Genomic DNA, 72,089 nt, shown 5'->3' with positions numbered 1-72,089 from the left:
TGTCTACTTGCATTCTCTGTATTGGTCTGGATCAAAAGGGCTTGGTTTAAAGTTTATTTACAAATCAGAGTCACTTTGTTCATATTCTAAAATAAAAGTGCTCTCTTTTTCAACAATACCAAGATAAATTCTGTATGAGAACATAAACATCCCTTGCATCAGAAGCTTATGATCTTTACTTAACCATTATAACTTGTGATAAAGGATTCTCTACCTACTTTACAAAAAAAAAGTCACTAAAGTCCTAAAAGGTCATTAAAATAAAAAAGACTGATTTATTTAAGGGCCTAATCTCTTACATTTTAGGAATTCTTTGTCTCAGTTCTGTAGTTGTTGTTGATTACTTCATTTTCCCCTGCAATCTTAAAATCATCTCTCAGTTAACAGCAATTGACAAAAAAAATGGAACTCCTTGGAGACTTCCCAAAAAAAATGAAAATTACAGAATCAAATGGCCTGAGTGTTTTCACATTATTGAATTAACAGAACCAAGACAAGAGACAAAGAGGGTGACAAACTGGGAAAGAACACGGAGTTACTTTTTTATAAATTTTATTCTAACATTTATTTATAAATAGTTTATTCCTACAGAAATGAAATATAATGAAGGAAACCAAATAGAAATACATTATAGTGTCTTTGTGTTGTACATAAATTAATATAAATGTGTGACAAAGATAACAATACAGAAAATGAATTAAGTAAACTAATCAATTTAACTCATTATTTAAATAATCACTATTAAGGAGTATTTTATGCATATAATTTGGTATTTGTCAAATGTATTTTACAGTAAAACAGTACCCTTAAAATTTTTACTTGATAATTTCTCTTATGAAAATTTAGAATGTTAACAGTTACAATGCGGAAATGGCAAGTAAATCTTTTTTTTTTTAAGATATATTTATTTAGTTGTAGAACTGGAGGGTAGGCCAGAAGTGCAGGAGTGGGAGGATTTGCCAGAGACAGAGCAGGCAACAGAACAGGCAGACTGACTGAAATACACTGGTGAGAGGAGCAGCGGCTGAGACAGGAGAGGTCTACTGTAGCATGTGGGTCACCTCCCTTGCCATGCGGGAATCGAACCAGCTCTGCAGAGGCTGCAGACAGCCCTGCAGACAGGCCCTCGATGTATATAAATGGGAAGAGTATGAGACTTTTTCAAATGAGAAATACAAGTAGCCAAAATAGATAAATCTCTCTCTCTTTCTCTCTTTTTTTTCTCTCTCTCTCTATATATAAAAATATATATAAATCTGAATTAGTGATTATCTCAGTCTGGATAATGAGCATTGATGGAAAATGAGAAGGTGACTGCTTGGTGGTTTCATCTGGGGTGATGAGTATGTTCTAAAATTAACGGTGACCATGTTTGTACAATTCTTCTAACATACTATCAATATGGATTGCATATTGATTAACCATTGGATTGCATACTTTAAAGGTGTGACATGAATTATGCATCAATAAAACTGCAATATAAAAGAGCATATATCATATAAATAGCACATAAATAAAGCACCTGTATTAATAAAAAAGAGAGATACAGTAATTTTAAATGGGCAAAATTTCTTGAAAAGCTACTTTACAAAAAAAAAAAAAAATAGCCAAATGGCAGCACACATAAGTAGTTTGTAAACATTATTACTCATTAGAGTAATAAATAAAAATAAATTGACCTATATATTTTCCATAATGACTATTTATAACACATTGGAGAAATTTTCCAGAGCTAGATCTCGAAATACTGCTGACAGCTGAGGGCTTTGATTAGTAAAACTATTTTGGAAAATCATTTGTAAGTCATTAGTGAAGCTAAATGCATTATTTCTAGATACAGAGATTCAATTCTTAGTAATAGATCTAACAAAAATCTCCAACAAAAGAGACAATTCAATTTTAAAATCAAAGTTATTTAGAATCCCTTAAATGGAAAGCAAGCCAAATGTCCATCAGTGGTAAAATGGATAAATGTTTTATTCTGATACAGTATTACAAAGAAGTCAAAAGGAGCAAACTATTACTATTAACACTGATATGGATGACTGTCACAGAAATAATGTTTAGGGGGAGAAGCCACACATAATATAGCATCTACAGTATAATTCTGTTGATGTGAAATTCAAAAACTTAAAATTATTCTATGGTGGTAGAGGCCAAATAGTGCTTCTCTTGGGAGATAAAGACTAGGAAGAGGAGCAGGGAGACTTCTGAGGTGAAGCTAAAGTTCTCAATTATTCTGATGATGGTTATATAAGCTGTGTGCAGTGATTGTTAAAATTTATTTATTTATGCATACAAGAACTGGGGTACAGGACAGAAATGTAGGGTGACAGGATTCTCACCAGAGACAGAGTGGGGAACAGAACAGGCACACTGAGTGAAATACACTGCTGAGGGAAGCAACAGACAAGTCAGGAGAGGTCTGCTGTGCCATGTGGGGTAGCTCCCTGGCCATGGATCGAACTCATACTGCAGTGATTGGGAATAGCTTCATAGGTTGCGTCTTAACCCCTTGCGCTACCAGGGAGGCCCCTGTGTGCAGTTTTTAAAATGTCATTTGGCAGCATATTTAAGATTTGTATATTCTACCTATATATTTCCAGAACAGTGTTTTCTTTCTGTTTCTTCCAAAATAAAACTTAAGTGAGAACTATAAAGCACTAAATTTCATATAATAAGTGCTTTGAAGTAAAAGGTTGATTTTCCAGTGGGAAACTACCTAAAATATGAAATATAGTTCATTGCAATGAGGCAAAAATAAGTAGTTACCTAAATAGTGAATATTTGGATGTTCTTCCACTTTTGAAGTTGTTTTGATGCCACTGCTTCAGAAGTCCTCCCTTCAAATCTCCTTCTCTAATACATTTTTTTCTTCTATTTTAGGACCTTGAAACATGGCTTTTAATTGAACTAAAATAAGAGTTGCTGAATGTACAGTATAATGAAATTTAGAAGGCTAATAGTTTAACTTGGAGCTTTCTTCATGGAGGAAACACCCATTTAAAATAGTAAATCTTTCACTAATTCACAAGACACTTTGCATAAAGGAAATTAAAAAATATATATATATATTTTACTATGAGGTTACAGAATCTAGTACTAAGGTTTTAGATAAGAGAAGCTTACATTTGTTCAGTTTGGGGTACCACATCAAGCATTATCACCATAGGGCAACCACCACCAACTCATATTCTACCACCATAGACCATTATCAATATTGATTTTAAAAATGATATGATCAGGGCCTCCCATGGTGGCGCAGCGGTTGAGCGCTGGGTTGCGAGGCTGCCTGCAGCCTCTGCAGTGCTGGTTTGGTCCCTGGCCACCGGCGAGGGTCCCACAAAAAAAAATTGATATGATCATGCAGTGAGCAAAATGTGTTCATTGTGTCTTTCACAGTATATGAGATGCCTCTTTTTAGAGACTTTCTTCAGCACTAGATATTATAGGTCTGTAAGTGTTAATAAATTCAATATGTTGTTTAATTCCTTGCTGCTGTTGTGTTTCATTAGGCCATTGTCTATTGCCCATTTTATATATATTATTTACTAGATTACCTTTATTTCTTACTACCTTATTAGCACACATATTTCTATACGATTGCACATAAATTATAATACTTTTACTAAAATCATCAGTCTTTCTTTGTAATGGTAGTGTTATACCATACTATTATATTTTTCCAGGAAAGACTACCTAGTGCAGGAAAATGAAAAATTGTACATTATCTTTAGTTGTTTAATAGATATTATGACTTCATTTGTAGTAATAATCCTACACAATTATGACCAGGGAAACAAAAAACTGTAGACCTGTACATTCAGAATTACTAAGATTGCCTTGGGAAAAATGAAGATGTTCTGTTATATATACTAGAAATTTAGTTGGAATTTAACTCTCCAGATACCATGTTTTTTGTCTAGAAAAGTACTGTTTTGGACTACATAATCTCTATCAGGTTCTTTATAGTTCAAAATGTTCACAGTTCTATATTTTTATATTATCAGCATAATTTAACAGTCTTCAGACTGCCAGCTCTTGAAATAAAAATATAATAGCTAATATGTATTCCTCAACATCTAGTACAGTGCCTGGCATATTTAATTATTCATTACTCTATTAAAGTTTTCTCTTGACAAGCATAAACTGAAGAGTCATTATGTATGTTAGAAACTGAAGCTCATTCAGTTAGAAATATGACATAAGTTTTGGAACATCTCTACTTACACCACTTTGTTCTTTTTATTTAAACTGGATATACAATCACACATATTTTTCTCAGAACTATTAATGACAGAGATTTTAAAGGATAAGGGAACAAAAAGAGTACAAGAAACAGAAGGGAATAAAAGTATGAGATATTATTTAATAAAAGGATATAGTCATGCTGACCTGGCAAAGAAGGACTGAATTTAGAAAATTTCCTTGATATATTATCTGCATGCCCTCCAAACTTCTATAAGAATTCCACAATGAAACTAACCAGAGAGGGGGAAGTTTTTAGCATATTGACATAATTAAAATGGAATAGATTCTCAGGGTATAACACACAGTATAGAACAAGGGGGAATTGTGTGTGTGTGTGCACACACAAGCACATATAAGCACATGGGTACCCACATGTTGGGGGAAACAGAAGACATCTAGAACAAATCTGTCTTAATAAATATGCAAGTTTTCATTTTCCAAACTTTTAATTTCCAAAACAGCATTTTTAAAGCAACCTTAAATGATTGAGATATTTGGTAGATTATTAACTTTTTTAAAGTTCAATTATTTAATGTAGTGTAATAAATATACTTTCTAAATTGTACATAATCAAGCTAAAATTATTTTTGTTTTTTTAGAGTACTTCTTAATTCTTTTAAGAACTTAACACAAATAACAGATGGACATAAGAGAGAACACGAAGAATAACACCCATTGATGAAAGTTCATTAAAATAAACCAATTGACTGTGATTAAGTTAAAAAGGATGATCACCTAATTGTTTCTAATTATGCAGAAATGACCATTTTCTTTTACATTTTTGCAAGATGGATATATTGAAAAATTCTGGGTCTCTTCCAAATCTCAAATGCTGTGAATATTAGATTGTCATTTTCATAACTTGAAATAATATTACTGCAAATATGAATTAGATCATAATATAGTTGATGTTTAGCTGTGAAAAGCATGCAGCAATTTCCTTACCACACTGACAAAAATAATGAAATGGTACCAGTAAAAGTAATTCAGCTGTGTCTTTGTGTTTGTACATCTGTGTCTGTGTTTATATGTGTACACATACCTACCAGTTTAAATCTCAGAACAACTCTATGACATTAGTACTATTATTATTTCTCTATTTTATATGAAAAAAATTAAACACAGAGAGATAAAGAAACTTCACCTATTAGTAGTTAATTGCTGAACAAAAACTGGAATGAAACCCAGAATATCTTGTTACAGAAGATGGTACAAAGCACGGTGGATTACTGTTTTGTTTGGAAAATAAATGCAATATACTCTACAATTTATACAACCAATGCATACACTATAAAGAAGTAAAAGCATTAAACATGTGTTCAAGGACATTGTGCATATGCATGCATTAATGTTTTCAGGAACTCAAAAAAGTGTAAGTGCAAAGAGGAAGTAGGACTTAACTATGGACTTCAACCAACAAATTCCAGGGGTAATTTTAGGCCCGATGTGGGGGAAGGAAGAACATTTTAGCAAATTGGATATATAGACTTGCTAGTTTCTTGCTTTCTCAGAGGCTGGATTTTCACCCCACTAAAACAACAAATTTAATAGAAAATTATTATTTTTACAGTTTAAAATTCTAGAATGTAAATATCACTGTTAAAACACATAAATAAGAAATTGTAGGGCTCCTAAAGGGAAAATTTGAGAATGTAAGAATTTAAATAATCAGACAAAGAGGGAAAGTCTTTATACATGACTAAAGAATTTAGACAAGGCTAAAGAGCAAATAGTGAAGTCAAGAGTCAATGTGGTAAATGTTGATCACATCAAGGAGGCTGATCTCAATGACGAAATGAATGGCTTATGTTTGAAGATAGTGGAAACATTGTAAAATAGAGCAAGAACACTTGTGAAGTAGCTAAAACAGCAGAGTAAGAAGCTTAAATATGACTTTATAGTGTAGGTTTTTTTTAACATCATGAAACATGTCATGATTTAATAGGGTTGCAAGACTGTCGTGCTTAAATGGGAAGTCTTTTTTATTTTATTTTATTTTTTTTAATAGAGGCATGTTTTTATTTATTTGTTTGTTTGTTTATACATGCACTGGGTACAGTCAGAAGTGCGGGAGGGTGAGAGAATTCACCAGAGCCAGAGCGGGGAGCAGAGCAGGTAGAAGGACCGAAGTACACTGCTGAGGGGAACAGCGGGCGGCAGGAGAGGTCTGCGCACCATGTGGGACCCTCCTCCGGTGGCCGGGGAGCAGCCGGGGATCGAACCGGCCCTGAAGAGGCTGTGGGCAGCTTCTCAACCCAGCACTCAACTGCTGCGCCACCGGGGAGGCCTTAAATGGGAAGTCTTTTTATCAATGCGATTTTTGAAATGGATTCTGCCATAGAAGTCAAGATACAACTGAATTCAATTAAGTTTAAGATTATGCTGATGTGATCATAAAAATCTGGCCTAATTCTACACATGAAAAAGAAAAACTTGCTAAAACTTGCTTGAGTATAGCAGAGTTAAAAGATGAAAGAATCATAAATAAGTGAATCTAGGATTCTGATTATTGACTATTGGAATAGACATAAGTTTTTCTTATTTTGTGTGTAACTTCTAACATATCTCATAAGTTTTATATTTTTTTTGATTCCTGAACTATCATTGAAAATATTTTTTGATATTTTAATACACATTTTAGAATACCCCATGCCTAGGGAGTAAAAAAGTGTAAGTAATGTGATGATTAAAATATTCTCTTCAGAAGTAACACACTGACATTTTGCATAGCTTATCAATGATATCTCATTATATGAGGAGTTGGCCAGTAAAAATAGATAAAATTACTGCACTGTTAGAGTTCAACCTATGTTTATGCCAAAAAAATTAAAAATTGTAGAATAGAGATACTATAGTCAACCAGAACAGAGTTGCCTTAAGGAAACTGCACTTTGATGTTACAGTAGCCATTTGAAATTTAAGTCCTGTCTTCAGATAGACTAGGTTTGTGTCGTCTTCTTGAGGATATACTGTGATGTTTAATTGAAAGTAAAGGAATGTTTCTAAAGTCACTGAATAAAAGTACCATCCATATGATGAAAAGTTACAAACAGGTTCTTCAATGGCCCTGCAGTTGAGCCTTAGTCATTAAATTGATCTTTACTGGAACAAAAGAGAATGATGCTCCATATTCAATTTTACATAACGAAAAAATGCAGTTTTTGAAATACATAAGTACTCCATGAAAACCATCATACCTTGAAAAATTATAAATATATTATGTTTAACCTGTGTCAAAGTGTAAAAGGAGGGACGCCCTGGTAGCTCAGGCTGTTGAGTGAAGCCCTCTGAACCTGTACACAGCCTCTGCAGTGCGGATTCAATCCTGGCCAGCTGGGGAGATCCCCACATGGTGTGCAGACCTCTCCTGCCTCACCAGCTTTTCCCCTCAGCAGTGTATTTCAGTCCATCTGCCCGTTCTGTCTCTGCTGAATCCTTTCACCTTCCCACGCATCTGTCCTGCACCCCGGCTCTTGTATAAATAAATAATTCTTTAAAAAATGTGTAAACAGGATATCTAGTCAATGACTTTTTCATTTTCTTTTAAATTCTTTCTAAAAACGAATGGCTATAGGTTGGTGAAATTCAAAACTTGTTCACCCCTTTTGAATGAAAAAATATGGAACTAATTACATTTTTTGCTTCTTACTATTTTAGATTTCAATACATTGGAAATTTTAGAGCAGAGAGCTCTAACAATTGGTTATCATAATTATAGAGTCTAAAGTATTCATGGTTTCTCTGGTCTAGTGTTTAAATTTTATATAGTTTAATAGTGGGAGGAAATAAAGAGATTAGTATAAAAAGCAGAGATGCTTTATCCATTAAGTCTGGGGCTAAAGATCAGCAATAATATATGACTATGAACATATCACATAACCTTTTTAAATGCCGTTTTTTTTTCATTTACATTGGATTTTTTTAAATTTATTTTTTTACATTCCCTATACAATTGCATCTCCCTTATTTTGAACCCAATCGTCACTTCCCTGGCCCCCCCATAGTGTGTCTCTGGTTTATACTTGCTTTTGCTTTTCATTTTGTCTTTATTATAGTTATTCTTTTTCTGGGTCCCTTATTTAGGTTTCCTAGATTGCTGCTATGAGTGAGACCATCCGGTATTTTTCTTTTCCTTTCTGGCTTATTTTGAGTAATATTCCATTGTGTATATATACTACATCTTCTTGATCCAGTCATCTATTTTTGGGCATTTGGGTTGTTTCTAAAGTTTAGCTATTGTAAATAGTGCTGCTATAAACATAGGGGTGCAGGTGCCCTTTTGAATTAATGTTTCTACGTCATTTGGGTAAACACCTAGGAGTGGAACTGCTGGATCATATGGAAGCTCTATCTTTAGTAGGTTGAAGAATCTCCACACAGCTCTCCAGAGTGGTTGGACCAGTTTACACTCTCACCAGCAGTGCAGGAGAGTTCCTTTTTCTCCACATCTTTGCCAACATTTGTTGTTGCTTGTTTTTTCAATATGTGCCATTCTCACTGGTGTAAGATGGTATCGCATTGTAGTTTTAATTTGTATTTCCCTGATTACAAGTGATGTTGAACATTTTTTCATATGCCTGTTGGCCATTTGCATTTCTTCTTTGGAGAAGTTTCTTTTTAGCTCTTCTGCCCATTTTTTGACTGGATTATTAATAGGCAAGGAAGAAGTCAAACTATCACAATTTGCAGATGATATGATAATATACATAGAGAACCCCAAAAACTCCTCAGAAAAAATAATTAAACTAATCAATCAGTTTAGTAAAGTGGCAGGATACAAAATAAACACACAAAAATCCGTAGCCTTCCTATACACAAATAATAAATCTGAAGAAGAAGAAATCAAGAAAACCATTCCTTTTATTATTGAAACAAAAAAAAAATCAAATACTTGGGAATAATCCTAACAAAAGAAGTAAAGGACCTATACAAAGAAAACTATAAAACACCTTTAAAAGAAATAGAAGAAGACACAAAGAAATGGAAAGACATCCCCTGCTCATTGATCAAAAGAATTAACATTATCAAAATGGCCATCCTACCAAAAGCAATCTACAGATTCAATACTATTCCAATAAAATATTTAATGTCATTCTTCAAAGAAATAGAAAAAAATACTGATGAAATTCATATGGAGCCACCAAAAACCCCAAAGAGCCAAAACCCTCCTGGAAAAAAAAAAAAAAAAAAAAAGAAGAGAATGGAGGCATCACACTCCCAGACTTCAAACTATACTGCAAAGCCATAATAATCAAAACTGCATGGTATTGGAACACTAACACACACACGGACCAATGGAACTGAATAGAAAACCCAGAAATAAACCCACAGATCTATGGTCAACTAATCTTTGACAAAGGAACAAAGAATATACACTGGAGCAAAGAAAGTTTGTTCAACAAATGGTGCTAGGAAAACTGGGTTACTACATGCAAAAGAATGGAACTTGACTACCACCTCCTCACACCATGCACAAAAACCAACTCAAAATGGATTAATGAAGTAGACATAAGACCTGAAACCATAAAATATATAGAAGGAAATATAGGCAAAACACTACATGACATGTGCCTCAAAGACATCTTTACGGACACATCACTCAAAGCAGTGATAGTGAAGGCAAAGATAAACAGCTGGGACTATTGGCATCTTTTTACTACCTGCAAAGACTGACATTCATGGAACAGTAATTCCCTTTGTGACCACTTTATTAAACCTATGCTTTTAAATTAAACTCTAATAATATTTTTAGCAAGTCCTATAGACTAAACCTGTGTCTCAGAATTAATATATTTTGTGTAATGTTTCAAAATGTCATGAAATTTATAGTCTTACTTAGACAAAGTGTGCATACGAACATACAAAGAATTATTTACATATGATGCTGAGGTCTATAATGTCTCAACTTGAAGTCTCTCTGTCCAGAAGAACATGATCTATCTATCTATCTATCTATCTATCTATCTATCTATCTATCTATGAATCAATCAAAATGGAGAAGGCACAGTCCAATAATTTTGAATTTATAAAGTGAAAATAGTAAAAGGAAAGAATTCATTTCACATTGTATTTTATGTAACCTATATTATATAAATGTATGAATAGTATATATATATGATATTTGTAGCTTTAGTTGTAAAGAAATGTGTAGATACATACATATATGTGTTCAGATATATAGACAAAGATAGAAAAATAAATAATGCAAGTAATGCAGATAGCTTTTCTTCAAAATATTTTATGGCAATATGGCTTGGATATTAGCTTTATATATGAGTATCTCTATACTAGTAAAGAAATTATTTTAAATGAAAGAATTCACCATTTTTTCCTTTAAGTAAAATAAGAATATTTTATTACCAAATTAAATATATTCAGTTTATGACACTTTTTATCTATAAGCACTTCTAATTCTCAAGAGCATATGTCCTCACTGAGAAGAACTTCATGAGTTTGGTAATTCAGTTACCAAATTTGATTATGAATGAGTCTGTATGTTAATTGGTTAATTCATAAATGGTGCTTTTAAAAAGTGAAAATAACTTCTATTTTCTAAGGTTCCTGAAGTGAGTAGGACACAGATCAAGATATTAAAATACAACTCAATATCCTAATTCTTATTTATCATTGCAAAGCTACTGCCTAGTCTGCAATGCTTCAGCAAATAGCTTTGTTGACAAATATACCACATTTTAATTTATATTTACCAGCAAGTTATCAGTTCCTTTTTTAGGACAGTAATTTCATGTATTGCTACACGGGCGTTAAAATATGATACTTTAGTAATCAGAAGACTGCTGCTGTCATTGGCAATGTGCAAAAGGCTCTGATGAGTATCCTCTGAAAAATTTATACCTTCAATGTAAAAAAAAAAATTAATCAAATCAACAAAAGCCAAGGAAGCCTGCATAAAAAGAGAATAGTGATGCAAGAGTGGGCACAATCATAGTTAGGTCTATTCATGTGGGAACAGCCTATGTGACCTGATGGTAAAAGTCAGAAGCACGCCAATGACTCCTGCATTCTGAAAGTTAAATATAAGTGTAGCTATGTCATAAGTCAGTTTTCTGTATGATGTGTGATGCAAAATGTGAATTTCTGCAAAATGTGAATTTCATTATGCAATGTGCTTTGAATGTTTAACTATGCATTAAGTAGAAAATATTTGCTCTACTAAAGAAAGCAAGAGAAAAATAATACTTTCTGATGTGAATATACAAATGATCCTCAATACAGAGAGCAGAAGGGTTAATTACAGCACAGGCACTCTTGGGATGTACACTCAAGATGCCACAGGTCAATCTCCTTTCTACTAATATGGGAATATTCCTGCTGGCATAAGCAAATAGAGGCTCTGTCTCTTTATTATGCAGTCAAAATCCAATGGGTAGAAAAATAATTTAACTTTTATATTCTTTCTCAGAAGCTGTGTTAGATACCTGAACATATTTGGCAATTTTCTATCTCTAAACTTTCCATTTATCAACAAAAATTACATACATCAAAAACTGTCATGGATTTTTATGTGTGTGTATTTAAATAAGCTTTTGAAAATTTCAAACACTAATTATGTATAAAGAAACAATGAATCTGTATAAATCTTATTTGTAAAAGAAATTATACAGTACATCCAATGCATTGAAACATAGCAGTCAGAAAAAAATGAAAGTATTCTGATGGTATATATTTATAATTTATTTGACTTTATTATCATAATAAAATGAAATATATTTTCTATGAAACTTTTCTTCACAGGTAATTTGATAGTTATTCCTAACAAATTAGTTTTCTAACAATTTTCTTACTATTTTATTAACCATAGATCACACATCATACAGTTGACATGTATAATGAGATAATTCCCAGTATATTCATATATAAAACCATCATCTCCATAAGAAAGTTGATGTTCATTTAACTCCTCAATCTCAGCTTTAGATAAACACTAACTAAGCTACTTTCATTACAGATTTGCCTAATCTGGACTTTCCATATAATATGAAATGCTACAATTTGTGGTCCTCTCTGTTATTCTTCACTTAGCATAATATTCTCAAGGTTCTCTACGCACCATCCTTCACTTTTATTTCTGAATAAAATTACATTTAATGGGTATATCACTCTATTCATCTGTTTTTCAGATGATGGATATATAAATTATTTCCAAATTTATTATGAATAATTCTGACATGAACATAAGTGTACAATTTTTTGGTGTATGTTTGTTTTCATTTAACTTGCTGTTTTCATTTCTCTTGGATATATACCTAGAGGTGCTATTACTGGGTTATATGTTAACTTTATATTTGGTTGTTTGAGAAACTCATACTATTTTCCAAAGAGGCTGTACCAGTTTACATTCTCAACAGCAATGTATGACAGACAATTCAACCTTCTCCACAACTTTGCTATTTTGTCTTTTTCAATACAGATATTCCATAATGAAAATGGATTTTACATATAGTCATTTTGATAATGACTAAAGCAAAGCACATTTTTACATTGTTACTGGTCATTTGTATAAACTTTATAAGTAAGTATCTTTAGATTATTTACTCATTTTTAATTGGGTTGTTTTTTATGTTGAATTATAAGGGTTCTTTTTATTCTGAATGTAGTTCCCTTTGATATATTATTTTCAAACATATTCTCCCATATTAAGGGTGATTTTATCTTTTATGAAGTATCCTTTAAAAGTTAAAAACTTGAGAAAAACCAATGCTGTCCAATTTATTTTCCTTCCTTTGATTGTGTTTTTGGTGTCTTATATAAGATTTTTCCTAAATCAAGTTAACAAGATTTAATCTTAAGTTTTCTGTAAGAGTTTAATGATTATAGATTATATGTGATGCCTTTTGAGTTAATGTTTGTTTATGGTGTGAACAAGGGGTTCAACTTCTTTTTTTTACCTATGGATATCCAGTTTTTCCAACACCACTTGATGAGAATATTTTTCTTCTCCGCACTGAATTGTCTTGGTACTCTTGTCAAAAATTAATTGGCCATAAATGTAAAAGTTTATTTCTGGAACTCCAAGCTAATCTTTGATCTATTTTTCTATCTTTTGCTATTATCATACTGTTTTGATTACTGTTCTTTATAGTAAGTTTTGAAGTTAATAAGTATGAGTCATTCACCCTTGTTTTTCAAGTGATTAAGGGTCACCCACATTAGGGAGCGCAATTTGCTTTACTCAGTATACCAATTCATCTCACTCAAAAAATACCCCCATAGACAGATCCAGAATCATGTTTGAACAAACAGCTTGATACCATATGACCCAGTCAAGTAGACACTTAACATTAATAATCATAACTTCTAACTCTCCTCTGTTAAGTATTTCTATCATGAAATTTTCCATGCATCTACCAAGATAATTATATCCTTTTGTCCTTAATTTGAGATTTTGGGGTGGTAAACCTACCTTCCATTCCTGGAATAAATCCTATTGTGTATTTTGTATAATCATTTTTGTGATAGCATTGTTTAGATTTTTTTTTTAACTTTCTTCAGTGAATGAGTTGGGCTGTATTCCCTCCACTTTCATTTTTTTTTGAAGTGTTGTAATAAAATGGCATTAACTATTAAAGTTTCAATATAATTAATCAATGAAGTCATCTCAGCCAGTATTTTTATTAGTGGGGCAAACAAAGTTTTAAAATTACTAAATCAATCGCTTTGCTTGTTTAGGTTTATTCAGGTTTTACATTTGTTTCTTAAGTCAATTTTAATATTTTGTGTCCTAGAAATACATTCATTTCATCTATGTTGTGTAACATTTTGGCATTCAATTACTCACCGATGTTATTTGATGAATCTAATACAAGTTATTCTTCCCTACACACCTCATTTTATAATTATCAAATATACTATATATTTATACTTTGTGTGATAACAATTAAAATTATATGCATGCTAGTTTTTATAAACACTTAGTTATTAAGAGGGAGAAATATAAAAAATTATACTCTTTTATAATTAACTACATAATTTATTGGTACTCTTTTTTAATGTAGTTTAGAATTGCTGTCTAGTGACACTTTTAGCTTGAAGAAATTCCTTCATGATTTATTACAAATTGGATTTGCCAGCAAGATAGTCTCTAAGTTTTTTTCATTAGTGAATATTTTATTTCACTTTCATTTTTGAAAGATTTTTACTAGATCTTAGATACTTGACTGAGATTTAGTTTGCTTTTTCTTTCAGCACTTTGAGTATATCACTTTACTGCCTTCTGGTCTCCATTGTTTTTGGTATAAAGTTAGCTGTTAATTATACACAATTTCTAGCCCACGATGAGCCTTATTTCTTTTGTATTTTCAAGATTATATTTTTGACTTTCAACATTTTGATAATTACAGGTCAGAATGGACATATATTTTTGTTCATCCTACTTTGACTTTAATGTAAAATTAACATTTTACATCAAATGGGAAATGTTAAAGAATTATTTATTTGTATGTATTTCTGTTTCTTTATCTCTTTTTACCCCTTCTGATTCTTTAATTGCATGTATGATGATACATTTTACGACCAACATTTTTCTGAGTTATTCTTTCCTTTGTTCTATTTTGCATGCATCCCTAACACTGAGTAATTTCTATCAATCTATTTTCAAGTTTACTAATTTTATTTCTACCATCTTTAATCAATATTTGAACCCTCTAGTGAAATCTTCATTCCGGTTATAATTTTAAATTCCATGATTTTCATTTTAGATATCTATATCTATCAGTGGTGCATATATATATATATATATACTTTTATATCTAATATCTCTATTTAGTGAGAAATCATTATATTTTGTTTTACTATTTTAATTTCTTTATATTCCTTGGATACATTAATAGTAAATGCTTTGAAACCCTTACTAATTCTGAAATTTGAGGCAACATCAATTGCCTTTTCTTCTTCCTGTTCTTTTTTTTGTGTGTGTGTATAGTTATTGAAAATAGGACAATCAAGTAATAATACTTGATTTTGACCCCTCCTACCCCAGGACTACACAATGTGGTTGTTTTCCTGTTTATTTGTCTAGTACCTCTTTTTGACTATTCCAGCAAAGTCTATTTCCCATGCAAAGTGAAGTCTCTAATCTAATTTTTAAGAGTATAAATTTTAGCACGTGCTAGTCACCCCGAACCTTTACTGCTAGTGATGGCAATATTTTTAAGTGTTCTCTTTGACTCTCTCTTTTTTTTTTTTTTTGCTCCCTTTGTTAATCTTTCTCCTGTTAGCCCTACAAAGAATTGTTAGTTTCCGCTAATGTCCTAAATTCTTGCTACAGTGCTACAGAGAACTCTCTTCAAACTGCCACAACTTTAAATTTAGTTTTACTTGAATATGAATAGATATTAAACAAGAGTATATATCTATGATAAAGATGTTGCAGGCATTGTAACTAAAAATATCTTACTCTAATCAGTCATTTTCTTTATTTTCTTAAAAGCAATTAACTTCGTAACATCAATCTTCTGCCCAATTATCAGCCATCCCTCAAGTGATCCTTGGTGGAATTGTAAAATTATTTCATATTCCAAATTGGCCTTTTTATTAGGTAGTTTAAATTAATAGTTGCAAATGAGAAAAGCCAGATACATCGAGGCAATAATAACTTGACATAATTCTTCTGTCTTAAATTTATTTTCATTCATCTCTTACTATATTAATTTGCTCTCTATACTTACATTTATTTTCAACCTAGGAAAGTTAGCCTTTATGAGGAGGATTAAATAGGTTACTTGTGGGAGACATAAAAAGCACAGGGTAAGCACTCAATAGTATGCCTACTATTACTCTTCTTTCTTACTTATTCCATATTTCACTGTCCATTCTCTTGATGTATTACTTTCCTTGGAACTTTACCTTACAACAAAACAAAATCTTCATAGAAATCTGATTCCCCTTTAAATTAGTTTTCTATGTTTGTGCTTTGCTTTATTGCTAAACTTTTGAGGAAAAAATTCTATTTCCATTTCTTGGAAACCATTAACTTTCAGCAATTTTGCTTCTATTGACTGTTACTCATTGGACACATGCCCTTCTTAGCCCTTTCATAGTTGAATTATTCAACAGTTAATATAATTGATCATCTCTTCTTCTTAAAGTAGCCACATTCTTTAAATTATGTATCAGTGCATACTAAGAGTTTCAACTTCTTAATGAACCTTGAGGTGATTTTGCTCAATGAAATAAGTCAAAAAGAAAGACGAATAAAGGGTGGTTTCACTAATATGTGGAACATAAAGAAACAAAGCAAGCAAAAAAAGCAAACTCAAACCTTTATAGACTCTAACAACAACATGGTGGTTATCAGATTAGTGGGAGAAATGAGCACAGGGAGTTTCTTGGATAAGGATGGATTATAAATAGGCCTTTGAGGTTGGTAGAGGTGTAATATATATGTATTTATTGAGGTCTGAAACTCTGCTATTGAAACTTATATAGTATTATAATCCAATGGCACTTCAGTAAAAATAAATACCCTCCCTATACACAGATAAGTTCACCAATTCAGAAGTTTGCCAAACCACATACTTCAGAGATTTTTATGGAGGCTTATTAGCTTAGTTTCTAATCTTTCCCCCATTCACAGAGGATTGGAAGGTGGGGAATAAAAATAATTATTTTACTTAGTTTTTCTAGTAGCCAGTTCCCATTTTGAAACTATCCTGATCATCATCAAGAATCACTTCATTAACAAGATGCTCCTATAACCCAGGAAATTTCAGGGGATTTCTCTGTGTAAGAAACCAGGGCCAAAACACAAAATATTAGAACAAAACATATGGCTAGTGCTCTTATAATTTAGGAAATTAAATGGGTTTTAGGAGTCCTGTGTGAGGAACCAGAGACAGATTATTAACTGACTGATTGTTGATAGATAGATAGATAGATAGATAGATAGATAGATAGATAGATAGATGGACTTCACAATAGTTTAATAAGGATGAGGAGGAACATTTAGAAAGGAAAAGATTGAAGATGAGGGGAAAGGGAAGAGAACTGGCAGGTGGAGCTGTCCAGAGCTCTGACAGAGACTGACTTTAGACTGAAGAGATATATCACATTCATTCTAGCAGAAACCAAAAAGGCAGATATGGTCTCAGATTCAACTAAGTTTATCAAAGGAACACAGAAAATTAGAAGTATTCTCAATAATTCAGAAGAATAAGTACACATTCTACTGAATGTGAACAAATGAGAGTCAAAGTTGGCTAAAGAAATGACAGTTGAATCCACTCAATTATAACAGACCATGAATTGATATTGGTACCCACTAAGTTATTATGTGGTATTTTCCAGGAGCATTTATAATAGAGTAGGGAACATGGGGTACTCAGGCTCTGTTTATCCTCCCATCACCAGCCTATACAGCTGCTACCTGTGGCTTTGCCTTCCTCGCAGGTTTCATTACCCACACATGATCATGTGTCACTGCAAAAAGCCCTTGAGTGCAAGAGCACAGGTATGTGAACCTGTGATTATGGAAACGTGGGCTGAAGAGTAGGGGATAGAGGGAGATTTGTGGATATGGGGCTCAGCTGCTGCTTGCCTGTCTCCCTGCCTTCTGGTCTGCCTCTGAGTCCAGTCCCCTGATTGAGCATTAAAGGCAAGTTAGGTATACTAAAGGCTCCAAAATTATTTTTCCATTTGCCTGAATCAACCACGAACATGCCGAGTCTGGGATGGCTGGACCTAATATAGTGAAGCTAAATCAATCATGATTGGAATTTTAACAGTTACTTTGAAAGGCCATTGGTAAAGTAAGAGGAAAATGATTAATTAGAATAAATGTCATTTGTATCTACTCTAGAAAGTAAAGGGAGTGGGGACATGAGAAGGTTGATAGGGTGGTTTAAGTTTCCTTTTATCTCTCAGATCATGTCTTCCTTATTACCTTTTCTACAGACCTTAAAAATTCCTTAAAGAATACTATTATATGGTATTTATTATTGTTAGTATTTTATATAGTAGGAGTTTTTCTAGATAAAAGCAAAATCTAATCCTCAAAATAAACATTTAATTTCTTTACATATTTTATCATTATGCTTAGAATGAGGCACTGTGTTGGAGAAAGGATATTTTATTAAATGGAAAGTAGAGAATGAAGTTAGTCGAAGTTTTAGGAGATGTCACGTGTTGAGAGGAAGAATATTTCTGGAAGATAAAGTGAATGATCACAACATTAATAAAGAGATAACTTGTTGGGGAAGGAAAAATTAGTGTTCAGTGTCTTGTTGTAGGAAGAAAATAATATAACAAATGTTTAGAGAAGTAAATGAAAAGGAGAATTGCAGGATATGGTTTGGAATTAATCAAGTGCCAGTAATTATACGTTTGGAGAGTGGTGATAACAGGTTTGAGCCTATATTTCTCTGTGGAGTGCCCTCTCTCCTAAGGAAGATAATGTACTACTAGAGAATGGCATTGGCCATCCATGAAGGAATGAAAGGAACCCAAAATTGAATCTTCTTGACAGTAGATAAGTTTACTCTAATGATATAACCAGTCTGATGGGGTGATCTATGAGGATGCCTAGAGTCTAGTGCCCCTGGATGCTGATAATGCGTTAGCTCTCCATCTACCTACACATTCTTCTCTTACCTCCCCACAACATACATAATTCAAATAATGGAGGGAAGATTCTGAATACAATTGGGACATACAAGCACTAATATTGGACAGCAGAAAGTTGTTTGTGTTTCAGGTCACACAACCTATCATAGAACCCAAAGGCTAGTCAATTATTTTACTCAGAGCAAGGAGAAATAGAATTCTGCAATGGATAACTCAAAAACAAATTGGGCCATCCTGTCACTCACCATATACTGACAGTTTGGCTAGAACACTTGTGTAACTCTCAACATATCCTGAAAACAAACTAAATTATTCAGTTTTGGAAATGTTTTATTCTTATGTTTATTAATTTTCCAAAAAATACTGCTTAGCTACTTTGTACCTGTTTAAGTTCTCCTTTTCTGTTTATCTTCTTTTCGAGAAAAGATTCATCACTTATTTTATTAATTCATTTTAAATATTACCCCATGAATGCTCTCAATTCTCTTACTCTGAGATATACATATTTTGCAACTTATAAATTTAATAGACAAAATAATAAATACTCTTGAAATTTCTTAATCTCTTAAACCAATCTTTTTACTATTGACATTAGTTTTTCAAATTTATAATTTTTGGGCATTCTAATCAATACCCATTTCTTGAGATTTTCATAATTTCCACAAGTATTTGGTAATTTTTTTTAAATAGTTTTTTTTTTTTTTAGATTTATTTTTATTTATTTTATACAAGCACTGGGAACAGTCAGAAGCTGGGAGGGTGAGAGAATTCACCAGAGCCAGAGCCGAGAGCAGAGCAGGTACACTGAGGTAAACTGCTGAGGGGAGCAACGGGCGGCAGGAGAGGTTTGTGCGCCATGTGGGACCCTCCTCTGGTGGCCGGGGAGCAGCCGGGGATGGGGATCGAACCGGCACTGCAGAGGCCGCGGGCAGCTTTGCAACCCAGCACTCAACCACTGCGCCACCGGGGAGGCTCATATTTGGTAATTTTGAATTTCATTTTAACTGAAGGTGTTTGTCAACGTATGCCTTTTATATTTACATATCCTATATGAAGAGGAAAAGCCAGTACTTCTAAAACTTACATTTTAGGCTGTTTTTGGTAAGAATGAAGGTGCAATTGGGTGTGTCATGGAAGAGTTTGTGCTCCATAGTTTGGGAGCTGATGCTCCCAATTTCTCTTAAATGTTGTTGCCAGTATCCTGGATTATTGCTACTGTATATTCTGATATAGGGATTCCTCCTGACACAGATGATACAGTTGTCTCAGGGTTCCCAGAATCTTTGCATCTAGGAGTGATCACATCCAACTCTTGCATTAGGACTAGCTTGATAAGGTTTGAATATAATATTCTGCAGTAGGATATGGCCTTTTTTTAAAAAAACTTTCTAAGTTACTTCATATTTTCCAATTCCATTCCAATGCTGTCAATATATTCCCAAATGTCTAAACTTATCTATAAATTTTAGGAATTTGGGTCATGAAAGAAAACCACAATAGATACTAAAGGTTTTACTATTTTTTCGTAACCTAAGCAAAAATCATTCAGGTAAATAAGAAATAACTATGAAATTACAATTGTAATTGGAAACCATTTAGTAGTGTAGTCAGATAAATAGATGAATAAGACATCAATAGAAGAAGGATCGCTTTCTTATCTTTAATTGTGGTTCATTTTCAAAAATACAAATGCCATCCAATCTATAAAATAGAAATTTAAATTCTCATGACTTTAGCATTGTATTTTCTTTCAGCCAACTTAGTATCTGTGATAGTAATTTTGATTAGCTACTGTTACTAACATTTTATTTAACAACAACTCTGAAATTGCTTTATGTCAATGCATGGAAATAATAAATGTGATCTTAATGGAAACTCTATCCAGTAATGACTTTTAATACATAAGTGTGATTTATCTAGAATTTTGGTTGTGCCTGAACAAGGAAGACATTGCTTGTCCCACTTCCAGCAAGCTGCTCTGATGGGGGACACTGTGCAGAGGCTGTAGAGTTCACCCCACACCATAACATATATAGCAACTCACCTGGGTCAAGACTGCCTTATTTCTGTTCGGCTCTGAAAAGCTTCACACACTGATGCTGGCTGCATCCCACACTGCAGGAAGCCACGATTGTGGATGTGGCTCTCTGGAGTCCTACAACGAGGAATTAAACAGAACTTGCTTGCATGATGCCCAGCAACAACTTGCTTTGCCAATATGAACAGCAAGGAGATGCTGAGGCACCAGACGGCCTCTTCCCAGAGATTGACTACTGCCAAATTGTGGGCATGATGGCCGCTGGCCTCCTGTAAAGTTCTGGCCAGGAGTTGCTTCACCTGAGTGCGTTGCTCCTAGAGGAGGAGAAGGAGCTCTAGATGTTCTGTGCCATCCTGGAGAACCTGTCCCCAAGCTCCCACTACAGCACTACTCAACTGAGTATCCAGACAGACCAATGGGCCATATGCCACCCTGTCTTCTTCCAGCACCTGCTTAGCTTGGACAATTTGCTCCAAAAGTATGACAAGAAGTTGTCACTGGTGGTATTGCACTGCTTCCTCATGCTTTGCTAGCATGGGGCACATCAATGTGTTGCTACACTTCTGTGACTTGCTTTTTCTATAAGGGTCCCCTGGTGCTGTTCCAGAATATGCTAGGCATGCTATATCTCAAGGAAGGGCTGATTATCCAGACAACTCTGCCTCCTTCTCCAATTAGTTTCCAGACATATTGTTGCAGATTATGGACAGGGAGTTGCTGCTGGAGAGGGCTCTATGGCTGGCTGGCTCCCTCACTGATCCCACCCATGGATACCCAGGGCCTCAAGCACCTCCCCTACCTCATTGCAGACCAGTGCCAAATCCTGGAGACCGGAACCATGACCAAACCCTTTCAGGTTGTTTCTTCTTCTTCTTCTTTTTTTCTTTTTTAAGATTTATTTATTTATGCATACAAGAGCTGGGGTACAGGCCAGAGATACTGGGGGGTGAGAGGATCCACCAGAGACAGAGTGGGAACAGAACAGGCAGACTGAAATACACTGGTGAGGGGAGCAGCGGGCAAGTTAGGAGAGGTCAGCTGCGCCATGTGGGTTTCTCCCTGGTCGACCGGGGATCAAACTCGTGCTGCAGAGGCTGCAAATTGCTTCATAGTGCCGTGCTTAACCCCTTGTGCCTCCAGGGAGGCCCTCAGGTTGTTTTTTTTTTTTTTTTTTTTTTTTTTGCGGGATTCAGAAGGAGTCTGGTAGCATCTCCCTTCTCTTCCAGAAGACAACCTGGAGAAGCTTAAAGTTCAAACAGAGACAACAGGAGTATGAACTCTGGGAATTTATCATACACACGGCACATTTACAGTTCATGGACCCTGAAAACTAGGGTGACATTGACTCCAGACTACAGAATGGAGAGCCACCAGCAGGAACACACAAATTATGTGCTTCGCCCAAGCTGTCACCAGAACTGGACTTCCACAAGAACGACCACCGATGCTATCTTTTCTCACAAGGACAAGCATGGCTGGGAGGGGGGAGCTGAATGGCCTGTCAGGCTGGTTTCCAGTTAAGTTTGTGGAAATCCTATATGAACATGAACGGAACAAAGAAAATGCCAGGGCAGGGGCCACAGCTGTCACAGAAGGTGTGACGAACCTTTGTGAGTCGTCCTCATCTCTGTTTGCATTGGAAATGAAGACGCTGTCCCTGCTTGGGGGCTCCTGCCAACCTGGCTGAGCTGTTTACGGAGGAGCCAGCAGGCGTGGAGGCCATAGGAGACAGAGACTCACCAGTTCTATGTAAGACATGCATGGTGGATGAAGACCCGCACTCCTGGCCGAGGCAGTGGTCCCAGCTGTGCTCGCGCGACCTTGCCTGCGCCCAGAAGAGACAAGCGCATGCGCAAAGAGGTCTGGGTCGGCTTCTCTGCTTGGGGCTCCGCGAGCGCGCGCAGCACCAGTGGCTGGAGGTGCCCTGCTCCGACCTCGAAGATTGGCATCGGCCCTGGTCTTACGCGGGATGCCCCAGCTGGATCCACCTCTAGTGCCAGCTCCATATACTCTGCTATTTCTCCATCCTGCCCCAGGAATTTCCTGCAGGGAAAGAGAAGCCCTGGCGGAGAGGGCGTCCAGGACTTGTTTGAAGCAGCATTTTCTCAGCTGGAATACAAGGGGTGACTCCTTCTCCTGTGACAGTCACTCGCCCAGACCTCCCTTGACCTATCGTCAGCCAGTGAAGGCCCTTCCTCCCCAAAGAAGATGGCAGAACTGTTCTGGACTAGCTTGGCCTGCTTTGGGATGTCTTGGACTGCGGTGGCCCAGGCCCACTCCACGTTGCGGTGGGAAGAAGAAACCCTGGGCACTGAAAGCAGGACTCCACCTTAGCTGTCCAGAGCATCACTGGAAGGCAGTGGGTGACAGCAACCGAAGGTGAGTGATCAGTTCAAACAATCGCTTCCAGTGCCTGGGGGAGGGCCCAGGCCTGCCAGTGCCTTCAGCTTTGCTGTTTGTACCGACCAAAATCCGGTAAGAGGTGAGAGCCACACATGTTCTGTTAATTTCTGCACAAGATGGGCATGGGTGGGGGGGTTGGGGGTGGAGCCTAGGTATCCTTGACCACTTTGGATTTTAAATAGATTGTGTCTGACAAAATAAGTACTAGTACAAAAGGCAAATTAAACCTGAAGTTTTAAGTTAAATGTATTTTCACATATACCTGTGTGTATTGGTGAGAAACAGAATCATTATGATCTGTGTGTGAGTGTATAATAACTGAAAGCTGTTTCAAAGTTACACTTTTTATGATTTGAGGGCAGTGGCTTCTCAAAAATGGACACTGTAAGCCTAAATTGATCACCACTGGAAGCATTTGTATAGTGTATAGTGTGTTGTATAGTGTATTGTATAGTGTATTTATAGTGTATTGTATAGTGTACCATTTCTATAGTGTATGGGGTTACAAGTATATACATATACAATATGCAAAAGATCACCGTAACTAAAATATTTCTTTTTCTTTTTTCACTTTATGCAAATGATTACATTTGAGACCTACTAAGAGTGATTTTCTTCTGATATAGGTAAATCTGATACTGTATTATTTCATGTATAAGGAATCTGAGATTTAGAGGCAGAGCCCAACACTGGGAAGTAGTCAGGGATAGGCAGGAGGCATCCCTTATTCTGACTCACCGACACAGTATTCTTATGGTTCCTGGGTTGTAAGAGTACACTTTTCTTTTTCTTAACACATTATTAGCATGTGTGCATTTATCACATGTACCAACATTAACCACTCTGCTAAAGGCCAAGGGCATGAGAAAATAGAATACTAAGCAGATAGGATTTTTAATGTAATTTTTAATGCCTCAATAGTAAAGGGGTTAGAGGCTTAATACTTCAGTTACTGTTTTTGCTTGAGGAGTTTTAGCGCACAGGAACCATCTATAAACAAGAAAGGTGGGTAGTATAAAAAATGAAAATAAATCATTACATACCTTCATAATAAGAGTAAATAATAATAAAAAACCTACAAGACATAGTTTTTTTAATAATATATTGAACTAGCATAGTATTAAAAAGAAATAACAAAAATGATAAAAGTATATCTAGGTTAGGCACACTCATAGTGCATCAGCATATAAATGGGTATAATCTTTTTGAAAATGTATTTGTAAGTAGATAACATATATGTTAAAACATTCATATTCTTTGGCTTAGACTTGGTAACTTTTCTTTCAGAAGTATTTCCCCAAGGAAGAATAAAGCACAACCAACATGTTGTAATAGTGTTGTTTTTTGTGAATTATATTTATTAAACATTTATTTTTATTATTTATATAAAACCAGCAAATTGGGACTAACTTAGTTATTACAAAGTAAAATTTAATAAGTAAATGTTTAATCCAACAAGTAAACTAAAATCCAACAAGCCACTAAAATCCTTTTCAAAAATTCGACATAAATCATGTTAGGATAATAGTAAGTGAAGATGTATATAAAATTATATATATATATCAGAGACATAGAAATATAAATATAATCATATTAAAATCAAGTTTACACAGAAAGCAACTGAAAGACAATTAAAATATTAACAGCAGTATTACTTAGCAAATGAATATAAACATAGCTTTGGATTTTTTTCTCCTAGATACTTTTCTCTGCTATTTTCCAAGTTTCTGTGATGATTGTGTATGATTTTTTTAAGATTTATTTATGCATACAAGAGCTGGGGTACAGGCCAGAGATGTGGTGGGGGAGGGGAGGGGAGGGGAGAGGATTCACCAGAGACAGAGCTGAGAACAGAACAGGCAGACTGACTGAAATACACTGCTGAGGGGAGAAGCGGGAGAGACAGGAGAGGTCTGCTGCGCCATGTGGGTAGCTCCCTGGCTGGCCAGGGATTGAACTTGTGCTGCAGAGGCTGTGGGTCACTTCATAGTGTAGTGCTTAACCCCTTGTGCCACCAGGGAGGCCCTGATTGTGTATGATTTCTATAAACAGTATCATGCCATATAACATTTGCAAGAGTTATGATGACTTTAAATTTTCGTTTCTGAAGTTGATATTCACATATTTCAATGTTCTTGCAGTCATCAATCAAAAAAAATAAAATTTGGATCTGTAAATTCTGTACTGAAACACTGATTCTATTGGCATAGGAATGATGCTTACCTAGGACCTTTTTTTATATATAGTGATTTATTTCTTTTGTTAAATTTGGCATCTGTGTTTTTTTTTTTTTTTAAGATTTATTTATTTATTTATGCAAGCACTGGGTACAGTCAGAAGCGCAGGAGGGTGAAAGAATTCACCAAAGCCAGAGCGGGGAGCAGAGCAGGCAGAAGGACCTAAGTACACTGCTGAGGGGAGCAGCGGGTGGCAGAAGGGGTCTGCGCGCCATGCGGGACCCTCCTCTGGTGGCCGGGGAGCAGCTGGGGATCGAACCGGCGCTGCAGAGGCTGCGGGCAGCTTCACAACCCAGTGCTCAACCGCTGCGCCACGGGGGAGGCCCTGACATCTGTTTTTTTAAGGGGTTTTGTCTTTCATCAGTTGTAGCACATTGCTGAAGAGAGCTCAGATGTATCTTGGAGTGAACAATACAAGTGTATTTATTTTACTCAGATGAGAGGTTATGTAATATAAGAGTAGCTGCATGTCCTTAATATTCTCTTCTCCTAATAAAAACAAATAGCTTAAAGCCTCTTAAAGTGTCTGCTGACACTGGGTTTGACTCTAACCCATTCTGCACATCTGAATAGACACAATGCTCTGGGGAAACACTGAAGTCAATTGGTGTGATTTTTAAGCTTCATTTGAATAGTCCCTAAGGTGAGGAGGACTCTTCTTTGTATCTATTCTGGAGAACAATAGTGTAGATTGCTATATATTTTTTATAAATTGAGGATTGACATTCTTTTAAAAAGCTTAAAAGGATGCTATTAAATGCTATTGGACCCTAAGGACTTAAGACAATTATCACCATTTCTTTAAAATTATAGAGTATGTTGTAATTTATATGCTAAGGATTGGGAAAAGATGATGCAATACATGTGATTCTTAGCATGTCAATAGGAATAAGATTATATTTTAATGTTAATTTTAGGTGTGTACACTTTGCCCCAAATAGAAAATCAGTTACTTCTATCTATAGACTTTAGTAGTCTGTACTTTAAATATTCAATTTATGATATAATCATAATCTGCATTGTGATAGCAGTATCAAACCCAGAAATTTAGTATAATGAACATTGTCTATGATCGTGAATGGATTATATTTGCAGGTATTTCACAAAATAAACAATCTAGTAGCCACTATTGAGTAGACTATGGAGGAGTAGATAAAGTGAAAGTTTGGTTTTATAGTTTTTAAGTAAATGGGTAAAAATGTTAAAATATGTAAATTTATGTGTTTAACTATGTTTGTAGAATTACTGACTTTTAGCCAACTTCAAATCTTGAGCTCAGTTAAGCAAAATTTTTAGCTTACTTTTTAAAGTATACAGATAGGGCCTCCCTGGTGGCACAAGGGGTTAAGCACCGCACTATGAATCAATCCGCAGCCTCTGTAGCATGAGTTCGATCCCTGGCCGGCCAGGGAGCAACCCACATGGCACAGCAGACCTCTCCTGATTCACCACACTCACTCGCTGTTCCCCTCAGCAGTGTGCTTTGGTCAATCTGCCTGTTCTGTTTCCTACTCTGTCTCTGGTGAATCCTCTCACCAGCCCCCGCATCTCTGGCCTGTACTCCATTTCTTGTATCCATAACTAAATAAATCTTTAAAAAATAAAGTATCCAGATATATTCTTAAATTTGTTTAAATAAAAATGAATAAGGAATCATAAACTTTAAAAATATAGAAACTACTGCTTCCATTTAGGGCATACAAGAAGCAGGATGAACTATAAAATCATAGTAGTTAAAAACCATTAGAGTACTAAGATCCAAAGATCTTATATACTAAATTCCAGTTAGTATATAGAAGCCCTTCCTACCTAAGAGCAGAAAGACCCAGGAGTGTCTTTATGCCTTGAATAATGGTAAAAGGAAAATCAACCACAGATTGACATGTAGAAAAAGATGTTCATCTTTTAATGAACTAATGGTAGCATATATATGCTGAAATGACAAAGTAATTGTTCTGTATTTTCTCAGACCCAGAATGAATGTATTTTGACACTCTGATATTTTCCTGTGGGCTTATCAATGGTACAGAGGCAAACAAACCAAAGACTGGGAAGGAGCAGGGTAGGAGAGCTAAGATACACCTTACTGGTTTGCAGATGGTTTTCCCCAGTCAAGGCAGCAGCTAGTTGAAGAGGTAAGGGAAATCTGTAAAGCACTTCAGGACATCCCCATTTGTATTGTGGCAAACTTCCAATGGCAAGGGCAGGTCGTAATGCTCTGAGAAACCCCTGTAAGATACTGTGGAACTTCACTAAATGCCTGAAATAGTCCTCCAAAAAACAGATCTGGAAGCTGTGTAGGGTTTATCAATCTAAAGTGCAGAATGCAGCGGGTAAGATTGCAGAATAAAGAACACCCAGAAAACAAAATATGAAAACCAAACTATAAAATAGAAATAAATGTCCCAAGATATGGGAAAAAGGTGGTTAGATTATAAATTATAACATGACCTTTGAGACTGACCACTTTTTGGATCCCACGCCCTGCTAAAGGAAATGTGACCTCACTCTCAAGTATTTGAAAAAGAAAGCAGTAATTCAGTCTATCTAAAACTGCAGCAATGTCTAGATACTTCTAAATTACAGATGAGACTTGCTCAACTATAGCTACCAAGTGTGCAATATTCTGGGCATAAATGAATGTTATTTACTTCCAGTTCTAGTGATCGAATGATCTTATACACAAAGTGTGTATGCTGTACAATAAAAATAAAAATAACATATGAGAAATGCATAGAATCAAGTAAATCCATAGATAAGAGTGGGAATGATTAATAGAAAGAAATACATAGAAAATTGAGAAACTGAAATTATGTAAGAACTTTAAAAATAGCTATTAAAAAGTGTTGAAAGACACAATGGAAAATTTAGACAGCATGCATGAATAAATAAATTTAGCAGACATTGAAATTGCTTAAAGAGCCAATAGAGGGCCTCGCTGGTGGCACAAGGGGTTAAGACACAACCTATGGAGCTGTCCACAACCACTGCAGCACGAGTTCGATCCCTGGGTGGCCAGGGAGCAACCCACATGGCGCAGCAGACCTCTCCCGATTCACCCACTGCTGCCCTCAGCAGTGTACTTTTGTCAGTCTGCTAGTTCTGTTCTCCACTCTGGTTCTGGTGAATCCTCTCACCCCTACACCTCTGGCCTGTACCCCAGTTGTTGCATGCATAAATAAATAAATCTTTTTAAAAAAAGAGAAAATAGAATTTATGGTAATGAAGCATTTGTTAACTGTGGAAAAAGCAGGCTAGATAGAGCAGAAGAAAGAATCAGTATACTATAAGGTTAAGTTAAAAAAATTTAAAAAGGGGAAGATAACTAGAAGAAAAAAATATGGAAAACAGACTAGAACATATGAGCTTTGCACGATGAATAGTTAAACACTGAACAGCTTGACTGAAGTTGTGTCTTGTAATTTAATTTTGCATTTATCGTTTTATCCCTAATGTCATGAGTGATCAGATGGAACTATAGATATAAAGGAATTGACATTTTGAATATACTTACAACTTGTAATTTTCTTTCAGTTTTAGTTTGAGTACCACCACATTTAACAGAACTATAATAAAAGGGCATAAACAGAGAAATATCAAATCATATTAAAATTAATTTATTATGGATATAATGAAATAGAGCACATTGTTTTCTTTAATGAATATTCAATATATAGTTTCATTCATGCTTATTTTCATGTATGTTTTTACATAATTTGCTTTTTTAGTTCATCATACTTGATAGAAAACATTCCTTATTTCTCATAATTTGGATAAAAATACAAATTTGAGGGGCCTTCCCGGTGGTGCAGCGGGTTGAGTGCAGTGCTATGACACTGTCTGCAGCCTTTGCAGCACTGGTTCGATTCCCCCCTGGCCAGAGAGTTTCCCACATGGCGTGGCAGACCTCTCTTATCTTGCCCGCTGCTCCCCTCAGCAGTGTATTTCGGTCATCTGCCTGTTCTGCTCCCTGCTCTGTCTCTGGTGAATTCTCTCACCCTCCTGTGTCTCTGTCCTGTACCCCAGCTCTTGTATAAAAATAAATAAATCTTTAAAAAAATACGTATTTGATTCTGAATTTTACCATTCATTAAACTCTTTGTTTATCTGTATCTTATTAAAGTTATTTTTATTCAGTGTTCCTCAGGGTATATTTTTGGCAGCAACTGGACAATTCATCAAAGTTGTTAACCTATCTTCTGACCCATGAAAATATTCTACTACTGCACCTTCTACTTCTCTCATCCCCCATCTAGTGGCTGGAAAATATCACAGCGTTCCCTGAAAGGTACCCATTTTATGTGGGACAGAATTACCTGAAGTAACCTCCCACTCAGTACCAGTTAGAATGTATGTGAATAAGAACTAAAAACTTCCTGAAATGTATCTATGAATTTCAGTGTCTATCTATAATAGCAGCTTGTAATACTGTAACTAGTATAACACTATTTTTCACTGAGTTTTAGGATAAAATAGAGAGCATGACAGCAGATAATTTTTAAAAGAAAAACAGGGCATTCCTTCTAAATTTTCACTATTTTGTGGGAATTTCACTTCATTTAATAGTTTTATTAAATTCAGTTTTTGTTTTAAATTATATTTCTAATTGCCCTTTAAAAGTGATATTCCACTTAGTAAGAATAGAAACTTCCTTTGTATCTTCTGTGGTGCTTAACAATATCATGCGGATAGTTATTGGTAAATAACTCTAAGGAATAAAATAAATATATAAATTTTTGAATGTAATATTTATTTAGATATTTTATTTTTTGTGGCACGTGCCAAATACTAACATATGTCACATGTATATTTTCTTATTTTATATAAGCACTCTAAAAGGAGGTGCTTATGAGAAAAGGAAAAGAAGAATGACAGTAGTCTGTTAATTATTTTTTATTTGAGTAACCAAAAATTTTTGTAAAAAAACTGTCATATTTGAGGTGTTCTATGAGATGGTGATTATAAAAAGATATAAACATACCTTTGCTAGCCTTTGTTTAGTTGAGAAATCAAACAAGTAACATATCAAAGGGAAAATGCTATTATAAAGAAAATCACAAAGTAATTAGACCAGTAACTAAATTTTTTATGGTATGAAGAAATATTGAAATCTCAGAGGAATGCATTTTAGTTGAATCCGAGCAATCATGATTAAGAAAAAATGGAGGGAGATTTTTTTCAAAGCTAATAAACAGCCTGTGAAAAGGCATGAATATACTAGAGATAGCAACATCTTTACAGGAAGAGTAATACTTTAGAAGAGTAAATGAAGAGTCACGACAGAGTCAAAACCCAAAAGTCCTGTGGCTGTCATTCCAACACTTCTAGACTTAACTGGAAAACTAAAGTATGCTGACCACAATTGGCATATTGTAGACTGGTGTGTAACAAGATCATTTTTACCCACTTCTCATGATCATCCGACTCAGTCAGAAGCTTCCTAGCTGTTGTTCCTTTTTACTTTCATTTCTCTACAGCTTTTGTTTATTGTACATTTAGTCTGAGAATATTTCTTCCACAATTAAACACTTCTAGAGGATCATAGTGAAATTCAAAATTTGAATATTAAGTTCAAATTTGTTATGAACCAGGGTATAGGCCACATGCGCAGGAGGGTGAGAGGATTCCCCAGAGACAGAGGGGAACAGAACAGGCAGACTGATGAAATACACTGCTGAGGAGAGCAGTGGGTGAGAAAGGAGAGGTCTGCTGCGCCATGTGGGACCCTTGCCGGCCTTACAGGATCGAACTGGCGCTGCAGAGGCTGCGGACAGCTTCATAGCGCTGTGTTCAACTACCTGCGCCACCAGGGAAGCCAAAGCTCATAACTCTTTAAGATTTTTTTTATAAGATCCATTCATGTTACCAATTGTGAATCTAATCCATTTCCCCAAGACAGTGAACATTTTATTATCTTTAACTAAATTAGGTGTCATTTTGAGTTGCTGTTTCTAGCTTATTGGATATTCATCAGCAGTAGCAGATGAGTCTGCTTCAATAAAAGGAGATTCCTGTTGAGCAAAGTCACTTGTTATATGTTATTTGTTGAAAGGACATGTTCCTTCTGAACTGTAGTGGTCTCATATGTGGCTTTCGTTAACATATTTTCCAGAAGCCCAGGCAGAGACTTTAGACCCCTTTGGATTTATTAGATATATAGAAAATATAGAACAAAATATAGGAAAAAATGCTCATATTGCATCTTAAACTACCATAGTGAACACAGACTCCCAAGAAACTGTGTGGGTTAAGGGGACCATATGGCAGTATGGCAAATATAGGCATTTTGGTAATGTGAGGAAGCTGTTTATGTAACTTTCTTATATGTTGGCAATGCATTCCCTAGGCCTGTGAGACCAGACCTACTTGGTAGAAAAATAATGCTAAGGATGCTTTATGGCTTTGTGAATCACATTGTTAAAAATTAATAGTGGAAGACTGGATCCTTTTGTTGCATTTTACCTCATGGTCACCTGTAGAGTCTCCACTGGAGTCTGATAGTGAGCAAGAGTTATTTTCTGATGTTTCTGACTAAGATACTTCCAAATGTGAATGATACCTTAAGATGCCTTCCAAACTTCTCTCTTTTTTTTTTAAATGTTTTTTTTATATATATTTTTAAGATTAATTTTTATTTATTTATTTATTTATACAAGCACTGGGTACAGTCAGAAGCGCGGGAGGGTGAGAGAATTCACCAGAGCCAGAGCGGGGAGCAGAGCAGGCAGAAGGACCGAAGTACACTGCTGAGGGGAGCAGCGGGTGGCAGGAGAGGTCTGCGTGGGACCCTCCTCCGGTGGCCGGGGAGCAGCCGGGGATCGAACCGGCGCCGCAGAGGCTGCGGGCAGCTTCGCAACCCAGCGCTCAACCGCTGCACCAGCGGGGAGGCCCTCCAAACTTCTCTTGAGTTCTCCATGTTAATGATTTGATCATGGTAGTGGGCCAGCGTGATGTCCTGAGGGAGGGTGAGGTAGTCAGTGTTCCTACAGACTCAATTTTAACAGTAGTTGAAGAACTGATACAAATATGAGGCAGAAGGTCATTCTCTACTGCTGCCCCTGCTGGTATCTCTGTTCAGTGGAGCAGATTTCTAAAGCAGTATCTATAGAGAAAGTGGCATATGGCCTGCTGGGCACTATAATATACCCAAGGATGGACAGCACACCTGGAAGAACAGTTTTTAATCAAGGTTAACCCCTCCTTATAATATAAATCAGAATGGCCCAATTTCTTTCACAGTGTCAACAATGAAGCCCTTCTATCTGGTTTATAGATATTTGCTATGACTCTGCTCTGCACTGGGGGTTGATCCCCCAAACAGATAAACTATACAGAGACAAAAGACTCATCTGGGGTCACTGGCAGGCATAAACTCCCTGGGCTTCCTGGGCCACTTTCTCTAGGACTCACCCCAGTGCAGCAAGGTTTCTGATGGGGTTTACAATGGTTGCCTCTTTCTTGTAAATTCAAATTGGGGTTGAAGCACAGGACTACCTCTTACGGATACTCCAGCAGTTCCCCATGCTAATATTGTCTTTGTTTCCCAACTCACACTAACCCACTACAAATAAGAGAATAGAGAAAAGACATAATCTTGTTTATTATTACAATAATAATAACATTACAATAACGTTACAACATTGCATCATAAAAATGCTTATCACACAGAAGGTAGTGGGAAAATAAAATAATTTTTTATACTCATGTCCATTTTAGGCTTATTTGATATCTGGCAGTTTTCTCTATGTTAAACTATTTAATTGCTGTCCTGTGTCCTGGTCCAATGTTCAAACTTCTGTTTCTTTCTGAAATTGGAAGATCTGGAGAAAACAATATGAGAATAAAAATAAGTACTAAGATTATTTGACTTTAATAAACTTATTATATTCAAATGAGGAAACTTGAATTTTGAAAATGAAGGAGCATGAAGTGGCTGATAGTTTTAAGGGAATATTTTCTATTCTTTTTTTTTAAGATTTATGTAATTATTCATACAAGCACTGGGTACAGTTGGAAGCGCAGGAGGGTGAGAGAATTCACCAGAGCCAGAGCGGGGAACAGAAGAGGCAGACTGATGAAATACACTGCTGAGGGGAGCAGCGGGTGCGGCAGGAGAGGTTTGTGTGCCATGTGGGTCCCACGCCCAGCAGCCGGGGATCGAACCGGTGCTGCAGAGGCTGTGGGCAGCTTTGCAACCCAGCGCTCAACCGCTGCTCCACCAGGGAGTCCCACGGGCAGTATTTTCTAAAGAGGGATATTTTGAAGAAAATCATTAGACACATAGTTTATTTATTTTTTTAAATTTTTATTTTTATGAGATTTATTTATTTGTTTGTTTATTTATTTATACAAGCACTGGGGTACAGTCAGAAGCGCGGGAGGGTGAGAAAATTCACCAGAGCCAGAGCGGAGAGCAGAACAGGCAGACTGACGAAGCATAATGCTGAGGGGAGCAGTTGGCGGCAGGAGAGGTCCGCGCACCATGTGGGACCCTCGCCCGGCAACTGGGGATGGAACGGGCGCTGCAGAGAATGCAGGCAGCTTTGCAATCCAGCGTTCAACCGCTGCGCCACCGGGGAGGCTCTATTTTTTTTTTTTTAATTTATTTATTTTATGCATACAAGAGCTAGGATACTGGCCAGAGAGGCAGGGGCATGAGAGGATTCACCAGAGATAGAGCAGGGAACAGAACAGGCAGACCGACTGAAATACACCGCTGAGGGCAGCCTAGGGCAAGACAGGAGAGGTCTGCCTTGCCATGTGGGTTGCTCCCTGGCCCCCTGGAGATCGAACTCGTGCTGAAGCTGCAGATTGCTTTGTAGTGCTGTGCTTAACCCCTTATGCCACCAGGGAGGCCCTAGACACATAGTTTTACTTTACAATGCACCATGGTTATAGACTATCACCTAATAGTAAAATGTTAGCAAAAGACCTTTTGTTACAATCAGAAATGGAATATATTACTTGAGAAGATCAGACAGTAAGCTATAAAATTAAGTTGTATAAATGTTGCATAACAGTTGAATGGCATAAAATCAACAATATTTTAGGATGCCCTTTAGAAAACACAAACTAGATAAAACAGCAATTTCTGTTGGAAGGAAAATCAAATTCTCCCACTTTAATATAAATGAGCAGAGGATTTCTCTGAAAGCTTTTAATCCACTCCAGCAGTCAATCTTCTTACAGAGAGCTGTCCTATTATTTAGATGTTCTAAGTAAAATTCTACCTGAGTTAATAGTGATTGCTTTGTAATAAGAGAATAAGAACTAGTGTAGATATGTAAATTTTGTTCCTTTAATTGTGGAAGGAATATGTGTATGGTGAAGTGTTTCACAAAACAAAAAATAATCATACTGTTAGCAACTTACTTCTAATTATAGTATCTAAATAGTTCTTCCTGGTTAAGTTTCTAGTCCAGTCCACATAAGTGTCAGTAGGTAAGAATTTGAGAATGGCCTCTCACTTTTCTTCATCTCAAGTAAAAACTCAATGGTAAGATAAGATTTTGCTTACATTATGAGTAATATCTATATCTCTTTCCTTTAATTTTCTCACTGTCCTCTAAATTTGGGTATTATGACCAGTCATAGTTACATGTAATTTAATGTATTGGTTTCATATTTTGTGAATGGATAATGGAGTGAAAAAATGGGGTTCCTACTCTGGTTCAGTTTCAATGGATTTATATATACAACAAACAGGCTGTTTTATTGTCTTCTATTATATTGTCTTGCTTAAAACCTTCAAATTGAATGTACTGATTTTTGTATACATTTATTACCTTATTGCTCTTATTACTCTTATTGTTCTCATACAACTACTAAACCATTATATGCGAAACGAGGATACTATGTTCATTGCTCCAAACAATTTCTTTCAGTAAAAACCCCTAGACTATAGAATAATGTAAAAATCAAAATAAGTATTTGTTTGTGTTTTAGATGTACCATTACAATTTTTAGACACAGTAGGAATGCTTAAAGAATCAATTTTGTTTTGTCATCCCTTTTCTATAATCACTGTCACTGTTAAGGACCTCAATGTTTTACATGTTTCTGCTGACAAACCATGGAGAATCACAGAGCATATTATTCCTATTGGACCATCTGTATGTTTTCTTCTTAGTCCGTTTGTCTCCATTTGACCCTTCTTCACCATAGGTACCTTCCTTTTTGTTCTATTGGCTGCCTCTCCTTTTACATATTCGGCTTTCTTTCACACCAAGATAAGGAGGGGAAGGGGAAATGAATTTGTCCTTAGACTGTGTTATCATGAAGATAATGAGACTTTTTGTACTGCCAAATTTCATAATCTTAATCACCTTTAGTATGATTTTTTATGCTAAGAGAGTGTCTATCCTTACCATACTAGGATTTGTGCTTGACTCTGAAGGAGGAGGAAGTAGGAAGCAGGGAAGTCCCACTCAGTCTCAATATGCTAAATTAGTTCAATTTCTGCTGAATTGATGAGATCCTTAAAGGCAAGTTACATACTCAGTTTATCTTTACCTCCCCAGTGTCTAATACTATTGCAAAGGTGTTGAATAACATCAAGAACCTACATGCATGTTTCTCAGAATATAAGAACTTATTTGTTGTTCATACATAATACATATTTAACCAGTTCAAAATAATTTGGGCTTATGTTAGCAAGTAATAAAATCTGCAGCACTGATATAAAATTTGAAATTATCCTGTCAGATAGTATCTTAAGTACTCGTTAAAATACTTTGAATTTTGTGAAAAAAGTATTTTAGTTTGTAAATTAGCCACATAGCTGGAATGAAAAGTTTAAAAAATATTTTCAGATTAATAAAATTTTGAGGCCACCATAATGACTCAGTCAAATAGTATTTTGAGTGCTAAGAGAAAATAGCAAAACGTCCATAAATTGTTAAAATAATTTTTTTCCTTCTAAATTACACTTACACGTCACTATGCCGCTTTCAAATGTTTTCTAAAAGGTATGATCTGATTGTGATGGTATGTGCTAAAAATATGCATTCACATTATAAGAAAATTAAGATACCAAGGTGTTTCTATTTTATGGTAGTAATTTTACTATTATTCTAAAGGAAATACAGTGTCACTAGAGACAGTGTTGCCTAATAACTTGTATGGTCTCTGAAGCGTTTCATTAAATCCAAAACATTAAAAATAGACCTACTATGTTATTCAGCAATTCCACTCCTAGGTATATACCCAAGGAATGTAAAAACAGTAATTCAAAGTGATATATACACTTGTTCCATGTCCTGTTCATTGCAGCATTTTTTGCAATAACCAAGTTATGGAAACAGTCTAAGCTCTGAAGGACAGATGAATAGATTAAGAAGATGTGATACACACACACACACACACACACACACCATGGAATACTACTGAGCTGTTGGAAAAAAAGATGAACTCTTCCAATTGTGACAAAATGAATAGAATTGGAGGGGATAGAGCTAAATAAAATGCCAGAAGGAGAAATGCAAGTACCTGATGGTTTCACTCATTCTCACTGATAAAACTGAAAGGTTTAGATTATTCCTTAGGAACTATATTATTCATTTTGTGTATTAAAATTTTTAAGGTAGGAATAAATTTTGCCTTGGTAGTTTTCTGTAAGTGGTTCTATGTGAGTTGGCCAAGTTAATGGATTTGACCCTTCTTACTAAAAGTAATGGACTGATATCAAAGCTTAAGTAGAAATGAAAATCTAAATGTCTATGTGAAATAAAGATTTGACTATCCAGCTGGTGATAATATCACTCTAAGTTAAAATTAGTTTTAGTTCCTCAAAATGTATGATTTTGACCTTCTCCAGAGTTCCCTTATGCGGTTCATTTTATCTGTAATGAAATAAGAATGTTAGACAATTTTTAGCATTCAAGAATCATAGATACATATTTTATTTTGTAGCTCAGCTCAAACAGGCAAAATCACTGAATAGTTAATTGTTTTAATGTTTCTAAACAGTAAAATTATTTTCTATGATTTTAATTAGACAATTTATATGATTAATTTTATTGAATAATATTTTATTATTAGTCCTTTGGCTTTTATTAATTTATTCAGAATACATAGAATAACTTGGGACAAATAAAATAATGTTATTATTACACATGAAAATTATTTGTATTTTATTCATTAATAATTCAGTTCATTAGTGATTTTAGCAATAGAGCTGCTTTATATATTTCCTATATCTACCATGCACCTTGCTTTAAAGAAGTACAAAATTTAAGCACAGAATTGTGATTAATGTATGATTGAATATAACAAAATGATGTTAAATGTTAATATTCAAATGTGTCTGCAAAAAGCAAAATTTAGAAAGTGATAACTGAAATTCAGATAAATATAAAATTTGAGTTACTTCAACCTAAATTTCAGTATTTTCTTGAAATTGTGATTGCTGAATCTTGAAATGAAACATAGCAGTAGATCAAAATGTATCCTTTCAAATATTCTTGATGTCCATGCCAAGATAGAGAACATGGTAGATTTCATTTCCAAACTATAGCAAACATACCTGACAGGTCAGACAAATTTTGGAAAGCACACAGACTCTCTCACACATAATGGCATTTGGAAAATGAATGCATTCTGCAGCTCTTTTTCATTGGTCTTTGCCAAATTGCAAATAGTAGCTTTTTATAGATATTTAAAATTATCTTTGCATTCAGTATTGAACATTTTTGAGCCTATGTATACCTTTTAATGATATTTCCATAAGAGATTATAATTAGAGCCTTAATTATGAAAAGTAAAGGTATTAACCACCATCAAATTAAAGTTACTTGAATAATGCATCAACAATATTTTAGATGACTCATCTTGAAGTATTATGTATATGACAATATTTGAGAATTTTAGAAAATGAAAAAGATACAGAAAGTCTTTGACTTTTGTTATGTCATTCACAATAACAGCCAGGTTCTGTAAAACTTTTTAAAATGCTTTTGTTTTTATTATTTTATATATAAGTTTACAAATATGAGCCAATACTCAAATATGTTCACATATGTTAAGTCTATATCGTCTTTACATCAAAACAAGATATAGTAAACTTAAAAAAATGGCATGCAGCAAAGAAATATAACTTAATTATTAGGTTACATATACTTAACAAATGACAAGAAATTTATCTGCAAACAAATAAACATTCTTTGGTATTTTGCTTTTGACTCATAAGTTATTCCCAAGAATTTTTTTCTTTATAATCAATTGATGTTTACACTGACTACAAATTAAAATAATTTCCACCATTGACTTATTTATTTTTATAGTTTTCAATTAAATTGTACCGATGATTAAGCAAAATAAATTGCTACTACTGAAAATCAACTTAAGATTTTTTTTATTTTCTAATAAACAATTATCTATGTATTTGAAATATAGATAGAAGATTAAAGCCACTCAAAGCAAATGTAACAATGTCAAAAATAAACTATAACTCAGAGTCCATGTTCATAGAAGTAGATGCCGTTAATAATCACATAACTCTCTGAAAGAAGTGCTGTAATTTCAATTCTAAATGAATTTATTTGAGCACTTATTGTTGTACCATTCATTTACTTACCTTTTTTATATAAGAAAAATAAAAATGTTTAACTTTTCTTATTCCTTCTCTAATATCATTCCTTTCTTGATATATATATATATATATATATATATATACAAGTTTCTGACCTATATATATTTTTTCTTCTCTGTAAAGAATTTTTTTTTAAAGATTTATTTATTTATTTATACAAGTGCTGGGTACAGTGAGAAGTGCGGGAGTGTGAGAGAATTCACCAGAGCCAGAGCGGGGAACAGAACAGGCAGACTGAAGAAATACACTGCTGAGGGGAGCGGCAGGTGCGGCAGGAGAGGTCTACGCTCCATGTGGGACCCTCACCGGTGGCCAGGGATCGAACCAGTGCTGCAAAGGCTGCAGGCAGCTTCGCAGCTCAGTGCTCAACCACTGCACCACCAGGGGAGGCCCAAAGAATTTTTTTTAATCAAATTTTATTGATTTAATTAAGTTACAAATTTATATACTTTCAGTGCTACAGCTTCACACCTGGACAAGTGGATGTGCTTACTACATACACCCTCCACCAAAATTCCAGTGCTCATACCCTATCACCTTCCCTCTCTAATAGGCTTTTCCTCCTCTCCTCCACTCCTTTCTAATAGTCTCCATTTTTTTTTTTTTATTTTCACAGATCCTGAGAATTAGTTCAGTTGTGTTGCTAATGTTTGCTTTGGTTATTAAATTCTAAATATGCATGAAACAGCTGGTCTTTCACTTTCTGACTTATTTCTTTAAGTATAACCACATATGTTTCTTCCATTTTATTGCAAAGGGCACATTTTCATATTTTTAATAGTTGAGTAGTATTCTTTAAATATATTCTTATATATTAGAAAATATCACATTTTCTAATCCATAGAGGGGCACTAAGATTGTATAATGCTGTTATGAACATAAGGTGCATAAATCTTTGCTTATTAGTGTTTTCATAGTCTTTGGATAAAATACCTACAAATGGTATTGCTGGATCATATGGTATTTCCATTTTAATTTTTTAAAGGAATCTCTATGTTGTTTTCCATAGAGGCTGTACCAGTTCCTACCAACAGTGAGCCAAAGTTCCTTTTTCCCCACAACCTTGCCCGAACTATTTTCTGGTCTTTTTGATAATACCCTTCTCAAGGTGATATGATTTTTCATTGTGGTTTAGATTTACATTTACCTTATAACTGGTGACACTGAATATCTTTTCACATTTCTATGTCTTATTTGGAGAAATGAATATTTATTTTGCCATGCTTTTGTTTGATTTTTAAAAATTTTTTGAGTTGTATGAGTTCTTTATATATTTTGAAAATTAAGTCCTTGTTTGATATGCAACTTAAATATCTTCTCCCAGTCCATAGGCTGACTGCATTTTTGCTTTTCAAGTGGTTTCCTTTGCTATACAAGAGCTTTTGATTTGATGTAGCCCATAATGATAGCTACATAAAGATAAGAAGGTAAATTGCCTGCAAAATGAAATAACTGGAATGACAGGTACCTTGTTAGGAAAAGTGATAAAGGGAAGAGAGAGAGAAAGAACCATAGAGTATCTTCAATATACTAAAACAAGGTGCTTAAAAACCAGGAATGTTAAATATAGTGAACATATCTCAATAATTAGAGTTGATTTTTGTGCGTTGTGTAAGATTGGGTTCAATTTCTTATTTATTTTATCCTTTTTTTTTCTGAAGTAACATTGATTTACAATGTTGTATATGACTTACAAGTATGGTGTTTCTCTAGTTTCACAGGCACAAGTTATAGAGGAGACTATCTTTTTTCTATTATTTTTCTTTATTCTAGACATATGGCAGGATTATGCTTTCCAGTACCCCAAATGTTACCGTTGGCAATGAGTTACATTATTCTGTGACATGCAATTGGAAGCCACATTGGTCACTCTGGCAGGATCAAGTGTTAGTGCTGCCTTGGCTGTGATCTCACTTTCCTTCCACCATAATCACTGGCTATATTTCTGGAAGGGCTGCTAGCAGAGTCTGGTTACAAGAAAAAGGACAACACAGAACATACCCCTCACTGAACTATGTATGCAGTGCCAGCCAGAAATACATCTTGATTGTTTTAAAACACTAAGATTTTGGATTAGTACTCGCTATAGCAAAATATTATCCATTTTTACAGATATAATTGTCTTCCCTTATTGATATTCGACTTTTCTTAAACTTAAAAATTATCCAAATTATTGGTATGTTTTATTCATTAAACAGAACTTATTTTTAAAATAAACACCTTAAGGGCCTCCCCGGTGGCGCAGCGGTAGAGCGCTGGGTTGCGAAGCTGCCCGCAGCCTCTGCGGCGCCGTTTCGATCCCCGGCTGCTCCCCGGCCACCAGAGGAGGGTCCCACATGGTGCACAGACCTCTCCTGCCGCCCGCTGCTCCCCTCAGCAGTGTCCTTCGGTCCTTCTGCCTGCTCTGCTCCCCGCTCTGGCTCTGGTGAATTCTCTCACCCTCCCGCGCCTCTGACTGTACCCAGTGCATGTATAAACAAAACAAAAACAAACAAGCAAACAAATAAAGAAAAACATGCCTCTATTAAAAAAAAAATAAATAAATAAAATAAAATAAAATAAACACCTTAAGTATATCATTGTAAACATACACACCCACACATATTAAAATACATGCCCTGAGTAGGAAAAAGTGCTGCATTTTATTAAATAAAAATGTATATAAATATATGTTTTTTAAAGATTTATTTATTTATTTATACAAGCACTGGTTACAGTCAGAAGCATGGGAGGGTGAGAGAATTCACCAGAGCCAGAGCGGGGAGCAAAACAGGCAGAACGACCGAAGTACACTGCTGAGGGGAGCAGTGGGCGTGGCAGGAGAGGTCTGTGCCCCATGTGGGACCCTCACCAGAGGCCAGGGATCAAACTGGCGCTACAGAGGCTGAGGGCAGCTTCACAGCCCAGCGCTCAAAGGCTGTGCCACTGGGGAGACCCAATAAAAATGTATATTCTAGAAGAAGCATCTTAATAATAAAAGCATCTTGCCAATTATAGGTCAGTTTTGGCCCTTTTAATTTTGGTGGAGGCCTTATCCTCCTAGTCTCTATGTAATGTTGGTCATCATGTAAATTAAAGGTTTTTTGTAATAACAGTGAGAAACTATTATTACCAAGTCAAATTTTGTCTTAAGTTTTCATTATGACTATTTTCAGTGTTTAAATATCAATTATTGCAGTTTAAACATATTAGCCTACATGCTAAGAGATGTTTCCTATATTCTTAGATTTTCATTACACTTTGGGAGGAATATATACACCCCATTTCCATCTGGATACCTGTCCCCTTCCCCACAATTCTGTTGCAAGGCTTTGGTTGTGCTCTGCTCTTCCTGGCACACAGCTGCACAGCTAGGGAATACATTCACCAGCCTCTATTTCAACTAGATATGCCCATCTGACTGTGTTTTCGTTGTGTGGACATAAGCAAAAGTAAACTCAATACATTCTGGATTATATATTAGAATGCTATTTTTACTAGACATGCTCTTGCTCTTTCCTTTTTCTTCACCTGGGTGCATCTGTTTATGATTGGAGCATTCCTAATCATTATATGTAAAAGGCTGAGCTGCTGTTAGCCTGGATTCCCAGATCTCTGAGACACAGAGACTTTTTATTTTTTTATCTCCATGCTTAGCTTCTATACTCTGTTATAAGGTGCTGTGTTGATGTGCTATTGTGCACAAGTAGACATATTTACTAATTATCCTGAAAAATATATGGCAGATATCCCCTTTGAGGATTTCTGCATATTTGAATACTTTAACTTGTCCTTGAAATAAACAGTGGTAGCTCTAAAACAAAGATAGAGCACAGCTTCTCAAATGTTTGAGAAATATAAATTTCTTAGAAGATTTTTATGAGTGTCAATCTATTACTTCCCTGATATGAGGTTTGATTTCAGTTATGTGTTATAATCTTAGCAGTTTTCTTTTCTTTCTTTTCTTTTTTTTTTTTTTTGGCGGGACCCTCGCCGGCGGCCAGGTAACGAACCGGCGCTGCAGGGGCTGCTGGGGGGCAGCCTCGCAGCCCAGTGCTCAACCGCTGCGCCACCAGGGGAGGCCCCTCAGCAGATTTTTTTTTTTTTTTTTTTAAATACAAGCACTGGGTACAGTCAGAAGCGCGGGAGGGTGAGAGAATTCACCAGAGCCAGAGCAGGGAGCAGAGCAGGCAGACTGATGAAATACACTGCTGAGGGGAGCAGCGGCCGGGGATTGAACCAGCGCTGCAGAGGCTGCGGGCAGCTTCGCAGCCCAGTGCTCAAACGCTGCGCCACCAGGGGAGGCCCCCCTCAGCAGTTTTCTTAATGGACATTGTAATAAGGATTTAAGATAGGTTTTGTAATCTTAACTTCAATAAATTAGAAATTAGATATCATCCCTCACTCTTTTTTCTTGTTCTTGCTAAGTAGTAGTGTATTTTCCTAAAAAAAAAGTATTTATTTATGCAAGTCACATTTTCCTTAAATTAGGCAAGTTATGTTGAAAAATGAAGATACATTTCACATACTGTTTTTTTAATAGAGATGGGTTAGACTGCTAATACCCAAGACATCAGTGTTTCATAATGTGTGATATGTATGCTTAAATTATAATGTGATTCTTAATGTGTGATATGTATGCTTAAATTATAATGTGATTCTTCCAATACTGTGTTTTTTGTTTTTTTTTATTTAAAGATTTATTTATTTATTTATTTATTTACACAAGCACTGGGTACAGTCAGAAGCACAGGAGGGTGAGAGAATTCACCAGAGCCAGAGGGGAAAGCAGAGCAGGCAGACGGACAAAGTACACTGCTGAGGGGAGCAGAGGGGGCAGGAGAGGTCTGTACGCCATGTGGGACCATTGTCCGGTGGCCAGGGATCGAACTAGTGCTGTAGAGGCTGCGGGCAGCTTCGCAGCCCAGCGCTCAACCACTGCGCCACCAGGGAGGCCCCCAATACTGTTGTTTTTATATATAGAAAGCTACAGGACATTTGTAGGTTTTTAAGCTTAATATTGAAAGTGTATGCTCATTTAAATATTAAACACAGTAAAAATAAAATAACTGCATTCTTATAGTTACAAATAATTTAATATTTCATTTAGCAATAGAATAAGTTCATAGATTATTTGCTATACTTTCAATCCTAAATAAGTTTTATTATGATGATAAAATGTTGTCAGGGTTTAACAGTCAGAATTTTTCCATATCTGGTATGAAAATTAGTAAGTCAAATTGCAGAAAGAAAGGTTTTAAAGTTCATACTCAAACTATATCATAAAGAGGAAAGTGATTTTACAGAGAAAATGCAGGTACCTTAGTAAGGGATCTGTGAGAATACAGACTTGTAGGATTCAATTTGTTGAAGCTGAGAATACCAGCACTTACTGTGCCCCTTGGATAGTGTTTGGCATCACTTATTGGGATACAGAGGATTCTAAATAAATCAGCTCATAAGGATCAAATATTAAAATTGTATTTTTGAAGAAATCCAAAATAAAAAGATAACATATAGAATGAGGGGTTTCAGAACTGGCAAATAGTGTGGGAAAAAATGCACTGTGGGACAAAAAATGTTAATCCACTTAGAACACAGAAAGTTTTATTAACACACTAGTTAAACGTGGCATTCTGTTAATCAAGAACTGGTGTCTTACATCACACCCATGGCAGATGTATCATTGTACAGAAGTATATTTAATAAATTCTGTATAATTCTCTCAACAAAGAAGAATTCAGTCTTTCTTAGCATGTTTGCGTGGATTTGTTTTTATATTTTTCTCATGTCTTTCAATTTAAAAATTACCCCTAAGAGCATTTCAACATAGAAATTGCTAGAGTGTACACATTTCTTAATATTTATAATAAAGTTTCTCATGTTCAGGCAATAAAATTTAGTTACTTGTTTTTTATCTTTCTTTTTAATGGAGCAATATGTGAACACAACTGTAGAGATATGTAAAAATAATAAAAACCATCAAGGTGTCAACAACTTGAGAATAGAAGATAAAAACATTTAGCATATAAATTGAGCAAATAAAGAAACTTGAACTGGTAGTCAGAAACGTAAAAAAAAATTAAAAAAAGAAAAAGAAAAATTTGCATAGAAAAAGATGGATTCAGTAATATTTACCATGAGAATGGAACTTTGAGAATTAGCTAACCAGAGATTAAGGAGAATTACTAGTGAGTTACACAATTTATTGTGAATTTATCTTTTCTTTCACATAGTTTATTCCCTATTGTAGCTTCATTTTATCAAAATTAACTACATTTTTTATTATGATATGAACTTAAATAATTGTGTTCATTACAAGTAAAAAAAAGTCAAGGAATCATAAGTCATTCACAAGTACATGAATTAAGGAATGCTCTCAATTACTAGTGTATATCCATTACTGATAATTGACAGGAAAGTTTTACACATGAAAGGATTTATTATTTCATGAAAGAAAGTTCTGGAATAGGTAATCCATCTGCTGTGAGGATTTTGTTCAGTTACTCCTCTGTCTGCTGCACATGAAACAACCAAAGTGTTTGCTAACAAATGAATGCATAAGGAAAGTGTGATACACACAAACACACACAAGCGTACAGACCTCCGCTACCTGCACAGTGGAACATTAGCAAACCTTAAGAGGAAGATCATTATGATATACTCTACAACACTGATGAAACTTGGAAACATGCTAAATGAAATGTCCATTATAAAAAGACAAAGAACTATATGATTTCTCTTATATAAGGTATTTAAATTATTCAGAAACCTACAGACAGAAAATAGAACAGTAACTCCACCCAATAGAGGTTGGGTGGAGTGGGGAATGGGTAATTATTGTTTACAATGTATAAAGTTTCAATTTTATTAGATAAAGGAGTTCTCAAGATGCATGGTAGCTCAATGTTATGAATGCATTTAATATACTGAACTGTATACTTAAAATATTGAAGTTTGTAAATGTTACATCATCTGCATTTTAGCACAATAAAGATTGGGGAATTTATACTAGGCATTAATTTGTAATCAAAAAAGGTCTTTTAGAAAGAGAAAGACTCATCTTTGGATAATATGATGTTTTGGTCTAAACTGTTTTATTGGTAAAATGTCTAATATTCATTCTGTTTGCTACATGTCAATATAGCATCTTCAGCACAAGTGGCATTTAAGTACTAATCAAATCCCAGTTGACAAAAAATCATATGGCTGCACATGTCATGAGCTGTTGGCAAGAGTTAGCTATAATTCATTAAAATTTAAGAAAACTCTTAATTGTTTCTTTAGGATAATTGAAGAAAACGTGAAAACACTAAATTTAAGATAAACAACTGGCTATTTGAGTTCAGTTACTTAAGTTTAGACTCATCAATTCAGCTTTGAAATGCTTTGCTAGAAACAAGACTACTTTTTACATATTTACAGAGAAAATATAATATTGGGTAGAGTTCTAATGCTAGTAACAGATCAAACTGTTTTATAAATTCTTTTGACTTGTGATTACTTGTGATTTTACTGAAGATGTAAGTAGGTTAGGGTAGCATTCCCTTTCTAATTCATTCTTTTATTAAATCATCTGAGTTCTCTCAGACTGTGTTTTTTATTTAAAATGAGAATGTCAGCAGTTAGTTTCATTTTCATAATGAACTACAATTATCCTGTATTAGAAAAAGAAGATTTTTACTTTCTGATGTCAGATTTTTTTTTTTTAAAGTTTCCCAGCTGAACACAAGGGTATAATTTAATTTCTGCTGACATCATAAACTATATGAGTTCAGCATAAGTAGTTTATGAATGACAGGAGAACAATTAAGTTAAATTATATCCTAAAGATTTATTCCAACAGAATAAAAGTTTATAAAAAAAGCGTACTCTATTGAAATTTGAATAATGCATTTTCTTCATAAAGAGAAGTGAGGCAGAATATCTTCCCTACTGAGTCATTATTTCTTAAGCAAAATTTAGATAATATAAAGATATTTATGTACAATGTGAAGAATTAATTTTCACATAATCACATGTTCTATTTTAAGTATTTTCAAGGTAATGTTCTTTGTTAATTTTTCTTTACTATTCAAAAGTCTTTGTAGAAAATATAAGTGTATAGTGTTCTTTTTAATTTTTTAATTACAAATTAAAAATATTATAAAATATACTGACTCTGACAGTATGCTGCATTAAGATGAATTGTAAGTAACATCCTGAAAGACCAAGTAAGAAGTTAGATCACATTTTCATATTCTAAATGAGGAAGGTGTCTGAGGATTATGTTAAATCTATCTCTTTTCTCACTAGCAATGAACACTTTTCTATAGGGATTCCATGAATTTGTGGAACATTCAGCCATTGCAGAGAATCAGAATCTCCTTCTGTCAATGTCTTCTTTTAAATAGTTTTTTATTTTATGTCCTCTTTCATTTCCACTTTCACTATTTTTATTTGCTCCACAGTTACTCTTTCCTTGCCCCATCATATGTACTTCCTCTTCATTGTTGGCATTGTCTTCTAAATGTACATGCAAAGTGTACTTAAAATTTGTCTTCATTTCTCATGTATAAATCCCAAACTAGGATTAGGGTATATAGTAATATAAAGGTATATTTGTAATTCCTTCCTGGACTGGTCTGCTACTACTCTATAAGGGTGAAAAAATAATTTGGGAGTATGGTTCAATCCTAGAGAGAAAAGTTATGCCAGGAAATGTATGATTTTGAATAGTTAAGAGTAGAGATTCTTGTCTTAAAAATATTGTGCAATGTGGAGATTTGATAGACAAATACATAGTGAAGTAATTACTATTTGTTAACCTAGTTAACATGTCATCTCTTTACCAAAGTTACCATTTTGTATGTATGTGATGGAGTACTCAAAATCTGCTCGTTTTGCAAATTTCCAGTACTCAGCTCATAGTCACCATACTATACATTAGAACTCCAAATTTATTCACTCTAGATACAACTTTGTACAAAAATACCATTTTGAAGTACTAGTACTGACTTCAGTTATATGGAGTGTATACCCAAAGGAGGAATTGCAGTATCAGATAGTAGTTCTATTTGTAGTTCATTGAGGAGCCTCTGTACTGTTTTTCATTGTGGATGTACCAATTCATAATCTACAAACAGTGTGTAAAGTTTCTCTTCTCCACATTCTTAGCAACATGTTATATCAATATGCTTTCTTTGTAAAATCAATTTAAATATTGTATTACTTCCTTGCTTTATAGAGTGTCTCAAAGCAAAGAACTGTGAAACTGCCTTTGCTATAAGTTGGCATTGGACTTGTGTTCTTTCAGTTCAGTTTTAAAAAAATATATCAAACTTAGCTAAGCAGTCTTTGTTGCCTAGGGTTTCTTTTTATGGAATAGTGGAAATTTGACTTTTTCTGGTGTGTTAATTATTGGAAAGAATTCTCACTAATCACTGGCAACGAATTTTAAATTGCATAGAGTTTGAGAAGGATTCAGGGAAATCTATGGGTTGCTCAAAAATTAAAAGTTCATAAATTATGGACTGCTGAAGCTTGCGTAAAGAATAAATGTCAGTATGTTTGCATGTGGTATATGTATATTGAACAAGAAGAAAGTTTAAAATTTGATATCTTCTGAGTCTAACAGAGAATACTGTTCAGTGTCAAATAGACAAAATATAAAATGAAGAAACGTATTTATGGAAAAATAAAAGCAAGCAAAACTGCAATTTATTACATAAATTATGTATACATCATAAAATTGCCAACTGTGGTAACATTATTTTGTATCTTGACCCAGATTACTTTGGTCAGATGGATCAGTTGTGGTTTAAATATTTGTTGACCTTTAAAAAATATACTCCCCCATATTATTCATTTTTACAAAACAGAATTCAGTTGTGGTGATCATAGAAGCTATTTTTTATACACTCTTAAGCTCTATCACTTTTATCTCCGAATACTTCATGAGTTCCAATATAATAGTGTAGTAGAAGAAGAATGATATAGCATTTCAAAAACTGGAAATTCTAGTGTGAACAGAATCCTTTATCTCTGCTTAGTCTACAGGGAAGTGTTACATTGATAAATGACTTTCAATTCCCCTACTTTCCTCTCCTTAGCATTACAAATTTTCATTCAGTACCTAACTCTCCTGTCTGACACATTGTCCTTCTCAGATTGAAAAGTCCCATTATGGGAGTGTTTGAAACTTCCTGTCAGTAGTAAATCATAGCAAGTTTAGGCTGTTTATAATTTCTGTCATTTTCTAGTTCACACTGCATATTATTGTAACTGGTATTCTGACTTAAATAATGTTCATACTCTCATCATTGCAAAGTTGCCTCACATTAAATAACTAATCTCACATTGCAAAATTAGAAAATTGCCTTTAAGTTATAATCCCCAAAGGTCTAGGTTGTAACACTCTAAAATACTGAATTTCATTCTGTAAATTTTAATTTAAATTTGAAGTGATTGGGCCTCCCCGGTGGCGCAGCAGTTAAGCGCTGGGTTGCGAAGCTGCCTGTAGCCTCTGTGGTGCTGGTTCGATCCCCGGCTGCTCCCCAGCCACCAGAGGAGGGTCCTGCATGGCTCGCAGACCTCTCCTGCCGCCCGCTGCTCCCCTCAGCAGTGTACTTTGGTCCTTCTGCCTGCTCTGCTCTGCTCCCTGCTCTGGCTCTGGTGAATTTCTCACCCTCCGGAGCTTCTGACTATACCCAGTGCTTGCATAAATGAATGAATGAATGAATGAATGAATGAATGAATGAATGAATAAATAAATAAATAAATAAATAAATAAATAAATAAATTTGAAGTGATTATCTTTGAGCTCAAAATATAATAAATCTCAAATAAGATAGATTTATTTGCTAAGCTAAAACATAAATGCAACAAGTTTTGTCACTTTTTCAGTTTACATAAGGATCAAATAATTTGGGGGACTATATGGTTCTTTTCCTCACTTAAAACAACACTTAAAAAGCTGAATATGATTTTAAAAAAAAGATAAAATGTATTATGCTGTTTATTTTGAAAACAATGTTTACTGTTTTGTTTTCCTGAAGTTCAGTCTCTTTCTCTGAAATCAATTAAGTAAATTTGTTGAATGAGTGGGGATCATGAAAATCAAGCGTTCTGATGTACTGGAAATAATGTATATCTCAGGAAATAGTGTTAGGTGTTTCCTTTTTGGAAAAAACATCTTGCAGAAGAAGAGACTGGAGACTCTTAAGCACACAGTTTACTCCCAGTCTGGCAAGCAGGTTAAATAGCCCACTTGATACCTGTCCCTTGGAAGTCAGAGAGAACTGTCAAGTGACCCACTACAATAGAGTAGTAGGAGTGAATTTCCAGCAGGAGTGTCACAATGAAATTTCTGGCAGAGTGGTGAGTTTAGTTCTCAGCAAAAAGAAAATCCTTGGAAACTCACATGTAGAGAATAAATTGTCCTATATATTAGCAAAAGTGGGTGGAATTCCTGTTCTTGCATATTTAAGATTGTGTCACCTTCAAGGATTATGCCTGGTTTATCAGTATTTCCTATCTTATAACCTTTCCATCCACATTCAGTTGAAATAATTTGAAAGCCACAGCATGTAGATTATTCGAGAACAAAATAGATTATTTTTAAGCAGAGCCTCATGAAATCATATAGATATGCAACAGAGCAGGCATTGAAAAACAGGAGAGGCAGTAATATGAGGTAAGCCTTCCTTTAAATTTGGCCCAAGTGATAAATTTGGAGTGAGAAGATATAAAAACTGTGGTGCTAAACAGTGTGTTATGCTTTGGATGCTCTAATAATACCTGTTTGGGTCTCAGATATCATGGTTCCAGAGAACCATGAGAATCCTCTGGCCTAACAGCCGCCTCAGCAGTGACATATAATGCAATTTAACCCCTTCTTTTGATTACTGTGACAGCAGTACAGTGTCGGGAGTATGTTCTCTTTTCTTGGTAGATGACAAGTCTTTCTGGAATAGGAATTATCAGACCAAGAGTTCGGTGTAAGGTTTGTTTGCAGGTAATTAATGTAGCTGTAACCACAGCCTGCCTTAAGGTATTAGGCCAGTATCCATTGTTCTACTTACAGCACAAGGATATGAATTTTTTTTTTTAAATTAACTTTTAGTAGTTTGGGAATGAGCCTTTATAAATAAGAAAGTTTTAGTGTGTGAAGGAAAGGCTTGCAGTGGGTGCTTCCGGAGGCATGCATAGTTAAATTACTGTTAATGATAAAGAGGAGATTTAAAATTGAATAATAAAATATCTGCATAACTTCATGTAATAAATTTTCTTTTTCCCTGCAAAGAAGTTTTTATTTACTATTACAAGCTGAACAAATATTGTAGCTAAGGATCTGGACTAGGTTCAAAGTCCTGGCTTCCTTATTAACCTTGGGATATCATTTATTGTCTGTATTCTCCTTGCTTTTCTCATCTGTAAATGCAGATTATAATAGTTCCTAATTCATGTGTTTTTTTAGGAGGAGTAAATGTGTTTATATATGTAAACTATTCAATAACTGAAAAATTTTATGATTAATTTTGATATCACTATTAGATGTTTATAGAGATTATAAAGTCTTCAAAATGCTCAACACAGAGTACTATGTACATGAAAAACAAAATGGAAGGTCAGTAACCTCTATGCATGATCATGATACTGTTTTGATTACCTAAAATAGGCATGATGCATAGAAACATCATCATTTCAGATATTAACATAATAACATCTCAGTTGTAGGAGTTAGATAAAATTACAAACATTTATGTGTGTACATAGTTTCCATGTTCTTTGCATTCTTATAATTATGTAAAAATAATATTTAAATACTATTAAAATTAGAGTAACAACCAGTTTAACAACCAAATAATGATAGAAGAATAAACCATAAGGGTGAGTATAGTTTGATGCAAGTGATTTTAAGAGAACATTTTTAAGATGAAGGAATTTTGAACAGAATTGATTGCAACCAAGTTAATTATGCGACAGACATCATCTAAGATATGGGGTATTTCAATTGCATTGAGGAGGGCGTATTCAGGTTGCATTTTGGATTGAAAAGTCACGAAAAGCTGAAATATGCGGGCAAAAAATGCAAGAAACCAAAATATAATATTCAACAGTTATTTCAAATGTTTTTTTTTTTTTTTAAGGTTTATTTATTTATTTATACAAGCACTGGGTACAGTCAGAAGCGCGGGAGGGTGAGAGAATTCACCAGAGCCAGAGTTGGGGACAGAACAGGCAGACTGATGAAATACACTGCTGAGGGGAGCAGTGGACATGACAGAAGAGGTCTGTGAACCATGTGGGACCCTCGCCGGCAGCCGGGGATTGAACCAGCACTGCAGAGGCTGCGGGCAGCTTCGTAGCACAACACTCAACCGCTATGCCACCAGGGGAGGCCCTCAAATGTTTGGTTTTGATAGGGAAAGATGTGAGGATGATAAAGGTTCCGAGTTCTTTTTTTAAATTGAATAAATCTGATCGTAAAGGAGAACATAAGTCAAAATGACAGCAGAAAATAAGGAACTGCCACTTCTTCCTTAAAGTTATTACCCCTAACCACTACCCTGATTTCTAAAATGATAAGTTAATTCTGATTATGTTTTACTTTGTGTGAATGGAATCATGCCATATAATCATGCCACGTATATATATATATATATGTGTATACACACACACGTACTCTTGCATCTGGCTCCTTTTCACTCAACATATTGTGAAATGTTTGTATGGTGACACGTAGTTGTAGATTATTCAAATCTGATGTTTTGTAGTATCCCACAATATGCTTATCCACTCATGTAAGTAGAAATTTAATTTGCAATTTGGGTCTTTTGTGAAAACTACTGCAAGAAACAAACACATATCTCTAAGTGAACATGTATGCATTTCAGTTTGGTATATAGTGAGCCATAATGGAATTCCTCTGTCATAGCTGTAGTATTATTCAGCTTTTATAGCTGTAGTCAAACAGTTGTCCACAGTGGTTTTATAAATTTATACTATCAGGAGTGAATGAGAATATTCATTGTCTCCTAACCTGATCCATGCTTGCCAGCTTACTGTTTTGTCAATTAGTTGTTGAGTGGAATGGCAGTTCATTTCCTGGAAAATTACCCAGTCATATGTTTATTGGGTATTTGGGTATCATTTTATTGAGTTTTTTTTTCTTTTTCATGTAGTTTTTCCTGTATTTTGATGGCACTTTCTGCCTTTTTCTTAATTATTTTAGAAATTCATTATATTTTTAAATATAAGTACTTTGTTGAATATATGTGTTGGGAATTTTCTCACCATTTGAGTTGGAGGCTTTCTCTCTAAGTGATGCCTTTTTGATGAACTAAAATTAATCTTAAAATACTTCATTTTTTAATTATATGCTTAGCAATTTTGTGTCCATTATATGTTGTATGTTGCTAAGTCAAATATTTTCCCATGTAGTCTACTGGAAATGGTATTATTACCATTCAATTTGGAATCTGTGTTCCGTTTGGAAAAGTCATTTGTCTAAGCTAGTGATAATACCCATTTTTTTTCATTTTTATCCAGTTTATTCTGTACCATTTATTTAAAGGAACATGATTCCCTATTTCCACCTTCACTTTTCTGCTCTCAAACTGAACCACTCTGTTGTGGTTGACATTAATTAGGTAATCCATATATGGCTCTCGTTTTCACTCTATTTTACTGGTCAGTTTATATATCTTTGTGTCCGTGCAATTCTGCCTTGTTAATATTTCTTTTTAATGTTTCTTAGTGTTTGACACTGTAAGTATTGTTCTTTCATATTCTTTGTTCTTTCATATTCTCTCTCCTTCAGAATTTCCTGCCATGCTTGTTTTTTTACTACATATGATTTTTACATTTACCTTGTTATATTTGGTTAAGAACAAATTTCTGCTTAGATTTGGATTCGCATTTTGTGGAAGCTAGGTAAATTTGGAGAAAATTAAATTAAGGTTTTCTAACCATACACAATTTAATATTCCTAGCTTTCAATGTGAAGCTTCATATATTTTTTAATATATTCCTATACTTTGATGTGTTTTAATTCTATTGTAAGTAGTGGTATTTTAAATACTGTGGTATTAACTAATAGTACATGTATATACTTATTTTTTCTGTTGAATTTATAGCCAATAAGTCACATACTTATTCTTCTAAATTTGTCTGTAGATTCCTTTATATAATATTTTAGGCATCTAATTATATGCTCTGTGAATACTTCATGCTTTACAGTTTTATGTTATTCGTTCATTTATATTCTTAGTGGATTACTTTTTTCCTGGTAAGTTGGAGAATTTCACTGCATAATTTTCCAGTTTTAAATCACAACTTATACCTAGGGTTTTATGTGTATGTACTTATGTGTATATTCACACATACAGATATGTATATATGTAATGTGTGATGCTTCCTCACACTCTCCCCTCCCGGATATGTTCTATAGTCAACTTCCATGTTCAAATTTTTAAGCTTGTCTTTATGTAATTCTTAATTTGGTTAACATCTTACAGTGACTTCATATATATATATACATATATATTTTTTAAAGATTTTTACTTTTTATTTATGCATGCAAGAACTGGGTTGTAGGCTGGCTGTATAGGGGGGTGAGAGTATTCACCAGAGACAGAGTAGGGAGCAGAACAGGCAGAACTACTGAAATACACTGCTGAGGGAACAGTGGCAGAGACAGGAAAGGTCTGCTGCACCATGTGAGTTAGTACCCTGGCCAGGTGTCAGACTCATGCTGCAGTGTTTGGCTGTAGTTTGATAGCTCTGAGATTTTAGCCCCCAGCACCAGGGAGACCCCAGCCTTCCTATCTATTTAATTAATGACAATGCACGGATGATCTTGATTTTAAGTTCTCTATTTAAAATATTATCTCCTACAGTAAAAATCATTTTTCTTATATATACTGGAAATGCAACAGAAACTACTTTTATTTTTAAAAATGTTATGTAAACTTAATTAAAATATAGCGGTACTATTTTCAAACATGAATTGTGATGCCACCATTTAAAAAATCTTGTTATTAAGGTTAGGTTAAGGTTGATTATTAATTATTGGGGTCATGAATTCCTAATGATCTATTTTTCAATTTTGAGCATCATGACTTTTTTTTTTTTAAGATTTATGTATTTCTTTATACAAGCACTGGGTATAGTCAGAAGCGTGGGAGGGTGAGAGAATTCACCAGAGCCAGAGCGGGGTGCAGAGCAGGCAGAAGGACCAAAGTACACTGCTGAGGGGAGCAGCAGGAAGCAAGAGAGGTCTGCGCGCCATGTGGGACCCTCCTCCGGTGGCCGGGGAGCAGCCGGGGATCGAACCAGCGCTGCAGAGGCTCTGGGCAGCTTCACAACCCAGCGCTCAACCGCTGCACCACCAGGGAGGCCCCATCATGACATTTTTCTTCTTTATATTCTATTTGAAGGATTGCCTTTGTTCTATTAATCCTACCTAGTAATTACTGGCCTCTTTAACATGAATCTACCTCATTAAAATAATCTGTTAATGAACTTGATTAGATAAAATTTTCATTATTTTTGTAAACCATTTCCTGAGAAAAATACTTATCTTGCAATTATATAAATATTAGATAGGACTTCAATTAGTTTTGTGATAGGAAATAACCAACAAACAAGAATATTTTGCTTCCCTGCTTAAATAAATGAGTTCTGTTCTTTACAGAAGTGAATTTAGAGATAAACTTTTGAAGGATAGGTCTTCTCTTTTTTCTATTGATCAGTCACACAAACTACAGATTTTTATTCAACAGCTAATAAACCCTGGGTACTCCACTGGCACAAGAGTCTCTCTCTTTCTCTGTCTCATACACACACGCATACACACACACACACACACACACACACACACACACACACACTGCATGATACAGTTTTTGCCCTTAAGCTGATGAAAGTGTAGGAAGAAGAGACACTAATTCAAATCCATTATAAATTCTGCACCAGAGATACAGAGAACACATAAAAGTAAGAGCTAAAGAGACCCATTGGGATAAATGAAGAAACATATTTCCTTTATGCTTTGGCCACATTTTAAAGTTGCACTTGTGCTTTTCTGCATTAGTGTCTTTATGAAATTTTCCATTACTTCAAAGAACTTGAAGTTTCAGGGCAATTCTTAGAGTCACTTTGAAATTCCTCCCATGTACTCTGCTTTTATTGTTAGAGTCTGTCACTAGGTGATTAATGATTGTTCATTAAGTATAGTTACTAAGAAGAGACTTTTCATGCATAAACAACAAAGGAGGAACAGGAATATTACTGTTTAAGGTTTCCACTGGTTCTTGCTTATAAATTATATATACAGCATATTATATAATATATACAAATTGCTGCTTAGTTTAAGTTTCTACATATACTATGTAAAATGTTTATTATAAATGCCAACACATATCAATTCTCAGAATAAATTGTGTACCTTGTTACTTAATTTAAAACTAAGATCAATAGTTTATATATTCAGATTTATCTTTTGTTAATCTGCAGCCTTCCCCTAAATATATTTTGTTTGTTTTATTCTATATATTTCTGCTCTTCCCCCCCCCCCGAACCCCTGAAGCATGGTGACCTGAGATAAGCAGCCTGGGGGGCTTAGTAACAAACTTTTGCTCAGTTCCTCGTGTGTAACTTAGTCAATGGTATGAATCTTGCATCACGTTAGACCATGTAGTGCCATGAGGCAGAATGGAGCTGAGGGCGTCCCATGACTACTAACCGTTTACTCACTCCTTGGTATGGAACTATACAACTCACCTCTTGATATGTAGCCACGTCATATCTGACCATGCAAACCCACCTGGAACCTTGTAGAAACTGGAAGTATATATAAGCCCCTGACTTCCTACAAAGGGGGCTCAGCCTTTGGAGTCGAATCTGCTGAGTCAGCACCAGTGCTATACACCTGCTTCTTGTTAGCTCTGGTGTCTAAGTTTCCCTTCTGCCATATAATGTCTCCCATGGTTAGTTCATCATTCACCATTCATTCATTAAACATTTTAAAATGGTTTACTATGTGTAAGACATCATGTGTCCTTTCTTTTTGAATCTATTATTGATCATATTATTCTAGAAAACATCATTTTGGATACAGGTCCAATTTTTAAACTTATCTGTTCTGAGATGCCTGTTTAAGGACAAATAATTCAAATTAGTTTGTGCCCCAGAACCTCTTACTTTCCTCAGAAAATGTCATTTCCTTGAATCATTTACAGTGAACTAAAGACAAGTAATGTGAGATTTAAAAAAAGAGAAGAAAGCATAAGTAATAGTTTCTTCCCCAATGCCTCCTTACTTCCAGCTCTACTCTTAGAAGTAACTTTTTATTTTTATTATTTATTACTGTGTATATATAATGAAAATAATAAAATAATTTTCAGTGAATACAGGTGTGAAATTCTAGAAAAAAGAAGATGGGTATATATATATGGGGGGGGGATAAAAACTCTTTCACAGGGCAAACTCCTTTCCTCCTTTTCCTCTTTGACTGTGTTTAACATCTAGCTCTATAGCTCTTCAAGTTCTGCTCTCAAATTTCTTTCCTCTTAGACTCAGAAATTGCTTGTAATTGGGAATCTTCCCTGTGATTTCCCTGACATTTTCTAACACTCTGCTCCTCTTCCAATCACATTCAATAAAATATAAATGTGTATGTGATAGAATGATACACACAATTTCTTTTCCCAGAAAACTTTTCTCCCTCTTGAATTTGTTGAATTGTCAATCATTTATGTAATATGTAATTCTGGGAATACCATTTCACACCTCCATATGTGCACATGCTTCATTCTCTATTATTGTGCTGCTGACAATAGTCATTTTATATAGTTAGGTGCATATGGATGTATGTTATATATCTGAATATTGATGACAGTTATATAATCTTGATTACTACTTCCCTTGATCTAATATAATGCTAGAATACATTGCTCACCCTTTTAAGTCTGTATTTGTTTTAAGATCTGATGTGGGACTCTTACATGCTTAATAGTGATAAGTTGTGCTTTTTAAAAAAAAACATCAAACCTGTGATATTTTTTAATTGATGGGGTCAAACTATTTACATATAGGTTGATTTTTGATATGAGATTTATTTGCTCCAATCTCTCCTTTGTTTAATGGTTATCTGTATGTTGTGTCTTTCTTCATGTGTTTCTATGTACTTTTTCACTTGGATGGCCTTTCCTTGTGCTTCTATTTTTTCAATTCTTGTAAGTGTCTCTATTCAAGATTTTTGTTTTGTGGTTACCAGGAGGATTGTATAAAACTTTCTATTATCTACTCTTTTTTGTGCTGATATATTGTCATTTGACTATACAGATTCTATCTTTTTCTTCCTTACATTATATATTTTGCTATTGAGTCATATTATTTTATTCATAATTCAAATTCTGTATACTATTTATCACTTTTCATGATATTATTATTTTTATTTTCCATGTAGAATTTTCAACATTTCTTGAAGAAAAGTCTTGTGAAAGTAAAATGTATTACCTGTATTTTTTTTGTCTGGGACAGTCTTTATTCATCATATTTGAATGATGATTTTCACAGGATTGATTATTCTTGGTTTGCAGCTTCTGTGTTTTGGAATGTGTAAATACTAAATAAACTGTGTCATTCCATTCTTCCCTAGTCTTGACAGTGTCTGTCAATAAATCTGGTGCAAATACAATTAAGGTGCTTTTGTGTGTTTCTTGTTTTTTTTTTTTTTTTCTACTAGCAATGTTTGATATTTTTTATCTTTGAATTTTGATAATATAACAATGATGTGTCTTGATGAGGTAACATTTCACATAGAAAATTGAATAACCATGTTCAATTCTTTCCTTAGGTTTGGGAAATTTCAGCTATTATTTCTTTTGAATAGGGTCTCTGTCCCTTCTCTCTCTTCAGTTGCTTTGAATACCTATTACCTTCTGTTTCCTCTCCAATGGAATCTGATATTTCTCATAGATTATTCATTTTCTTCTAAATCTTAGTTCTCTCTTTCACTTGAAGGAAGCATTTGTATATTTGTTTTCAGTTTTTAAATCTCTTATCTGCCAGCTTGTATCTACTTAATATACGTTTCATATTTGTTCTCAATTTATTCAGTATGTCTTTGTGTATATATTTTAATATCTCCAGGTTTTTTTTTTTTTGAAAGATTTATTTATTTATTTATACAAGCACTGGGTACAGTCAGAAGCACAGGAGGGTAAGAGAATTCACCAGAGCCAGAGCAGGGAACAGAATAGGCGCGCTGACGAACTACACTGCTGAGGGGAGCAGCAGGTGGCAAAAGAGGTCTGCGCACCATGTGGGACCCTCACCAGTGATCGGGTATTGAACCAGAGCTGCAGAGGCTATGGGCAGCTTCACAACCCAGCGCTCAATGGCTGTGCCACTGGGGAGGCCCCTATCTCCAGTGTTTTTAATGAAGAAGACTTTCTGTTCCTGGATATCTTTCCTAAGATCTCTTTTTCTAAGAACCTACCTTTCAAGTATTTGATTACACTTCTAAAATTTCATTGAATTTTTTATTGATTGTTATTCTAATATTCTTGTCTGTTGGGTCCTTGAGCTCTGTGCCCTTTATATACGTCTCTGTACTTCTGTTCTTCTCTTTCTTCTTTTCCATCTTGTTTTCAGATGTTCCTTGATTATTAGGCAGGTGTGATGCATATTTGCTTTTTCTGGATTTGGATGCTGTGTCTTTAGTTTTGTTTATATGAGCCAGTCTCCTGTCACTGTTGAAGAACTGTTGAAATTCCCTATGAGCTAACTTTAGTTTTTCCTAGTTATACTTAGATAAGAGGTTTATCAGTAACCCCCTATTCTGTCATGTTGCTAGTGGAGTCATTTCCTAGAAGTAATTTATTTCTTAGAGGTAACTCCTTTTAACTTATATTTTGCTTTTGTTTTACTAGTGTATATTTTCAAAGCTTTAAATATTTTCCTATGCTTATTTAAATATTTTCCTATGCTTCTATTTCCTTGTTTTCCTAATTGACCTAATATCTATCATTTCTAACTGAAAATGATAAGAATTAAAAGATATGCACATTCCCCAGCTCCCATTATTTATATCATATAAGAATCCTAAAACTTTAAAGTGCATTCCTTGTTTGGACATATATGTCTTATAACATTAAAAACAATAAATTTTTCTAATTACTTCTTTTTGAGTTAAATGTGTTAACATCCTAAATTAACACCATCTTTTTCCACCCTTCCCACTAGAACCTCTTATCAGATTTAACACTATATTTATAATGTCCAATTTAAAATTTTCATTAATTTGTAGAACTATAATGTTTATGCTCCATGTATAGATTATGCATATATAAATACATAGCTATACACATATTATGTATATATATGAATGAATATTTATACACATATCATATATGTACATATATGTGTTTGTGTTATGTGTGTGCGATTATGCATTTATACATATGCATTATGCATTTATATCAATATAGGCATATATTAATATAAAAACAGCTATATACATATATATGAATGGAGATTTATACACACATACACATGTATATATAAATATAAAAATGCATATATATACATATATTAAAATCTGAAAAATCAGAATTAAAGACACCATAATGATAAATAAATATAGAAATTAATAAGATTTTATTGTGCACACAGATACAGTATTTAAACAGTGAGTTCCAAGTTCAGAAGTGTTTTGTTATTCAAAAGCTTACATTGTGACAATGTGGAGGCTAGTTGTTTTTTATAATGGTTGATGCTAGCATTAGATTTTCATAGTTATAAGGGGTTAATTAAAAGTGTTACCTCATGCCAATTTTGGGGACCTATGTGAATTCCACAAGCTCTTTACAAGCATTTATAAGAAGCAACCTAAGTTAAATTTCACCTATTCTTCAGAATAAGCTAAATTATATTTTGCTTGTATAGAATTTTTTTTTCAGGGATTTTTCAAGTCTGATCTCCATTTTGTGTTATATATAACATACATATAAATTATATTTGTGTATGTAATATGTATATATGTACATGTATAATATTTAAAGTATATACTTTTACATATAAACAAATACATTTATTTCTAAGAAAATACTATATTTATTTAATCTATTTACATAAAGACATGGGATAGGCAAAATATAAAAAAATCTATAATTCTAATTAAAGGATTTATGAGAATCCCCTGTACTATTTTTGCACCTTTCTGAAGACTTCAAATTTTACCAAAATTAAAATTTGTCAACAGGATTGATAAAACGAAGGGTTGAATTGTCAAGCCACATGCATATGAATCAGAAATCTCACCAATTCAAGTGTTCTAATAATTTTGTATACAATAATTACAAGGCACAGGGAATGCACAAAGAAGTCCAGCATATCAGTGGTGTCACTCAGGTCATCTCTTGCCAACTTCAAATACCTTCTGACCCAGATTCAATATATGAAGTCTCTGAGTGAGGCATATTGTCTTCACAAAAGTGAATTGTCTCAGTCATAAGACACTTCCCATTTTTTACTCCAATAAGTATATAGCTTACATAAAAATATCAGTGCCATGTACCATAAGTGTTGTTCTTGTTTTAACATAATATACTCTTTACAGACAGATAAGGACTCTGCACTAGAAAATAATATTCTCTGTTTTCCAGTATGTGTATCATTAACATCTTATGAAGGAATTTGAATCAATCATCTACTTTCTCGGGATGTCCCTGATAAAGGAGAGAATGGATTGCAGGAATACTGCTAATCCTTTTGTTTCCAGCTAATAGGTGAATGGAGAGTTCTAGCTAATCTTTTAAGATCAAATAATTCTATAGCTAGTAAAACTAATCAAGACTAGATTAGAATAAAAAAAAAAGTTTATTGATTTTTTGAAGGGGCCCTATACATGAGATCAAATTTTGATCAAAATATTATACAAGGAAAAAAAAGGCTACTAAATATATATGCATGTATGTATGTGTATATATATATATATAGTTGTATATATGTGTGTTTGGTGATAGCATTATGACTTGTATAAATATTAACTTTTTGGCTTATTTTTCCTTAGATGATAAATGTAGAGACTGATATTTTCGCAGCATAGAGAGCTTTTTATGTAGAATACTGCTAACAACATTTTTTTTCTTAAAAAAGGCATTTCTGTACTACTGAGCAATTCAAAAGATGATATAGTGTCTTTTGGGACAAAACAGTTGGATCTTGAGGTGTTTATGCTAAGTGAAGTTAAGTCAGAAAGTGAAAGATACTTACCAGATGGTTTCATTCATTTGTGGAATATAAATAACCAAAGAAAACAAAGTGACAAACACACAAAAATAATTCTGAGATTTTGAGGATCCAAAAAATGTGGAGGTGGGAAGAAGGACTGGGAGGTAACATGAAAGAGTTGGGCACTGGAGCTTTGGTGGAGGATGGAGCATGGCACATATCAGGGTGTGAAGTTGTACTCACAGAATTATATAATTATTTAAATGAATTGCAAATCAATACAATTTTATTTCAAGAAAGAAAATTCTGAATAGTATTCACTAAATTTTGAGTTTAAGTATAAACATGTTGTTTTAGTTGCATAAACATTGTTTTGTCTCTGATTTAAATTTCTTATTATTTTTTTAAATAAATTTAGATCATAAACCAAAGGGGGAAAAAAGAATCTCCTACATTTTCAGTAAACCCTCAAACAAGATAAGTTGAAAAATAAATTAATCCATTCCTCTGAGTTTAAAATTTTGAAGGGAGGGCCTCCCCGGTGGTGCAGTGGGTTGAGCATAGAGCTGTGAAGCTGTCTGCAGCCTCTGCAGCCTGTGTTCGATTCCTGGCTGGCCAGGAAGGTACCCACATGGTGTGGCAGACCTCTCCTGTCATGCCCGCTGCTCACCTCAGCAGTGTATTTCGGTCGTCTGCCTGTTCTGCACCCTGCTCTGTCTCTGGTGAATCCTCCCCTCCCATGCCTCTGGCCTATACCCCACCTCTTGTATAAAAATAAATAAATCTTTAAAAAAAATAAAATTGTGAAGGGAGTCTTTCAATAAACACTGTGATAGAGTTATTTAGTTAAGCTGACTATGAAATACCTATTGAACTCTACCACATATTGCTGATGTAGAGCAACACAGTTTCAATGGTCTATGGGGAAAAATAGAGATTTCTATGACTTCAAAGGTGAAATGGCATCATATAAAGGCTAAACCTTTAGTTTAGTAAAGCCTTCAAGTGTTTTTGCTATAAAGAGATTCACAGGGCCTCCCTTGGTGGTGCAGGCGGTTGAGTGCAGCGCTGTGAAGCTGTACGCAGCCTCGGCAGCACAGGTTGGATCCTGCCCAGCCGGCGAGGGTCCCACATGGTGTGGCAGACCTCTCCAGTCTCACCCGCTACTCCTCTCAGCAGCGTATTTCGTCAGTCTGCCTGTTCTGTTCCCCACTCTGCCTCTGGTGAATTCTCTCACCCTACCGCACATCTGGCCTGTACCCTGGTTCTTACATAAATAAAATAAATAAATCTTAAAAAAAAAAAGAATCACAGCAATATGTAGACACACTTATGGATTTATAGAAGTTGTTTAAAAAATGGAGATGCAGGTCTGGTATTTTTCTTATAATATGAATATTCTGATAGAAAAGAAATTTCATAATATAGGAAAGAGTGGAATTAGTTAGAGAATAATCTTTGAGTAGGTTGAGAAAGGAATGTAGGACAGGTATACAGGGGAAAAGAGGGTAGCTTAAAGAATTCATCCATTGTAACTAAAAGAACAGAATATAGGGGTAGAGTTTATAATGGAGAATTTTATGAAGATATAACGTAGAAAATGACTTCTTTTTCCAGGAAAATAGAAAACAAGGTCATTTTTATTATTTACTTTTTAAAATGACAGATTTAGGAAAAAGAAAAAGAGAGGCACCTGCATAGCCACAGGTGGGCAGGAGAGCTTTGAAGCAAGGTTATTTACTGGTATTTGGGACTGGAAATTATGAGGTTTGAAAGGAGAAAAATGTTGTTAACATGTCAAGAAAACATTGTTCAGGGCCTTCCTAGTGGTGCAAGGTATTAAGTGTCAGCACTGTGAAGCAATCGGCTGCTACTGCAACAAGAGTTCAATCCCCGGGCAGGGAGCTAACCCACATGGTGCAGCAGACCTCTCCTGTCTCGCCCTCTGCTCCCCTCAGCAGTGTGTTTCAATCAATCTTCCTGTTCTGTTCCCCATTCTGTCTGGTGAATCATCTCACCCCCTGCACCTCTGGCCTGTGCCCCAGTGCTTGTATGAATAAATAAATAAATAAATCTTTACAAATGAAAACATTGTTCATCAAAACATGGGTCTAGTCAGGCAGTACTCTGGACAATAGGATGTTTGTGGTGAAATAACAATTGAGATGATTCAACCTAGTATGTTTCTGCTCCTGAAGGACACTGACCTTGCTGGATTGCAGGTCCATATAGCCAAGATCCATTGTGGAGTCTTGCACATGGTCAAAATTAAAAATGTTTTCAGATTAAAAATATATTTATTATATTAATGGATACTGATATAGATGAAAAATACATTCTACTTAAAGCTGAGTATCAAAATAACATCAGTGGGTGGGGGGATGCTATACTTCTAAAACACAACAATGTGAATCTATTTACCTCATTAAAAATGTTCAAATAAACCACAAGTGAAAGAAAATTTAATTGATATTATACAAAGTATTAAAAAATAGAAAAATCTTACAAAATGTTTAAACACATTTTTAAAATGTGACTCCCAGTTAGTGGACAGTACACCAATCAAGAGGTGGAGTCTGAATTCCTTCCCCTGAATGTGAGTGAGCTTTAAAATTTAGGAAATGGTGTGACAAATGGAGTACTTTGGAAAATATGGCATCTGGTTTTGGAATGGATGCAAATTATGATTTTGTGTCTAGGTTAAGAAAGGTAATACAGCTTTTGTGCTGCTTTTGGGAATATTCACTCTTGATATTCAGTTGAGAAGTAAGAAACCCGAGTGCTGTGAGGATAGCATGTCTAGAAGAAGCGAACAAGCTGCGGGGAGATCCCTGGCCAGTCTCTAGCTAAGTGGTCCTCATCAACCCCATAATTCTAGGTCCTGCCAGCCAGCATGTGCTGTCACATAACCCAGAAACACCTAGCCAAAGCCTTCTTGAATTTTTGATCCACAGAGATTGTGAGAAGCAACAAAATGATTTTTTATAACTTTAAACCACTAAGTTTTGGGGTTATTTGTTAAGGAGCAATGTAAAAACAGATAGAATTATTTAATCTGAGGTGATCATGTTTTTCAATATTGTTGGACAGTATTCTCTCATTTAATACTCTGAAAATAAAATATATGCTATAGATATGTTATTATAGTAAATTTATTATAAATATATATGGAACCATATATATGGGAGAGAGAAAAAATTTAGAAGTAAGCATGTAATTGTTTTCAGAAGTCATCTACTTCTGCCTGGTATATGCAAGAAAATCTAGCAGAAAGAAAATTTTGAAACTATAAGGAAGTTAGCAATGTAGCACAGACAAGTAACTAAATAAATTCATATATTTTAGTTTCATTTTTTCATAACTGAAAAACTGCATGACAAAATATAATCAGAAAAACACCTTTGAAAATACTCAATTGACAGAATATTTCAGAATAAATTAACAAATATTTAGAAATTATGCTAAAGTATAACAATGAATGAATATATTTTCTTAATGAATACAATATAATGAAAACATAAAATAAGAGTAAATTTAAGTCAATGGAATAGTAAAGCATCTTTCCAAATATTAATCTCCAAAATTTGAAGTTTTCTTTTCTTAACAAAGCCTAAGTTAATGTAAATGGATAAAATATACTTCAGTGAATAAACACAATAGATATTTAAATATTCCCTAAAAAAATTCAAATCATTGGCTGTATTTTTAAGTAAGAACTGATAAAATTCATTTTATTTTTGTTAGTTACTAATCCTGTAAGTTACAGGCACCAGAGTTCTGTTTGGGTAAATTACATGTTTTAAAAAATGGTATTATTAAATGCCATTTTCTTGGGAACCATCAGGATACAACATATTTAACTGAAAGGTTATAAAATTAATGATCAAGTATGTAAAATGTTTTAAAAATTGGAATTATCTTTCACAATATTGCTCAGGCTGATATAAAGTACCATCCTACACATTACTGAACATTCACTAATCCTTGCTAGAAACTCTTGAATGAATGAAGAAAGGCAATGAAATACAATTGACATTAAACAGTATCTGTTCAATGAAGTTGATAAATGAGAACTTAGAAAAGAAAGCATTATATTTAATAGTAAGACAGCACCACTTTTTTGTGGAACTATTTGAATGCAATTTTATAAATATGTTTTCGTAATGACAGTAGCTTTATTATTGTACAAGGTGAAACTGAACAATAAACTTAGTGCCTTTTTCAGCATATTCCATTATAGACCAAAGGACAATCAAACATTTCCAGCCTTCTCAAATTTAACATTTCTTTACCCTCATAAATTTTTAGAAAGGAATTTATGCTTTTAACTCCCTTGAAGTCACGTTTATGATGATGCTCCTGAGACTATTTTATTTGATGCCTCATAAAGAGCAGGGGAATGTTTATTTTTAAAACATAGGTTTTAAAAGTTAACACTGCATGTTTATTTGATTTAATCTTTCATTTTTTGATGAAGATTTTGCATTGCCAATGACATTGCATTAGTGTATTAATGAAAAACAGAAAAAAATTTATAGACCTTTAGGAAATTATGTCAGTTATGTTTTTATACACAAATATTGGCAGGATAACATCAACAGTCTGTTATCCTGGGATTCATATAGGCGGCTTTATGAGCATATTGTAGAAAATTCATTTTTTCAAATAGATAACACTTATCAAATAGATAACACTTTTATGCCAGAATTTAGGTCATTTTTTGAAATAGAAAAATAATAATAATGGTGTTTGAAGTTGGTGTTGATATTCTATTATATTGACATAAAATTCTGCTGGTAAGTTAGTCCTGAACAACATATCACATAAAAGAGAAAATACTGTGTACCCCATTGTGACTTGTACTACTCACTAGGCCTCAAATTTTTGTCTTCCTAGTAATTTACAACTTTATATTTGGTTTCTTTGTTTTTTAAATGACTAAGTTCTTAAACAAATTTGATAAATATATAGTAATGTAAATAAAATAATCTAAGAAAATAAAAATAAAATATTTTTTATTAAATTATAAAATTATAATTTTTTATTAAATTATAAACATTTTGCATGAGACAAATAACATTTTGTGCTAAATGTTTTTTTCAAGATTTGTATTTTATTTTATTCATGTATACAAACAAGAACTGGGGTCTAGGCCAGAGGTGCTGGGCTTGAGAGGATTCACCAGAGACAGAGTCGGGAGAACAGGCCGATCTATTGAAATACACTGCTGAGGGGAGCAGCAGGCAAGACAGAAGAGGTCTGCTATGCCAAGTGGTCAGCTCCCTGTCCAGGCATCAAACTCATGTTGTAATGACTGCTAATAGCTTGATAGCTGAGACTTTAACCCTGCAGTACCAGGGATGTCCCCTTTTTTATCCTAAATGTACTGTTGGAGTTCATGTTTAAAAGACAAAAATGATTTTAGATATATATTAAGTAGCTATCTTTGCTATAGAAAATTTTTGTAAAAAAAGATATCCATTGTTAATGTATTCTTTGCTTTTATTTTTGTTTTTGATAATAATGCAATGATGCCTTAATGGTATATATACATTTGCTCCATGAAAAATATGTTTTCCACTCCACAAATAGTCATTTGTCCTTATCATTTCATAAGCCTTGTGGTTCTTGGATTTGCAAAAAGTAATTAAATATGAAGCAGAGGGTATTTTTGTGGAGAAAGCAACTAATAATAGAGGTTAATTAGCTGCCTGACTGGCAACGAGGTTATAATGAAAAACCACAAAAAAACACATAAGCAATTAAAAACAGAGCAAATACATTATCCTTATGTATTTTATACACATCAAATATTATAAACAATACACAAATGCTTTCTAGGATTTACACAACCAAGTTGTAAAATAAAATGACAGCACCACAATTTATTTTTTTATTTTTTATTGAGGCTATATTGTTGTACAATGCTGTGTATGATTTAGAGTTAGAGATTCACACCTCTTAAGATGTAAGTACCCATAATTCTCCACCACAGACTGTTGTGCAACCTCCCCATTTTGATACCACCTACCCTCCCTCTCTGGTAACCTTAATTCTACAGTTAGATTCAAAGATTTGTTTAGTTTTTTCTGTTTCTTTGTTTTATTTCAGCATAGCCAAGTAATCATCTTATATTTCCCTTTCTCCTTACTTTGCTTTGTATAACCCCTCCCATTTCCATCCATGCTGTCACAAATGGCAAGCTTTTATTTTTTTTTTTTATAGTTGACTTGGATTCCATTTTATTTATCTCTCTGTCTCTCTCTGTCACCTATTTATCTAGATAGCACACATATTAACCTCTGAAAGAACCTACCAAGACTCCTTGAGCTATTTGACTATTTATTGATGAAGTTCTGAAACTTCCATCTGTTCCTTCATCCCTATTATAGAGTAAAAATGATATTAGGGACCTCTTATTTTCTATGAGAGTCTTGTAAATAATTACTCATGGTTTATTAAGTGCTTAATACCTCAATGTTGCATTATCAAACTTAAGGTCATAGGTACCAAAGCAATGCAGAGTATGACTGTCTAGAGCCTTCAGGCCTCTTATAAGTGATTATTTGCAATAATCTTTAGTGTAATAACCAGAACCATAATGGACTAGAAGGCATTGTTTAGGCTTCTTTTCATACTAAGCTCTAATGTAGCTATACTTCGTTTTAACAAATGCAGTATAGTCCAATTGAAAAAACAAAAGGGGTGGCTTCACTGGAGCCGCAGGCTGTTGAGCTCTGCGCTGCAAAGCTCTGCAGCCTGGGTTCGATCCCGGCTGGCTGGCGAGAGTCCCACATGGTGAAGCAGACCTCTCCTATCTTGCCCTCTGCTCCCCTCAGCAATGTATTTCATCAGTCTGCCTGTTCTGTTCCCTGCTCTGTCTCTGGTGAATCCTCACACCCTCCTGCGCATTTGGCCTGTACCCCAGCTCTTGTATAAATAAAATAAATCTTTAAAAAAAAAAGAAAAAATCAAAAGGGAAAACTAGCCCAGTAGTTTTTGCAATCCATAGTTTGTATGAGAATTTGTTCCATGAATAACAAATTATAATTTCTAGCCTTGGAAAATTCATCACCCATGTTTTTCATTGGGTGATTTTTAAAATGTGGATGAACAGCTACCATTTCTCACAGATGTTCTCTGTCAACAAACTCAAGAAAATGAGTTGATGATATCTTTTAAACAGAAAATGTGAATTTTATTATTGACTATATAACAGGTATCATCTGCAAGATACTCTTTCCCAATAGAATGACACATGAATAGTTGAAATGATACCTGCAGTCAGGTCACAGTAGTTTTAAATTACATACACATGCACAAACACACAAACACAGAGAATACTCCTAGCAGGGCCCTTATCTTGAATTTGGGAACGACCCAGAACAGTTTCCAACCTGGTAGTGACATGACAATACTTGGCACTACTACTATGACTTGGTGTAAAAAAGTGAAAGAAGTCACAACATGCTATGTCTAAGATATTAAAGAAAATGAAAATTTTCTTCTATGAGAATTTGAGTTCCACTTTTTACTACAATAAGATTAGTGTGATTTTTTTTTTTGTTAATGAGTTTGGATTTTTTTTTTTTTTCCTTTAGCTTTCTAGTTCTGGCCACTGACTTTTTTGAAGTAGACCAGAAAGCTCAGATTCTCTGAATTATATTTTGTCATAGATTTGGGTCTAAATTCAGATTATTAAGCCTTCTTGTTTATTATTAAACAGACTTCTTGTTTTGTTTTGTATGTTTGTTAGAAAATTTTACAGATCTCAAAGTAGCCCCTTGACACTTTCCTGTTCTTGAGCTAAGATGCTTAATGTTCTGGACATTGTTGACCACATCAAAGGAGGGAAGGGGACAGAGCATAGTGAGCCTTCACCGCACGGATTTCTAGCTCCTTCTCTAATTTTCCACATTCAGGGTTCTCTTTCAATCCATACATCATTTGTCTTTCCTCCCAGCTAACCTGAGAAGTTTTATTTTCTATAAATTATCTGAACTGATGATAGATAGGCAGATAGATAGATGAATAAACACACACTTGCATTACAGACTTGTTACATGTAAACACATATTTTAGCTGGTTTATATGATTTATTATTTTCATACATGCATATTTCAATTTAAATAAATGGTATAAGAATAAATATGTTTGATACATAAGATGTATGTTACAGAAAGATTCTTTAGAAATCATTAAAAAGGGAATAAAGAATATGAATAAACTCATTTTTTTAAAGATTTGTTTATTTATACAAGAACCGGGGTGGGGTACAGGCCAGATTCACAGGAGGGTGAGAGGATTCACCAGAGACAGAGCAGGGAACAGAACAGGCAGACTGAGGAAATACACTGCTGAGGTGAGCAGCGGGTGAGACAGGAGAGGTCTACCACACCATGTGGGACCCTCAGCGGCCAGCTAGGATCCAACCAGCACTGCAGAGGCTGCAGACCTCTTCACAGCTCTGTGCTCAACCGCCTACGCCACCAGGGGAGGCCCAAATAAACTCATATTAGATAGTTGCTAAAAACTTTTAGTAAATATTCTAATATAAATACATCTATAAAATAGTGAAAATTTGGTATTAGTAAAATCACAAAATAAAAAATTACAAAATTAGTATATTTGAATAATATGAATTTAGCATTAAATGAATCAAAGTAAACAACAGAGAATAAATTTCATTGTCTGACCTTCTAAGTTTAATTACAAATATATACATGTAAGTCAGATATTTCTTGATATTTCAAAATTTACTAAGTCATTTGTCATGTAAATATGGTGTGAGTTAATAAAAAATATCTGTTCCTTTGGATTAGTATAATTTCAGACTTTATATTTTAAATATAAATGTGTATGGAACATAAAATATTGTATTTCCTCCATTAATATTTTGCTTTAGAATAGCATGTTGTGACTTATTACCGAGGAAACCGAGCTAATGCCTTGTTTTTTTTGTTCATAGTACATATTAGATCGAAAGATGAGACCTCTGCAAATAAAAATTTACAGAATTTTCACTGAGAATCATTGACCCTGACGTGATTCAACTGAAAATTGCTAAAGCCTAAGAAGACAGAGGTATTTTATAGGATCCAAAATCTATTCCTGAACATTATAGAAATAAATAGACACTATGGGTGATCTATGTTGACCATAAAAGGAATACCAGTAGTTTATGAGGTTCTTTAGAGATCTTAGTCATTTATGTCCCCAAAATGGTAGAATATATTCAGAACACTGAATTTCTTTCCGTTCTCCAATCCAACTGTGTCAGAAAGGTGAACAATATAATGTTTTCTGTGAAATCTGGAATACAGTGGACAATTCTCTGACGGTTTAGATTGTTCTGATAAATGCTAATCAAAAATTATTGACTATTGGCCCTCCTCGGTGGCGCAGCGGTAGAGCGCTGGGTTGCGAAGCTGCCCGCGGCCTCTGCGGTGCCGGTTCAATCCCCGGTTGCTCCCCGGCCACCAGAGCAGGGTCCCGCATGGCTCGCAGACCTCTCCTGCCACCCGCTGCTCCCCTCAGCAGTGTACTTCGGTCCTTCTGCCTGCTCTGCCCCTCGCTCTGGCTCTGGTGAATTCTCTCACCCTCCCGCACTTCTGACTGTACCCAGTGCATGTATAAACAAAACAAACAAGCAAACAAATAAATAAAGAAAAACATGCCTCTATTAAAAAAAAAATCTTTTAAAAAAAATTATTGACTATTTTATCAGAAATAACTGAAGACAATTGACATAGATACATTTCTGCACAATGTAAAAGGCTACTTCTGATGG

Source organism: Talpa europaea (genome assembly GCF_964194135.1).
Source record: "Talpa europaea genome assembly, chromosome: 10".
Classification (NCBI taxonomy): domain Eukaryota; kingdom Metazoa; phylum Chordata; class Mammalia; order Eulipotyphla; family Talpidae; genus Talpa; species Talpa europaea.
The sequence above is the reverse complement of the archived record's forward strand: the minus strand, read 5'-3'. Positions refer to the sequence as shown.